Source organism: Leucoraja erinacea, chromosome 6, assembly GCF_028641065.1.
Source record: "Leucoraja erinacea ecotype New England chromosome 6, Leri_hhj_1, whole genome shotgun sequence".
Lineage (NCBI taxonomy): Eukaryota > Metazoa > Chordata > Chondrichthyes > Rajiformes > Rajidae > Leucoraja > Leucoraja erinaceus.
In genome coordinates this window covers 80,832,630-80,904,718 of record NC_073382.1, presented here as the reverse complement: position 1 = coordinate 80,904,718, position 72,089 = coordinate 80,832,630, and the positions used below count along the sequence as shown (strand labels likewise).

Below are 72,089 nucleotides of genomic sequence, written 5' to 3'. Positions count from 1 at the left end.
TATCTTTTAGGTAGATCAGAATCTCATATTGAACATAAAATTAACCTTCAACTCTTTGGTTAGTAAGTTTGCAGATGACACCAAGATTGTTGGCATTACAGAGTGAGGAAAGCTGTGAAGGTGTACGGTGGGATAAAAAAGGGCAGAGAAATTGTTATGTCCACAACCCTCTGCAATTCCTTACAGTCTTTGATTGAGCTTTTCACAAACCATGTTGTGATGCATCCTGATACGATGCTTTCTATGGCGTATCTGTAGACGTTGGTGAGGGTTAATGGGGACATGCTAAACTTCCTAAATCTTCTAAGTAAGTAAATGCATAGGTGTGCTTTCTTGGCCATAGAATCAATGTGGCTGGTCCAGGACAAATTGCTGGTGATATTAATTCCTAAGAACTTGAAGCAATCGACCAGCTCCATTTCGGTGCCATCAATGTATGTGTGTGCACTGCTTCTGCCTCCACCTCCACCACCAGCAATGCTTTCCAGGCCTCCACTACTCCTTATGTAAAGAACAACTTGCCCTGCACATCTCCATTAAACTTCCTGCTCTCACCTTATAGCCATGCTCTCTAGTGTTGGACATTTCCACCCTGGAAATAAGGTTCGGACTGTCTACCCCGTCTATGCCTCTCATAATTTTATATACTCCTAACAAGTCTCCCCTCAACCTCCGATGTTCCGGAGAAAACAATCCAAATCTATCCAACCTCGCCCTACGACTGAAACACTCTAATCCAGGTAGCATTCTGGTAAACCTTCTTCCCACCCTATCCAAAGCTTCCACATCTTTCCTGTAATGAGGTGACCTTAACTTGCATGCAATATTCCAAATGTGGTCCCACAGAGCTGCATCATGACTTTCTGATCTTTGTACTTGGTGCCCCTGGCAATGAAGGCAAGTATACCATATGTTTTCCTTACTACTCCATGTACATGTGTTGCCACCTCCAGTGAGCTATAAACTTGGACTCCATGATCTACAGACCAGCGGCACGGCGCCTAGTTTTACAGTGAAACCACACAAAGTGCTGCAGTAACTCAGCAGGCTGAACTGGCCTAAAGAAGGAAACCGGCGACACTTATACATTTTCTCCAGCGATGCTGCCTGACCTACCCAGTTCTTTGTGTCCTTTCGTGTATTAACCACGATCTGTAGTTCTTTATTTCAACTACATACAACGATGATGCTTTACTCAGTTAAGCCCCTGTACCACTTGGACGACCTCCACCGCGACAATCGGCAATAACGGACACCACCTCCCCCACCCATTGTCCATGATAACGAGGATTTACTGTACTTAGATACATGTGAAAATAAACTACCATGGTACCATTGAGCCACTGATCCTATCTGTCAGAGCTATCTCATGCACTCTTTTTGTTCTCTTGACTTCCTTCTTTAGTGTACCCCTCAATTCCATGGACTCCTCCAAGGACACATATGATCCCAGCTGCCTTAGCTGACCCATGCCTTCCTTTTCCTGACCAGAGCCTAATTTTCCCTTGTGATCCAGGGTTCATTACTTCTGCCTGCCATTCCCTTCACTCCAACAGGATCATACATAACCTGAACTCTCACTATCACACTTTTCAACGCATCCCACTTCCCATCCTGCCTCTGCCCGCAAACCTACTCGAATCAACTTTTGCAAATTCCTATGTAATACCATCAATGTTGGCCTTGCCTCAATTTACAACCTTAACTTGTTGACCACCCTTATCCTTTTCCATAACTACTTTAAATGTAATAAAACTGTGGCCGCTGGTCCTATAGTACTCACCCAATGATACCACAGTCACTTGCCCTGCTCTATTTTCTAAGAGCTGGTTAAGAGAGAGTGCTCTACTTAAGTGATAAAAATTATCATGCCATTGGAACATGCAAATGGGATATGATATGGTATACATTCAATTGCTACAGAGATACAAGTGAGGACATATTCTTACAGGGCTTTGGAGAGCCAGAACCTGGAATATGCTTCATGTGGACAAAGAATTTCACTGCAGCTTGGTGTATATCCACCTACTATTAAAAGTCTTGTCTTGTTTGTCTGTCTGTCTGTGAGATAACCAAGCCACTATTTGCAGTAAGTAGAGCTTTTCAACCTCAAGCCAAAGCACCCAAGCCACAATTTGCAGTTAGTGCCTTTCAACTTCAAGCAAAGCACCCAAGCCACTATTTGCAGTTAGTAGTGACTTTCAACTTCAAGCCAAAGCACCCAAACAACCATTTGCAGTACGAAGTGCCTTTCAACTTCAAGCCAAAGCACCCAAGCCACCATTTGCAGTAAGAAGTGCCTTTCACTTCAAGCCAAATCACTCAAGCCATCATTTGCAGTATATAGTGCCTTTCAACTTCAAGCAAAGCACCCAAGCCACCATTTGCAATAAGTAGTGACTTTCAACTTCAAGTCCAAGCACCCAAGCCACCATTTGCAGTTAATAATGCCTTTCAACTTCAAGCCAAAACATCCAAGCCACCATTTGCAGTAAGTAGTGCCTTTCAACTTCAAGCCAAAGCACCCAAACAACCATTTGCAGGCAGTGCCTTTTACTTCAAACAAACCATGTTTTCATTTTCAAACCACATTAACAGTGCTCACAGTTGTGTAGACATTTGTTCAGTGTCATTCAGAGCTCAGAGAGACATGACCCTTGGCTTCATCCATCTTGCAGAGAGTGAGTGAGGCACACCACTTCCTGGTTTTACAGTCCCTCCAGCAGGTGCAGCAGATAGAATGGTGATTTTTTTAAAGTTCAAGCCAAAGTTCGTAAGCCACCATTTGCAGTAAGTAGTGCCTTTTGAACTTTAAACCAAAGCTCCCAAGCCACCATTTGCAGTAAATTGTGCATTTCAACTTCAAGCCAAAGCACCCAAGCCACCATTTGCAGTAAGTAGTACCTTTCAACTTCATGCCACCATTTGCAGTAAGTAGTGCCTTTCAACTTCAAGCCAAATCATCCAAAAAAACATTTGCAGGCAGTGCCTTCTTACTTCAAACAAACCGTATTTTCATTTTTAAACCACATTAAAGGTACTCACAGTTGTGTAGACATTTGTTCAGTGTTATTCAGAGCTCAGAGAGACGTGACCCTTGGCTTCATCAATCTTGCAGAGAGTGAGTGAGGCACACCACTTCCTGGTTTTATAGTCCCTCCCCTCCTTCCAGCAGGGGCAGCAGAGATAATGGTGAATTTTGTTAAAACATTAATATCTTTGATTTGTCATCGATGGGAAAAATCCTCCGCACCCATAAGGCGGAGGGGGGCTCTGAACGAGGTGGCCAAAAATGACAGCCGTAGGTGGCGGCGTTCTGTCGGAAATCGCAGCACAGTGGGCCAAAAGCGGTCAAGATCAGAGATTTATTAATATAGATGAGTGGCACAGATAGCATAGACAGTCAGAACCATTTTTCCCAGGGTGGAAATGTCCAACACTAGTGGGTATAGCTACAAAATCAGAGGGGGAAAGTTTAATGGAGATGTGTGGGGCAAGATTATTTTTACATAGAGTGGAGTGAGGGCTTGGAACATTGCCAGGGATGGTGGTGGAGGCAGATGTGGGAGTGACATTGAAGAGTCATTTAGATAGACAGATGGAAATGCAGGGAATAGAGGTATATGGATCATGTACTGGCTGATGAGATCAATTTATTCATCATGTTTGGTACAAATTATGTGGGCTGAAGGCCATATGTTTATCATTCTCAAACGTGACGTTGAACTAGCGGTTGTGGCCGCAAGGGTGTTTTGGCTTGGAAACAGCCCATTACATGACACTAGTGAAGTGATTTGATGAGGAAACTGTTGCAAATGCTAACTTCTGTGCATTAAAACAGCTCTGGAGAACATGGAGAGGTGATACGTGTAGGAAGGAACTGCAGATGCTGGTTTAAACCGAAGATAGACACAAAAAGCTGGAGTAACTCAGCGGGACAGGCAGCATCTCTGGAAAGAAGGAATGGGTGATGTTTCGGGTCGAGACCCTTCTTCAGACTAGTGAGGGATAAGGAAACAAGAGATATAGATGATGTGGAGAGACAAAGCACCATGAATGAAAGATGCAAAAAAGTAATGATGATAAAGGAAACAGGCCATTGTCAGCTGTTTGTTGGGTGAAAACAAGAAGCTGGTCTGATTTGGGTTGGAGAGGGATAGAGAGAGAGGGAATTCCAGGGTTACTTGAAGTTAGAGAAATCAATATTCATACCACTTTTTGTGGTTAGTTGCCCAAGCAAAATATGAGATGCTGTTACTTCATATTTCTGGCTGGGATCCTTCTTCAAACTGATTGTGGGAGTCGGGCGAAGAAAGCTGGAAGAGAGGAGGGGCAGGACAAAGCCTGCAAATAATAGGTGGATAATGGTGAAGTGGGTGGGCTTGATAGGCAGATGGTTTGACAAAGGCCAGAGATGAAAAGAGAAAAGGTGTAAAACAAAAGGATTGAACAGTTGTGAATTGTAAAGCTAAGGGAAGGAATGTAGGTGAAAGGAGATGGGGCGGAATAGGTGCAAGTCAAGGTGGAAAGTTTGGTAGTTTTCTGAAATTAGAGAGTTGAATATTGATACAATTGGGTTGTAAGCTCCTGAAGCAGAATATTAAATTATTTTCCTGCAGTTTGCCAGTGGCCTCACTCTTGCAATAGATGAGGCTCAGGACAGAAAGGTAGATAGAGTGGATGTGGAGAGGATGTTTCCACTGATGGGAGAGTCTAGGACCAGAGGTCAAAGCTTCAGAATTAAAGGGTGCTCTGTTAAAAAAGGAGATGAGGAGGAAATTCTTTAGTCAGAGGGTAGTTAATCTGTGGAGACCAAGTCAGATATTTTTAAGGCAGAGATAGACAAGTTCTCGATTAGAACTGGTGTCAAGCATTATGGGGAAAAGGCAGGAAATTGGATTAGATGGTAGAGATTGAATGGCCGAGTAGACTATATGGGCTGAATGGCCAAATTCTACTCCTATAACTTGTGAACTTGTGAAATATTGTTACGAGAATGCAAGCGGAGTTAACATAATTAGCAACTGGGAAATCCAGTAGGCTTTGGTGGACCGAGCACAAGTGTTCAGCAAAACAGTCACCATGTTTGGTCTCGCTATGCACAGGAGGCTACATTGGGAACACTAGATGCAGTAGATGAGGTTAGTGCAGGTGAGCATGAACCTCTGTCGCCCCTGGAAGGACTGCTGGAGCCCCTGAAAGAGAAGGAGACAGATGTTACATCTCCTGTGGTTGCAGGAGAAAGTATCTGGGGAGGGAGTGGTTTGGGTGGGAAGGGCTGAGTGAGTCAAGGACTTGAAGAGTTCCTCCATTCCCAGGTTGAGGCCACAAACAAACTGGAGGAACAGGCTTTCATATTCCTCTTGGGCAAAGAATGGTGGGTGTATAAGACAAGCTGCCACATGAGGTAGTTGAGGCTGGGACTATTCCAACATTTAAGAAACATTTAGACATGTACATGGATAGGACAGGTCTGGAGGACTATGGACCAAATGCTGCCAGCTGGGACATGTTGGCCGGTGTGGGCAAGTTGGGCCAAAGGGCCTGCTTCCACACTGTATCACTCTATGGCAGCCTGCAGCCTAATGATATGAATGTTGAATTCTCAAATTTTAGGCAATTACCATCCATCATCCCTTTCTTCAACCCCCCCCCCCTTCCCCATCCCCTCCCTCCTCCCCTTGCTATCGTACAATTCACAACTCTCCAATCCTTCTGTCATTTCATTTCTGGCCTTTGTCCAACCATCTGCCTATCAACCCCCCTTATCTGCATCCAGGCTTTTGCTGTTCTTGCCCATTATTTGCCAGGTTTTGTCCTGCCCCCCCTCCCCCCCCCCCCCCCCTTCCAGCTTTCCTCCCCCCCCTAACCCCCCCACCACCACATTGTGCCTGAAGAATGGTTTGAACACAAAACGTCACCTATCCATGTTCTCCAGAGATGCATCCTAACCAGCTGAATACTCCAGCACTTTGTGTAAACCGGCATCTGCAGTTCCCTGTTTCTACTTCTCTGGATTCAATTGTTTTCAATCTCCCAGCATTGGTTTATATTGGCGGCACGATGACACAACAGTAGTTGCTGCCATACTGATGTGCTACAGGCAGAGTTGCTACCAGAGACCCGGGTTTGATCCTGACTATGGATGTTGTTAGTACGGAATGTGTATGTTCTCCCCGTGACCGCGTGGATTATCTCCGGGTGCTCCGGTTTCCTCCCACACTCCAAAGACGTGCAGCTTTTCAGGTTAATTGTCTTCTGTAAATTGTCCCTCGTGTGTAGGATAGAACAAGTGATTGTTGGTCAGCGCGGTCTGGGTGGGCTGAAGAGCCTGTCTCCACACTGTATCTCTAAACTAAACTGCAGTAAACACTATGCATAGGTTGGCAGTAGAGCTCGCTTGTCCTTGCCAACATTTCACTATAAACCAAATCACTAAGTCCACAAAAAACACAAGCCCACAAGAAGAAGCATGAAGCTCACAAGAAAAAACAGCACCAGAAGTAAGAATTCTGCCCATTTGAGGCTGTTCCCCTTTTTATGAGATGTTGGTTGGTCTTCTTTAATCTTACTTCTAATTCCTGTCGGATCATTACACTATCCAGTTGGCCAAAATTCAGTACGTTTCAGCCTTGAATATATTTACTGGTTCACTAAACACACAACAATTTTGACTTTTGCTAAAAAAATACACATTATTAGCTGCTAGTTCAAGATTTGTTTAAAATGCCGGTCCCGTTTCACAGTACAGTTCAAATCATGTGTTGGACGGGACTGTAGAAAGATGCTGCTTTAAACCGAAGATAGCTACAAAATGCTGGAATAACTCAGCGGGACAGGCAGCATCTGTGGAGAGAAGGAACGGGTGACGTTTCGGGTAGTGACCCTTCTTCAGAAGTTCAAATCAGATAATTAATCAGGTAATAATTGTAGTTCCTGTAAATCTGCTCATAAATAATGAATGAATGGCCTGTGGCCACCACATTGTATCTCTAAAGTAAACATTATGCATTGGTTGGTCGTGGTGATCTGCCAGCATTTCACTGTATATCAGATCACTCGTAAATGGATCCATATCAGTCATCGATTATTTATAAAACGAATATTATCAATCTGAGGAAGCTTCGGATGCAGTTTTTTTAACACCTTCCATTCTTGTTTTTGTACTTCATTTCATGTGATTATTCGATGAGTTTGCTGCCTGAAATATGCGGCATTGGCGGTTTCCGCTGAGAGAAAGGAACGGAGGCTTTTTGCGCCACTTTGAATACTTTTCCTATGAACTCAGCTGATAATTCAACTTGAGGGTGGCTGGAACCGCAGAACACAACGATAAGTAGAATTGATAAATAAATGCACCTTACCATAAATAAGCAGAGCTGCGAGTGCCAGTTGGGTGATAGCAAACGGCATACTATGAGAATCCAAAAATACATTTTATTAGCTAGGTTACTAGGTGCTGTAAAACACATCTGAAATATTTCCCTTATTAGAAATTCATATAGAAGGGAACTGCTTTTACTTTGCTACGGAGATACTTACTTGCTTTCCCAGTGCGTGGTTGTGTGCAGACCAGGAGTGAACGCCGACCTTGTTTCCTCCAGGAACAGTCTAGGTGTCGGGGAGTCAGTGGGAACCGCAAGCGCAGTGCCTTCCCTATTCATAAGAGGAGCTTTGACACCGCTACTTCCTTCCGAGTGAAGCTCCGAGGTTCACCAGGAACCCCAGGCATCTCCGGCACTGTTGTTTTCGAAAGCGAATTTTATTATTAAAAAGATAATATTCCTGAAAGTCCAATTGGTTTTATAGAACGGCAGGCATTCAAATACGAATAAGTTTTAAGTTCGACTTTAAAAAGAAAGAGAACTTGCCTGTGTCCAACTCAAAGTGCTGGATGAAGTCTCAGATCAGATTCAGATTCAATTTTAATTGTCATTGTCAGTGTACAGTACAGAGACAACGAAATGCAAGTCTAGTGGGCCAGGCAGCAGCATCTCGGGACGGAATGAGCAATGTTTCGGGTCGGAAGAAACGTGAGCCGCCGAGTTCCTCCAACAATTTGTGTTTGATGAAGAATCCAGCATCTGCAGCTCCTTGTATCTCCGTTGTAAGTGTATAACACTTCGAAGGGAAAACCATCCTGACACTTTGGAAATGTGATGACGCTTCAAGTTGCTTGATACAGCCAAATTGTTCCAGTTTGATCACAATCCCGACAGCTATCCGACGGGGTGCGAATGTGTCGGAAGGAACTGCAGATGCTGGTTTACACCGAAAATAGACACAACGTGCTGGAGTAACTCAGCGGGTCAGGCAGCATCTCTAGAGAAAACGGATAGGTACAAAGTGCTGGAGTTACTCAGCGGGACTGTGTCTCTCTCTCCCCTGACTCTCAGTCTGAAGAAGGGTCTCGACCCAAAACATTACCCATTCCTTTTCTCCAGAGATGCTGCCTGTCTCGATGAGTAACTCCAGCATTTTGTCTCTATCTTCGCAAGAGAGTAAATTGGAACGCCGGCTTTTAAAAATCAAGGGGACTGCAATACGTGGGTGGAAAAGGTGCAGACTAGAGTTTTGCTGGACGCTCTCAGCAAACAGGCCAACTCCGGGAAGAACCCCTCACAACCTCAACATTGAGGAAACATGCCGGTGGGTGAGGTGGAGTGAACACAGCGATAAGGTTCACAGCAACGTTGTACAGGCTACGGGCACTTCAAAATACTGGCAGCTGGAGACAGCAAAGTAAAACCACAAACAAATATTGCACCGGGAAAACTGCGGCTGTGATTCTGGCAACAGCCGGCCTCTGTCTGAAAAATGTTCCCCGCTACTTCACACTGGAACCCCGGACAATCATCGACAATGTCCCGTGGGGCTGTGCCATTGTGGACAGTTATTACACCGACCCCGGGTATGTGGCATTTGACTCGATCAACAAGGTTTTAACTCCGTTCCTCCCTTTCGCTGTAATACTGCTGCTCAACGCTCTGACAGTCCGCCACATTTTAGTGGCCAGTCGGGTCCGTAAGGGGCTGAGGGGTGAGAGCAAGGGGGAGAACCGCAGTGACCCGGAGATGGAGAGCAGGAAGAGGTCTGTGGTTTTACTCTTCACCATCTCCGGCAGCTTCATCCTCCTGTGGCTGACGCTGGTTGTAAACTTCGTCTATTATCAGATCACAGGAACTGCAACTGATCGGAATGGTTCTCAATGGATCTTTAGCGAGTTCGGGTTTTTGCTGAGGAATGTCAGCTGCTGCACCAACACATTTATTTACGCGGCGACCCAGTCCAAGTTTAGGGAGCAGGTGAAGAGCGCGGTGAAATATCCGCTCACATCAGCGCTTCGGCTCATTAATAAATCCCCGCCCTGAGCGTATCCACCCCAGAGGCGGCCGCAGTCTCACCGCTCCGGACTCTGGCTCCTGACTGTTGCATAAGAGACAGGTACATGGATAGGACAGGTTTGGAGGGATATGGACCAAATGAGGGCAGGTGGGACTAGTGTAGATGGGACATGTTGGCCAGTGTGACCAAAGGGCCTGTTTCTACACTGTATCACTCTATGAGTCTAAGAGGGTTACTATGTCATGGATCAAATGGCCGAGGTACTCCTCACGCCCTTGTGTATACCAATCTCCACAAAGCACAAGTAACTCATGAGTATGAGCTGAAATTCATCTAGGTTCAGATAGGGGTTTCATGGTCCCCTCACATCACAGTTATCACATGGCTTCTGGCCTGCCATCATTTTCAAACTTTCTTTCATATATCACGGAGTAAACGTCCACACTGGTTTTGCATGGACTCAGGGACTGAATTGAAAAAATGGTTATCACCTAAAATGTAGCGAGTTGGAATGAATGGGCATTTTCAGGTTGGAAGCACTAATTGGTGACATGCCTAGGGGTTCAAAGTATCTAAGTTGCTCATTTCACAAAGATTGGTTGAAGGCACAGTGGGCAACATGGCTGTGCACTGGTAGAGTTGCTGCCTTACAGCATCAGAGACCCGGGTTTCAATCCTGACTCGGGGTGCTGTCTGTACGGAGTTTACACGTTCTCCCTGTGACCGCATGGGTTTTTTCCAGGTGCTCCCGTTTCCTTCCACACTCCAAAGAAGCACAGATTTGTAGGTTAATTGGCTTTGGTAAAATTTGTAAAAAAAATTGTCCCTAGTGTGTAGGATAGCACTAGTGTATGCTGGTAGTGATTGCTGGTCGGTGCAGACTCGGTGGGCCAAAGGGCCTGTTTTTGCTCTGTATCTCTAAACTAAACTGAAGGGGGACATTGTGATGAGATTGTTGTAACTTTGAAAATGGATATAGATTGAGTAAGTCAGCAAAACCTTGCAAAAAGAGTTTTAGTGTGGGGAGCTGTCAGGTCATCCACTTCAGAAGGATTTACAGGCACATTATTATCTAAGTGGAGGTAGAATACAAGTGAGTGAAGTTCGAGGGATCTAATGGTTCAATGGTTCTTTTATTATCACATCTACCAAATAGCAATGTTACAACATTTTGAGATTTAAAAAATCAAGTCTGCAATTTATCCCATCAGATAAAGCATAACAATAAGTTTAATTTGACACCTAATTCACTTTCATATCTCAAGTAATAAAAAAGTTATGGCCATTTTCATACTCGTAAATTAGCATCTTGTTCCCTATTGATTTTCTATGGACATAACAAAAAAGCTGTGATCGTGGACAGTCAAAAGCCCATAACCTTCTTAAAAATTAAGAGAACTGAATGAAATTTTCAGTTATCATAGATTGAAGCATTCTGAAACAAATATAAAATAATCTTACTTGGATGACCTGAAATTAAAGCATATAATTAGTTAGTTACCCAATTGTAGCTAATTTCAAACTTCAATTACTAGATGTAAACATCTATCCATTTCTTAATAAATGATTAACATTTTTAAATAGCCCAAGTGTCCAAATAATATTCACAAATAATTCACAATAAAACATGATTTTTAAATCTCATTTACATCAATTTATAGGCCAAATGGAAGGAATTTAGTGTCCATTTGCTGTAAATTAAAGTCAATTTAAATCGGCTTTGTAGTGGGTTCCTGTGAACGCGCTGGTTTAGAACGTTCACATTGCGCTGGATTTGTGCCCTCAAGTGCCCAGAAAAATACTGCGGGATATAAAGAGCCCAAAATGAACTACTCGCTATAGAAAACTTTATTACAGGGTTATATACAGGGTTATATACGAGCCCCATTTAATGTAAAAATAAGGTACATACCTTTAATTGTTTGCTTTATAAAACCCTGGGGCTGCGAGAGGTTGCGGAGTGAGAGAGTGATTTTTAAACTACTATAAATATTATACAAGGCCATAAAAACTAATAATACCTTTTGCGACGGGGTCTTTCAGCGATTTTCCGTTAATGATTTACTAGGCTGAACATTTTCGATTGGAACAGCCTAGTAAAAATCGCGTTTTAAACCCGCCCCCTCTAAACAGCGCCAAAATTGCGCACACGGGGCTGGGACAGATGCTCAGCCACGATTCAGGTAGGTTTTGTAACATACCTATACCAAGGTGCAGCAACTATTTTTTTTTTTTTGCATACAGATCTGTAAGATTATTGTAAAACAGTACATATGTATAATCCCTGATTACTTACAGGATATATAAAAACAGCCCACTGAGTCCATATACAAAGTCGCCTGGCTTTGGTGCCATTTTCAAAGTCCCAGTTGCAGCTGGCCATAAAGGCCCATTGCATTTGTCACCTCCATTCGGATCGCCAGTGAACTGTCACCCCTCTCTTCGCCTGACCACCTTTAGCCTTTGTGCCTCATTGGGAGGCTCCCGCAGCTGACCTCAAGGGTACATAAGGTAAGACCCCACCCCCCCCCCCCCCCCCCCCCCCCCCCCCCTCCCCTCCCCTACCAGCCCTTTGTCCAGCCCTTTGTCCAGCATCCGTCGCCGACTCCACCCACATTTCTCCCCGGTTCCTGGTCCTTGTGGCCGGGGCGAGGCACCCCCTCCAGCGGGTTCCCCAGTTCCACAGTGGGTGAACAGCGCCTGCTGCCGGGGTGTGGCACTGACCCACAGCCCTCCTGGAGATTCTGCTGCGTACCACCCTCCGGGAGTGTATGAATCACAAGAATCAAGCTATAGCAAGTAGTTAATAAGGCAAATAGCAAAGGGGTTGGTGCTTACAAATACAAGTTATATTACTATTGTACAGGCTGCTAGCATGGCTATATCTGAAGTATTACAGCGTTTTGGTAGGCAGTCCAAAAAATATTAATTGGGCTGATTTCTGGGAAAGGACTGTCCTATCAAAAGAGGCTAAACTGCCTCGGTTTGTATTCTTTTAAGTCATAGTCATACAGGATGGTAATAGGCCTTTTGACCAAACTCATCCATGCCAACCAAGATGTCCCATGTAAGCTAGTCCCATTTGGCGGCCCATATCCCTCTAAACCCTTCATATCCATGTACCTGTCCAGGTATCCTATAGTACCCAACGGCAACTACCTCCTTTGGCAGCTCGTTCCATCATACCCACTGCCCCCTCACTCAATACGTTGCTCCTCAGTTTCCTATTAAATTTTGTGCCTCTCACCTTAAACCTATGGTTTTTGCTTCCCCTCCTTTGGGTAAAAGACTGTGCGTTCAGCCTATCAATTCTCCCCATGATTTGATGTACTTCTATAAGATCATCTCTCAGCCTCCTGCAGTCAAAGTAATATCGTTTTAGCATGCCCAAACTTTCCCTGAAGCTGAGCCCAAGTCCTGGCAATTTTGTCGTATATCTTCTCTGCACTGTTTTGTACCTAAAATATTCTTCCTGTAGCAGGATGCCCAAATCTGAACACAGTAACACAGTACTACAAATGTGGCCTTACCAATATGTTGTACAACCGTAACATAATGTCCCAACTATTATACTAATTACCCTGATTGAAGGTCAATGTACCAAATTCTTTCTTTACCTCCTTCCCTACATGTGACTTCACTTTAAGGAGATCCCTTTGTTCTACAACACTCCCCGTGGCCCTACCATTCACTGATGGGTCCTACTTTGATTTGACTACCCAAAATCCCAAAATACAACAACTTGCACCTATCTGAATTAAACTGAATTAGCTATTAGAGTCATAGAGTGATACAGTGTGGAAACAGGCCCTTCGGCCCAACTTGCCCACACCGGCCAACAATGTCCCAGCAACACTAGTCACACTTGCCTGCGCTTGGTCTATATCCCTCCAAACCTGTCCTATCCATGTACCTGTCTAACTGTTTCTTAAATGATGGGATAATCCCAGCCTCAACTACCTCCTCTGGCAGCTTGTTGCATACACCCACCACCCTTTCTGTGGAAAAGTTACCCCTCGGATTCCTATTAAATCTTTTCCCCAACACCTTGAACCCATGTCCTCTGGTCCTCGATTTCCCTACTCTAAGCAAGAGACTCTGTGCATCTACCCAATCTATTCCTCTCATGATTTTGTACACGTATATAAGATCACCCCTCATCTTCCTGCGCTCCATGGAATAGAGACCCAGCCTACTCAACCTCTTCCTATAGCTCACACCCTCTAGTCCTGGCAACATTCTCTTAAATCTTTTCTGAACCCTTTCAAGCTTGAGAATATCTTTCCTATAACATGGTGTCCAGAACTGAACACAATATTCTAGATGCGGTCTCACCAACGTCTTATACAACTGCAACATGACCCCGCAACCTCTATACTCAATACTCATACTGATGAAGGCCAAAGTGCCAAAAGCCTTTTTGACCGCCTTATCTTCCTGCGAATCGACCTTTAAGGAACCATGCACCTGTATTCCTAGATCCCTCTGCTCTACAACACTACCGAGAGGCCTACCACTGGGTAGGTCCTGACTTGTTCGACGTCCCAAAATGTATCATCAACTTCCTAATCTTGCCCTGTATGATCTCATCCAAATCATTGATGTAGATGACAAACTGTAATGGGCCCAGCACAGAACCCTGAGGCACACCACTAGTCACAGGCCTCCAGTCTGAGCAGCAACCTTCCACCATTACCCTCTGCTTCCTTTCATGGAGTCAATTTGCTATCCATTCAACTCTCCTTGGATCCCATACGATCGAACCTTCCAGAGCAGCCTACCATGTGGAACCTTGTTGAACGCCTTACTGAGATGCATGTACACAACATCTACAGCTCTGCCCTCAACAACCTTTTTGGTCACGTCTTCAAATATGACCACCCACGTACAAAACCATGCTGACTATCCCTAATCAGCCCTTGCCCATCCAAGTGCCTGTGGAACCTATCCTTCAGAAAACTCTCCAGTAACTTTCCAACTACAGATGTTAAGCTCACTGGCCTATAGTTCCCAGCATTTTCCTTGCAGCCCTTCTTGAACAGAGGCAGAACATTTGCCATCCTCCAGTCTTCCGCCGCCTCCCCTGTATTTAAGGACGACTTGTAAATTTCAACCAGGGCTCCTGCAATTTCCTCTTGTTTCCAGCAATGTACCGAATATATCTGATCAGGCCCTGAAGATTTGTCAACCTTCATATACGACAGTACGTTCAGTACTTCTTCGATGGTAACATGGACTGCTGTCAAGACACTTACACTGACTGCCCCAAGTTCCTCCGTCCTACTGTCTTTGTCCTCGGCACAGAGGAGAAATACTCATTGAGGACCTTACCCATTTCCTGTGGCTCCACACAGAGGTCACCACTTTGATTCCTGAGAGGTCCCACACTCTCTCTAGTTACCCTTTCCCCCTTTATGTATTTATAAAATCTTTTGGGATTGTCCTTAAAGGGCCTGTCCCACTTAGGTGATTTTTCAGCGGACTGCCGGACACTGTCAAGTTCGCGGCACTCGCCTGAAAAACTAGGAACTGGAACGGCGACTGTCAGAATGGAACACACACACACACACACACACACACACACACACACACACACACACACACACACACACACACACACACACACACACACACACACACACACACACACACACACACACACACACACACACACACACACACACACACACACACACACACATTGCAAAGGCGGGGGCCAGGGAAAGCGGGGGAGCGATGTCTGAAATTCACATGGTGCAAAGCCAAGGTGATACAGACACACACAGCGATGAACAGGAAGGTTAAGACGGCTAGCACAGTGTATGGTATGTCCTTTAAAAGAGGAGGGAGGGGGGAGGGGAGAAGGGGGGGAGAAGGAGTGGATACACTTTTAAGAAGCCAGACAACTTTTTATAAGTCAGAGATACACAGCTGTGAAGCTCGAAGGCATTTAACATTACCGGTCGTTTTTCCTTGGTTCTGAAAACTCGTGCTTACGTTTTGTTTTCCATCAATGAGCCAATGAAAATGCCTGGTCAGCAAAGGCGATTAACTAAAACTACCTACGACCACCCATAACTACATGGCGACCCGACTACAACGTCACCTATGACTGTGGGTGAATCAGTGCGGAATGGATATATTGGGGGAGTGGGGGGTAGAGAACGCAATCGGTGCGGGGGTGGGAGGCAGGGTCAGTACAGTTGAGTGGTGAAATTTTGAGGGATCAATACAGGAGGGAGAATGGGGGGGGGATGGGGCAGGTGGGGGATAAATGGAGGGGGTGGGGGGAGGGGGGAGATCAATACAGGAGGGAGGGGAGGGGGAGGGGGAGGGGGAGGGGGGGGGGGGGGGGGGGAGAGAGAGAGAGAGAGAGAGAGAGAGAGAGAGACACACTATGTGCACGACTTTGGCGCCTATAAGAGGGGGTTGGGTTTAAAATGCAATTTTTCTGCAGCCTATTCAAATCGATCTCTGTTAGGCTGTTGCTAAAGAAAAATCGCTTCGACTGCCATTTTATTAAGTTTATTAAAATTAGTGCTGGATCATTTAAGTAAATTAAAAATCATCTTCTAAAGCAGCGAACGCCGACAACAGGACGGATATCAGGTAGGGAATAAGGTAAGGTAGGCTGTTTATTTTTACATTAAAAAGTACGTCTTAAGATGCCTTTAATCAACATTTTAAGTTGCGAGAAGGTGACTTGAAACCGATCCGAACCGGCAGTATTTTTCATGCTGATATGGGGTTCAAATTCAGTGCAAATGCAACGTTCCAATTGATCACGTCCCACAAAATCCCACTCCCAAGATGATTTATATGGCCACTAATTTACAGCAATTAAACACTAAATTCCTTCCATTTTGTCATAAATTTGTGACAATGAGATTTAAAAATCATGTTATATTATGAATTCTTATGTGAATGTTATTTGGACATTTAGGCTATTTAAAAATGTAAATCTTTTCTTAAGAAATGGATAGATGTTTAGATCTAGTAATTGAATTTTGGAATTAGCTACAATTGGGTAACTAACTAATTATATGCTTTAACTTCAGGTCATCCAAGTAAGATTGTTTCATATTTGTTTCAGAATGCTTCAATCTATAATAACTGAACATTTATTTCAGTTCTCTTAATTTTTAATAAAGTTATGGCCATGTGATGTTCTTGATCACAGCTTTTGTGTTAGGTCAATGGAAGAGCAATAGGGAACAAGATGCTAATTTCCGAGTATGGAAAAGGCCATAACTTTTTTAATACTGAAGATATGAAAGTGAATTAGGTGTCAAATTAAACTTCTTTTTATGATTTATCTGATGGGATAAATTGCAGACTTGATTTTTAAAATCTCAACATTTTGTAAAATTGCTACAGTTGGGATCTCCTCACCACCGCCTCACCTCCTCCGCCAGCCAACAGGAAGGTGCGGGGCAGAGCGGTGCAGGTGCTTCAGATGGCTGAAGGGGGCCTCCCCCTTCCTCCCTCCTCCCGGCCTCAGCGTGCGGGTGTGTTTTGAAAGGGGTTATTGCTGGTGGCGGAGTAGCACGCAGCAGCCACTATGAGGGCGGGCGGAGTGCAGGAGGTGGAGCCGTCGCAGCTACTGCTGCTGTGTGGGTTCCGTCATTCGCTTTGACTCTTCGGCACCCCGCACTACAGCCGTCGCCGCCGCCGACCCCTTAAACATCACATATCTTTTCTCCAGAGAGGCTGCTTGACCCGCTGAGTTACACTAGTTTTTTGTGTCTATCTTCGGTATAAACCAGTATCTGCACTGTCAAGCCGGGCAAAATGACTAGGCTTTTAGGTTGCCCGGCGGGACTTTAGGTGGCCACTGGCACCTAAAGTGCGTGCAGTTTAAACCAACCCTCCTTCCTCGTTCTCCGCCTTTCACCTGCCTATTCTGTCCAATACCCGTTCCCACACCACCATCCATACCAACTTCTAGCCTCTCACGTGCCTCTGTCCTGTACGTGATCCCACCCCTCTGCCAATCTAGTTTAAACCCTTCCGTGTTGCATTAGTAAACCTGCCCGCTGGGTGTTTGTCCCCCTCCAATTAGGGTGCAACCACCCCAGAAGAGATCCCAATGATCCAGAAATCTAAATCCCTGCACATTGCACAAACTCCTCAGCCACACATTAAATGCCCCTATTTTCCTAATCTTACGTTCACTAGCACGAGGTACTGGAAAGCAATCCTGAGATCACTACACTGCAGGTCCTCCTTTTCAGTCTTCTGCCCAATTCCCTAAACTTGTGTTGCTGAACCTCCTTCCTCGTCCTAACTATATTGTTTGTGCTAACATGCGCACCAACCTCCGGCTGTTCCCGCTCACTCTTGAGGATGCCGTGCAGCCGCTCCGAGACGTCCTGGGCCCAGGCACCAGGGAGGCAGCACACCATCCTGGAGCCTCGCCTGCTGCCGCAGTCTCCTGTCTGCACCTCTATCAAGTTCCCCACCACTATGGCTCTGCCCAATGTCACCTTTTCCTGTTGAGCCTCAGCACCAGGGTTGGAGTCACAGCCCTGGCTGCCACTGAATCTTGTCGGTCGTCCGCTCCGACAGCTCCAAAGAGAGTGCACTGGTATTCAGTAGGTACAGCCACCGGGGTCTCCTGCACTCCATGTTTACTCCTCCTCCTCCTCGTCACCCACCTTCGCTCTTCCTGTATCCTCGCTGAGACATTCTCACTGTAAGTCTTGTCCAGGAAACTCTCGTTATCCCAGATGGCCCTGAGGTCATCCAGCTGCTGCTCCAGTTCCTTGACACCTTCATTCAGGAGCTGCACCTGGGCACAATTTCCGCAGGTGTAGGTGTCAGGATTATTCAGCCCACTTGCCCGGCTCATCAAGATCCTGCTGTCATTTTTGATAATCATCATCACTATCCATGATACTACCTACTTTAGTGTCATTTACAAACTTATTATTCATGTCTTGTGCCGAGATCGCCAGTGTTGGAGCTCCGACCAGCGCTGCCTGCGGACTTTGGGAGGCGCGGTCTTGGGGAGGAAGCGCCCGTCCCAGACACTCCAAGCCGCTGAGAGTGTTCTCCCGACGCCGGAGCTCCATCATCCGGCGAGAGGGCCTGTTACTGCGGAGGCCTCAATAGGACCAACCATGGGTGAATAAGGGGAAGAGGACTGAACTTTGTTGCCTTCCCTCACAGTGGGAAGCATTGTGGGGGATTATTTTTATGTTTGGTGTTAAATTCTTCTTTAATGTTGTGTGTTATTTTTATTGGTGTGCTGCAAATGGCAACTCAAATTTCACTACACCAAGTGGTGTACGTGACAATAAATGTCCTTTGTGCGTTCTCATCCAAACCGTTGATATAAGCCATAAGTAGCAATGGGCTCAGCACTAATCTCTGAGGCACACCATTTGTCACGGGCCTCTAGTCTGAATAAAACCTTTTCACCACCATCTTTTACTTCCTTCCATGGAGCCAATTCTGTATTGTTAGCCAGCTCTCCCTGGATCCCATGCAATTTAACATCCCAGAGCAGCCTACCATGTGGAACCTTATGACTGGCCTTACTGGCCAAAATAGACAATGTCTACATCCTCTCTCGTCGACCTCTTTTGTTACTTCTTCAAAACCCGGTATCAAATTCGTGAGAAGCGATCTCCCACGTTGAAAACCATGCTATCTCTAAGATACTGCAGATACTGGTTGGACACAAGATGCTGGAGTAAATCAGCAGGTCATGAGGCATCTCTGAAGAACATGGGTGGGTGATGTTTCGGGTTGGGGTCCTTCTTCAGATGTTTGGCTCACTGGTTTATAATTCCCAGGCTTTTCCTTGCAGCCCTTCAGCACAACATTAGCCACTCTCCAGTCATCTGGCACCTCACCTGTGTTTAATGCTCATCGAGGGCTCTCATACAATTCCAGATGAAATTCTTAATTGCAGGAGCATAACAGATGTGTGGACACAGTACTCATGCTTAACATAATATATAGTTCTCTCCACTGCTGCTGCATGACCACTGACTTCCTCCAGCACTTTGTTTTGTTTTGTTTTGTACAAAATTTCCCGCATCTGCAGTCTCTTGTGTCTTTCTTGTTTTGTCCACAGCATTAACCCCACACTTCAGACACGTGCAGTGAGTAATTAATTTGCGCAGATTGTCCTCTCCGTAAAAATAAAAATTAAAAATAAAGACAGTAACAACTCAATTTGCCCAAGGCTTCCAAGTCTCCTTCATTCTGAATTACTGTATGGGTGGGAGGTGAAGGGTGATGGCAGGTGGAGAGATGGTGGGAAAAACAGGAGCACACCAGGACAAGTTAAATCAGTTGTCATCTTATTGATTGACAATACTAGTTCAAGTGACCAATTGAAGGAGAGTTCCTTTCGCAGCGTGTGGTGGGTCTGACCAGGGGTAAAGTTGCGGGGAGAGCAGGAGCGTTAAGAAGGAGGGTGTCGGGGATCATGCCAGTAACCCACTCACTCACCGCTGTCGCGGCGCTCCGGGCGCGGAGCCACCGTATTGTAGCCGGGAATAGAAGCAGCTCGGGTGGCTGCGAAGCTGCCGGGACCCGACAGCAGAACTGGCCGCCACTTTGGCACCTTCTCCAAGCCAGCTCACCCCTGGCAGTGCCCTTGGTCTGAACACCTCTCACCTGCCGCTCGCCAACTTCGCTCATGTCAGCCGCTTCCCGCAAATCCTTAAATTCCCACAGCCGAGTAACCTCAATTGGTCCCTTAAGCGCGCTGTCGGAATTTAAGGATTTGCGGGAAGCGGCTGACATGAGTGAGGACAGCGAGCGGCAGGAGAGAGGTTTTCAGATGGAGAGCACTGCCAGAGGTGAGCGGGGGCCGGCAGAAGGCGCTGAGGTGGCGGCTGGTTCTGCTGTCCGGTCCGTTCGCAGCCAACTGAGCTACTTCTCCCCCCCCCACCGGCCTCAATGCGGTGGCTCCGTGCAAGGAGCGTCGCAAGTGGCATGATCCCGACCCCCTCCTTCACAACACTCCTGCCCTCCCCGCAACTTTACCCCGGGCCAGACTCCCCATACACTGTGAAAGTAACTCTCCCATCCGGGAAATATGGTATTTAAAAACATATAGCAGCAAGAAATGTACATACCACATTATCGGTACACAGACTCCTTTCTTCTCTCTTTGTTACCTAAGATACTTAAAATAATGGCAATCCATATTTGAAAACCCCACCAAGAAACTTGCGCTGCTCATGCGCAGTAGGCTGCTGAGCCTGCGCAGTAATGCAAAAGCAGAATTTCAGCTGCCTTCAGCTCCCCTTGTCATTGACGGCTTGAAACAGCGTCGACGGCATGTGGGCTGCACAGACCATCGCGTGTTACAAGTACTGCGGATGAAAGGCACGGAGAATTATGCCTACCTAAGCGATCGATCTCTTAGATAGGCATAATTCTGCCATGCCTTTACTATTTATATTTAGTAATAACCATTTTATCATTTTGACAGCACGTGCCTGCCACACTTGCTCCTACTGTCAGAGCCAACAACGTCTAGCATCCTATCTGTGCCCCTTCTGTGAAGCAAGGCAATGCTTGTGTTAATACGATACTGGGCAGAAGTCACCAAGCCGTGCCCATAGACTGCGCTAATGGCTTTTAACAATCATGCTATCAAAGATGTTTCCACAGTTTCAAGTGTCTCTGGTGATCACAGACATTCAGAAACAGTTGAAAATAAAATAATAAAAATAAAATCGATTGATAAAAATGAATAAACCTTTTACCTAAAAAAAAACCATACAACCTATGTAAATTCAAAACATTGATTAAAAGTAAAAATAATACTTAGCAATTGAAGGAGCCATGCTGGATTCAGCCGTTATATCTGGCAAAATGCGGTGCGGGTCAGATTTTATAATGAGTTTGACCTTGCAAAGATATATCTCATCATGAACCAATAAACTTAAATGATACAATGCAAAGTGACAAGAAAGGTAAAAAATTGCATCGGGCACCTTTGTGTTCTTTTCTTCAGTTTAATTATTTGGAAAGTGTAGCAAAAAGTCACAGTTGCCAAGGTTAGAGTAGTATTAAATATTAAATCTAAACTATCAATATTTAAACAAATTAACACCATTTTGACAACGCCATTAAATTTACATTGATTACACTATATATCAAGATTATAAAGCATGACAGCAAATTAATTAATGCGATCAGGGCTGACAGTTCATAAGGAGGGCTATTAATGTTCTTCGAGTTAGTCAGAATGACACAGTTGTGAAAATAAACAATAGTCGTTCATGTGGCCAGCACACTGGCACAACACTAAATCTGGGCGTCATTTGTGCGTTACGCTGCACGACGCGTGTGACGTGCATTACGCGCGCATGGTGGCGTAGGCAGTGACGCGTGGCAGCGCATGGCGCCCCAGGATTTTGGGGTTCTCAATATCCTCGTGCGGCACCTGCGTGATGCGCAAATAACGTCCAAGTGGGACACAGGCCCTTTACAATCTGAATAAAGTTGATACTTTGATAATTAATTTTTCATTGTTTCACACAATATCAAATACTTGAAATAAATAATTTAATCTTAAATCAATGGTTCCTCAACATGTGCCTTATTAGGAACCAACCACCAAGATGGTGTGAAAGCAGGAATGCTTCCCAAAGATGAATTCCCTGACTTACAAAAGAAGTTATAAAGGAATTAGTTGTATTATTTTACTCTTTACACGAGTGCTCTTAAACATGTCATATTAGAATGTAAATTTGCTAAACAATGCAACTTTGAGGGCTATGGCTCAAATTCCAGAAATATGTCATGTAAATACTTCAGGCAACAGTACAGATTTTTTCAGAGTCTGCTTGTATTCCCAATATTATTAGTTAAAAATGTAGCATCAGTTTCATAGTTGATTTTATTTAAATAACCAGGTGAAGGGAAAATGTCAGGATGCATTCATTAGCCTTGCGATGCAATAAGCATGTTGAGCTATTAACATTACTAATTGCACAACATTATACAGCTTATACCTCAAACCATGTTGCATTTACAGAACATCAATCAACAGTCACGACATCCTGACTTTTATCTTTTTTTATCCAAATAATATTTTCTATTTCAGGTATCTATTGGGACCAGTTCCAAATAAGTCTGTGCAGTTTATAGACATCACAGAATTGACATCAAAAACAATTTCCATAAGTTGAGTGAACTGCTAATTATATATACAGGCACACCCCGACTTACGTAATAGACAAATTATGTACATGTACATAATAGTACATGTAAACAAATTCACAATATGTAGTCCTATTTTCTGAATGACTTGTGTTAATGCAACAGGAGATGGCGAGATCTTCCCGTCAGCTTCACAGATATAAAAGCGTCCCCTGGCTCACTTTGGTTGGACACTGGGTAGGCAAGTGAGGACGAGGGACGTGGTGGATAGCAATCCCCGCCCGAGTCGCCAAAGTTTTTCAGAAAGTGCACCAGCGACCACTACACCAGCTGCCGCACCGTCGGGTTGCGACGGCTGTTGTTGTGGCTCACGTTGTATCTCCTGGCCGACAGTATTTCTTCAGGACGCCGCCACAGACATGATGCACTCAGTCAATGCAGGACTCTCTCTCCTCTCAACAGATGCCTCCTCTTCCTGTCAGCCGTCACTGTGACCACTGCCTCTCCACCACTGCCTCCTCCTCCTTCTCCCCGGAGTCAGCGACACCTTCCATCTTGAGGAGGGGGAGGAGGTGGTAGTGGAGCGTTGAGCAGCGCAGTGGACAAATCGACGGGAGGCGGCGGCGGAAGGGGAAACGGACAAAGTGACCACCGATAGGAAGAACGGCAGATGGCGAGAGGGGAGGGAGGTGAATGTGCGCGTCCTATCAGCGGCAGTGGGCTGAGGAAAATGTGTCGGCTAGCAGCTGCAATGTGAGCCGCAACAACAAGCATGTCAACTGGACGGTGCAGCAGCCGGTGACGAAGGGGTCACTGGTGCAGAACAGCGGCATCAGCATCTAGTTTTAAGGTGAAATGACATAAAGTGCCTGAATAACACAGTCTGAAAAAGCCGCCTGACCCGAAATGCCAACTATCCACAATCTCCAGAGATGCTGCCCGATCTGCTGAGTTACTCCAGCACTTTGTGTCATTTTGCGTATTAACAAGCATTTGTATAATGCTGGCTTGCATAAACTCTGACTAACATATGGTTTACGGAACATAAATCTTATACAAGTCGGGGAGCGTCTGTGTGTGTGTGTGTGTATATCTTTATATAATATATAAAATATACATATACACATATATATATATATACATAAATATATATATATATGCATAAATATATATATATATATATAAACTTTTTAACTACAATTATTCCAGTGTTGAAAGTTTGTCTATGAGATCATCAATTGTGTAAATGATTAATTTCACATCATCTTTCTCAATCATTTTATGCTTGCTCTGTTTGCGAAGTATAAGGTCAACATCAGATCCAAGAACATTTTCAGCTATTTTCAGCGAGACCTGCCAGGGAATATGCTCGTCCTTCATGCCATGGATGAGCTTCATCGGACAAGTTATTGGAATGGTGCTGTGCAGTACACAGTGATTTTCAGCATCTTTAATAAATGAGTAAGGAATCTTGTAAAATCCGTCTTCCATTTGCATGTTCGGCAAATACCATTCACCTCTTTCTTCTATTTCTTTCTTTGTCTAACAGAAACAACAAGCAATTTAGAATGTGATGCAAATATAGATTACCACATAAGATTGATTGAATGATTGAAAAATAACAGTTTGGAAACAGGCAGGGCCCCAGCTATGCCTGCCTCTTTGTCGTGTACGTCGCATAATCCCTGTTCCAGGCGTACGCTGGCCCTATCCCCAATCTCTAACTACGCTACATTGATGACTGCATTGGGGCTGCCTCCTGCACCCGTGCAGAACTCATGGACTTCATTAGCTTCACTACCAATTTCCATCCTGCATTCAAATTCACTTGGACCTCCGACACCTCCCCCCCTTTCTTGATCTCATCCTCCCCTTCAGACGAGATCGACTATCGACTGACGTCTATTACAAACCGACCGACTCCCACAGCTATCCAGACTACACTTCTTCCCACCTTGCCTCCTGCAAAACTCGATCTCTTCATCCCAATTCTCCCGTCTCCGCCACATCTGCGCCCAAGATGAGGTGTTCCATACCATGACAACCGAGATGTCCTCATTCGTTAGATGAGGTCCTCACTCGTGTCTCTCATTATCCCCCAGCTCCGTCCTTGCTCCTCCTTCCCCTAGTTGCAACAGTCAGACCCCCCTAGTCTTTCTCTTTCATCTGTTGCATACAACACATAATCCAACAACATTTTTGCGACCTCCAATGGAGATCCCACCACTAGTCACATCATCCCATCTTTACCCCGATATCGGCGAGACCAGGCGTAGATTGGGTGATCGTTTCACTGAACACCTTCGCTCAGTCTGCCTGGGTCTGCCTGATCTCTTGGTTGCCAAACACTTTAACCCCCCTTCCCATTCTGACCTTTTTGTCCTGAGCCTCCACCGTTGTCAAGATTAAGGCCAAACGTAAATTGGAGGAACAGCACCTCATATTTCACTTCGGCAGCTTGCACCCCAGCGTTATGAATATAGATTTCTCTAATTTCATAGAAACATAGAAAATAGGTGCAGGAGTAGGCCATTCGGCCCTTCGAGTCTGCACCGCCATTCAATATGATCATGGCTGATCATCCAACTCAGTATCCTGTACCTGCCTTCTCTCCATACCCCCGATCCCTTTAGCCACAAGGGCCACATCTAACTCCCTCTTAAATATAGCCAATGAACTGGCTTCAACTACCTTCTGTGGCAGAGAATTCCAGAGATTCACCACGCTCTGTGTGAAAAATGTTTTTCTCATCTCGGTCCTAAAAGATTTCCCCCTTATCCTTAAACTGTGACCGCTTGTTCTGGAATTCCCCAACATCGGGAACAATTTCATGTAACCCTTGGATCCCCCCTTCTCACCATCCCTATCCTACTAGTTTCACCATTGCCCTGCTTAGTTTTCACTGTTTGTATCTACTTGGCATCTCCTTTTCCACACCAACAGTGCACCTTTGTCAGCTCTACCTTTCCTTAATAATTGTTGCTGGCTTTGATTTGTCTTCATCTTTCATTCAGTTGTTCTTTGTACAGTTTCATACTTTTAGTTTCCCTCTCCCCTGACTCTTAGTCTGAAGAGTCTCGACTGGAAATGTCACCTCTTCCTTTTCTTCAGAGATGCTGCCTGACCCGCTGAGATACTCCAGCAGCAGTTTCTTCCTAGACAATTTTCAGTCCACTGAGTCGAAGCTGACCATCCGTTACCCGTTCAAGTCAAGTCAAGTCAAGTTTATTTGTCACATACACATACGAGATGTGCAGTGAAATGAAAGTGGCAATGCTCGCGGACTTTTGTGCAAAAGACAAACAACAAACAACCAAACAAATTATAAACACAATCATAACACACATATTCTTTTACATAATAAATAATAGAAGGAAAAACGTTCTGTATAGTTAGTCCCTGGTGAGAAAGGCGTTTACAGTCCGAATTGCCTCTGGGAAGAAACTCCTTCTCAACCTCTCCGTTCTCACTGCATGGCAACGGAGGCGTTTGCCTGACCGTAGCGGCTGGAACAGTCCGTTGCAGGGGTGGAAGAGGTCCTCTCATGATTTTGTTTGCTCTGGAGTTGCACAGTAGTTCTATGCTATCCCAGTAGTTCTAGAGTTGCACAGTAGTTCTATGCTATCACAGTAGTTCTATGCTATCCCACTTTTATACCCACTCCCTAGACACTTGGGGCAATCATTTATTTATTTTTACAGAGGCTAATTAACTTACAAACCTGCACGTCTTTGGGATGTTAAAGGCCACGACCCTCTCGTAGTCTACACTTATCTAACTACGTGGGGTACACAAACATCTTCAGGAGAAGAAACCTTTATTAACCAATTTGACGTCCAATATTGGGCTACAAACCTCTTATTAATGAACTGGGGCAGTATAATGTCTTCAATTCACTTCAGACAGTTTAGTTTATTGTCACGTGCGCCGAGGTACAGTGAAAAGCTTAAAGTACCATCGGCCCAACTCGTCCATGCCGATCAAGATACCCCATCTAAGCTAGTCCCATTAATGGGCAGATCTTTCACTAGACAAACTCACTCCTCAGACTTGTTGTTTTGTAACTGTACTATAACTGGTTGACTAAAAATGTCTCTCATTCTGGAAAGGGAATTTACAAAACTAGGGGCAATACGTCAGCATTCATCATACCCTTTGCCACATCCAGTGCCCTCAACTATTTCATTAATAAGTGTAGAGTGAATCATATTGACTGAAGACTACCTTTTGTGAAGGACAGTCTAGTCCTTCTTTCAGAATGTTACCTGATGGAAAAAATAATTATATCGTAATCGAGAAGATGGTTTATTTACCTCCAAAGGAAGCTGCCCGAAAGCAGTCACCAAATAATCAGCTCCTGCAGCTATGCCAACGAGTGCAGCAACCCTCTCTGGCCGTGCTATTGCAGCAAGGATCATCAGCCATCCTCCCATACTGGAACCCACCAGAATCTGAGGGAAAATATGTTCAGAAATGTGTAAGAAGGAACTGCAGATGGTGGTTTACACCGAAGATAGACACAAAAAGCTGAAATAACTCAGCGGGACAGAGAGCATCACTGGAGAGAAGGAATGAGAGAAGTTTCGGGTCGAGACCTTTCTTCAGATATTCACAATTAGAAACGTAGAAAATAGGTGCAGGAGGAGGCCATTCGGCCCTTCGAGCCAGCTTCATTCATTGTGATCATCCCCTATCAATAACCCGTGCCTGCCTTCTCCCCATGTCCCTTGATTTCACTAGCCCCTAGAGCTCTATCTAACTCTCTCTTAAATCCATCCAGTGAATTGGCCTCCACTGCAATCTGTGGAGTTCCACTAATTCACAACTCTCTGGGTGAAAACGTTTTTCCTCACCACAGTCTTAAATGACTTCCCCTTTATTCTAAGACTGCGGCCCCTGGTTCTGGATGCCCAACATTTGGAACATTTTTTCTGCATCCAGCTTGTCCAGTCCTTTTATGATTTTATAAGTTTCTATAAGATCCCCCTCATCCTTCTAAACTCCAGTGAATACAAGCCTAGTCTTTTCCATCTTTCCTCATATGACAGTCCCGCCATCCCAGGGATCTATCTCGTGAACCTATGCTGCACTGCCTCAATCACAAGGATGTCCATCCTCAAATTAGGAGAGCAAAACTGGACACAATACTCCAGATGTGCTCTCACCAGAGCCCTGTGCAATTGCAGAAGAACCTCTTTACTCCTATACTGAAATCCTCTTGTTATGAAGGCCATCGTTCCATTAGCTTTCTTCACTGCCTGCTGTACCTGCACGCCAACATTCAGTGACTGGTGTACAAGGATGCCCAGGTCTCGATGCACCTCCCCCTTGCCTAACCTAACCCCATTGAGATAATAATCTGCCCCCTTGTTTTTGCCACCAAAGTGGTAACCTCACATTTATCTATATTATACTGTATCTGCCACGCATCTGCCCACTCACTCAACCTGTCCAGGTCACCCTCCAACCTCCTAACATCCTCTTCACAGTTTACACTGCCACCCAGCTTTGTGTCATCCGCAAACTTGCTAGTGTTGCTCCTAATTCCCTCTTCCAAATCATTAATATATATGGTAAACAGTTGCAGCCCCAACACTGAGCCTTGCGGCACTCCACTCGCCACTGCCTGCCATTCTGAAAAGGACCCGTTCACTCCTACTCTTTGCTTCCTGTCTGCCAAACAATTTTCTATCCATATCAACACCCTACCCTCAATACCACGTGCTCTAATTTTAGTCACCAGTCTCCCGTGTGGGACCTTATTAAAGGCTTTCTGATAGTCTAGATACACTGCATCCACTGGCACCCCTTAATCCAATTTACTTGTCACATCCTCAAAAAATTCCAGAAGATTAGTCAAGCATGATTTCCCTTTCATAAATCCATGTTGACTTGGACTAATCCTTTTACTGCTATCCAAATGCCCCATTATTACCTCTTTAATAATTGACTCCAGCATCTTTCCCACCACCGAAGTCAGGCTAACTGGTCTGTAATTCCCCGTTTTCTCTCTCGTTCCTTTCTTGGAAAGTGGGATAACGTTAGCTATCCTGCAATCCACAGGAACTGATCCTGAATCGATCGAACATTGGAAAATAATCACCAATGCGTCCACTATTATTTCCACTGTTAATCCACTATAATCCACTATTAATTAGATTACAACATGGACTGAAAAATAATTTGCTGCTTATTCAATAAAATACATAAAATCTGGAAAAGAAAGAGAAAATACTTAATTTTCTTCACATTTCACCATTGAAAATATGTTTGATTTGCAAATATTCCCAGTACTGATGATGAAAGGCAATTTGACGTTATATTAATACTACTTATTTCTCTAAAGATGCTGCCTGATCCGATGAATACTTTAATCACAGATATCACAGATGAAAGTGGGAATTTGTGCTTGGAGGTACTAAATGACTACTTTTCATTTCTCAAACTTGCTCGGAGTTTAATCCGAGCAAGTGTGAGGTTTTGTACTTTGGGTGGTCAAATGCAAGGAGAAAATATACAATTGCATGACCCTTAAGAGCATTGATGTACTGAGGGTTCTTAGGATGCAAGTCCATGTAAGTTGCAGCATAAGTAGATAGAGTGGTAAATAGACAGTAGACAACAGGTGCAGGAGTAGGCCATTCGGCCCTTTGAGCCAGCACTGCCATGCAATGTGATCATGTCTGATCATCCCCAATCAGCACCCCGTTCCTGCTTTCTAACTCTCTCTTGAAAGTATCCAGAGAACCGGCCACCACCGCCCTCCGAGGCAGAGAATTCCACAGACTCACAACTCTCTGTGAGAAAAAGTATTTCCTCATCTCCGTTCTAAATGGCTTACCCCTCATTCTTAAATAAGATGCATGTGTGGGGGGCAAAATAAGGCATATGGTATGCTTGCTCAATGCATTGGGTATGTCATGAAATCATTATGCAGCTTTTGAGGACTTTGGTTAGGCCACATTTGGAGTATTGTGTGAAGTTCTGGTCGCCCCATTACAGTAAGAATGTAGAGGCTTTGGAAATGGTGTATAGGTTTATGATGCCTGGATTAAAAGCAATTTGCTAAATGGAGAGGTTAGACAGACTTGGATTGTTTTATCTGGATCGCCGGAAGTTGCGGGGAAACCCGACAGAAGCGTATAAAATTATGAGGCATTGAAAGGGTAGAAGGTCAAAACCTTTTTCACAGCAGGGAAAAATCAAATACTAGAGGACAGTTTTAAGTTGAGATACAAAATTTAAAGGAGACAAGACTAAGTGGGATCCGTTGGGTCCCATGTTCACACCGGAGGGCTTGTCCCCCAACGCAATAGTCCACGTCTCCATCAATTAAAATATTGGTGGCCAGTGGGGAGGGGGGGTGGTCTTTCTGGAGCGTTAGTATGGGAGTAGTGAGCCAAAGGGACTGGTTTCCAGAGGGCTAGTATGGACATTGTGGGCCGAATGGTTTCTTGGTCTGGCAGCTCAGTCACTCAGGCCTGGTGGGCTGGCAGCTCAGTCACTCGGGGCAGGTGGGCTGGCAGATCGGTCACTTAGGGCTGGTGGGCCGGTAGCTCAGTCACTCAGAGCTGGTGAGCTGGCAGATCAGTCACTTCGGGCTGGTGGGCTGGCAGAGTCACTCAGGGCTGGTGAGCTGGCAGCTCAGTCACTCGGGCTGGTAGCTCAGTCATTCAGGGCTGGTAGTTCAGTCACTCAGGGCTGATTGGCTGGCAGCTCAGTCATCGGGGCTGGTGGGCTGGCAGTTCACTCACGGTTATTCCTTGATATTCCATACCAGGCACGGTGCAGGCCACCACATTCAATTGCACAGCACTCCAGGCAGGGTGCAGGCCACCACATTCAATTCTCTCTCTCTCTCTCTCTCTCTCTCTATCTCTTTTTTTCCCCCAGTATCATTTGGCATTTTACAAAGGCAACTGCATCTGCAGTTCCTTCCTATTGAAGAAGTACCCTGGGCCGAAACAACTCCTACAGGCATGATATTCACCTCCACAAAAAACAAGGAAGTATTGGCTAGGGGTCCAGGAGGCCATTATGTGATTGGACACAATGCCATCGGAGACACTGGCTGATTGGACGGGAATTTTAAGGGAAGCTGGTCGGTGATTTGATGCAACCTTTAGATACAGCGGACAGGATATTCCCTAGGGAAGGGAATTGAGGGAAGTTAGTGTAGAAATAGCAGAGGCTGTGACAGAAATATTTCAAATGTCATTAGAAACGGGAATAGTGTGGGAGGATTGGCGTACTGCGCATGTTGTTCCATTGTTTAAAAAGGGTTCCAAGAGGAAACCTAGCAATTATAGACCTGTTAGTTTGACGTCAATGGTGGGAAAATTAATGGAAAGGATAATTAGAGATAATATATATAAGCACCTGGATAAACAGGGTCTGATTAGGAACAGGCAACATGGATTTGTGCCTGGAAGGTCATGTTTGACTAATCTTTTTTAATTTTTTGAAGAGGTTACTCGGGAAATTGATGAGGGTAAAGCAGTGGATGTTGTATATATGGACTTCAGTAAGGCCTTTGACAAGGTTCCTCATGGAAGGTTGGTTAAGAAGGTTCAATAGTTGGGTATTAATGGTGGAGTAGCAAGATGGATTCAACAGTGGCTGAATGGGAGATGCCAGAGAGTAATGGTGGATGGCTGTTTGTCAGGTTGGAGGCCAGTGACTAGTGGGGTGCCACAGGTATCCGTGTTGGGTCCACTGTTGTTTGTCATGTACATCAATGATCTGGATGATGGTGTGGTAAATTGGATTAGTAAGTATGCAGATGATACTAAGATAGGTGGTGTTGTGGATAATGAAGTAGATTTTCAAAGACTACAGAGAGATTTAGGCCATTTGGAAGAGTGGGCTGAAAGATGGCAGATGGAGTTTAATGCTGACAAGTGTGAGGTGCTACATCTTGGCAGGACAAATCAAATAGGACGTACATGGTAAATGGTAGTGAATTGAGGAATGCAGTTGAACAGAGGGATCTAGGAATAACTGTGCACAGTTCCCTGAAGGTGGAATATGTAGATAGGGTGGTAAAGAAAGCTTTTGGTGTGCTGGCCTTTATAAATCAGAGCATTGAGTATAGAAGTTGGGATGTAATGTTAAAATTGTACAAGGCATTGGTGAGGCCAATTCTGGAGTATGGTATACAATTTTGGTCGCCTAATTATAGGAAGGATGTCAACAAAATAGAGAGAGTACAGAGGAGATTTACTAGAATGTTGCCTGGGTTTCAGCAACTAAGTTACAGAGAAAGGTTGAACAAGTTAGGTCTTTATTCTTTGGAGCGCAGAAGGTTAAGGGGGACTTGATAGAGGTCTTTAAAATGATGAGAGGGATAGACAGAGTTGACGTGGATAAGCTTTTCCCATTGGGAGTAGGGAAGATTCAAACAAGAGGACATGACTTGAGAATTAAGGGACAGAAGTTTAGGGGTAACACGAGGGGGAACTTCTTTACTCAGAGAGTGGTAGCTGTGTGGAATGAGCTTCCAGTGGAGGTGGACGGGAAAATGAATGGACGGGAAAGGAATGGAGGGTTATGGTCTGAGTGCAGGTAGATGGGACTAGGGGAGAATAAGTGTTTGGCACGGACTAGAAGAGCCGAGATGGCCTGTTTCCGTGCTGTAATTGTTATCTGGTTATATGATTGGCCGTTTTTTCCCCCCTCATTTCAAAATCGTACTGTTCCAGTTTTTCACACGTTTTTAACTTAAAAATCAGAACAAATATGATAAAATCGGACTAGTTGGCAGGTATGCAGTTGATAGTCTGTCTTCTGTGATGGAGCCGGTGAGATCAAGAAACGATAGGGAGGTGTCGGAGATGGTCCAAGTGAATTTGAATTCAGGATGGAAATTATTAGTCATGGGTGATTTTTAGTACCATCTCCGGAACCGGCTTCGCGATTAGTATCTTTGCCTGCAAGTGCAGAGAATGCCAGCGCCACACATTAATGCTATTATATTAAGGCACATACGTTAATGGGGGGGGGGCATTAGTCTTCAGCCGTGATTATGCGATTCGAGTCAGCTTGCGTATCAGTTCATTTTCTTTATCTTATTTGTTTCTCAATTTAGAAGTCCAGCCGACAACTTATTGATAAGTGTTTCTTTAAGTTACCGTTTCTGATTTAAATCCATGCAGTGTAGCCCAGAGATTATCGCTAGTTTTTCTGTAATTTTGGAAAACTTGGAATCAAGTTTTCATACATAAATTATAGATACACAAGATTATAGATTTAGGGGCCCAGAAATCCTTGATGAATGTCTGAATCGACAATGTCTGAATCGACATCCTAATACAAATAAATGAATATCTTATATTTATAATACCCTTTGAGATGCTGACATTCCGTCATCAGAGTCATATAGACGAGCATGGGAGGACGAATTGGCTCAACCCATAATGAAAGACATATGGGATGAATGTTTACAATATATACATCATTGCTCGTTAAACACTAGACATTCCTTAATACAGTTTAAAACAGTATAGATTACACTATTCGAAGACAAAATTAAATAGGATTTTCCCAAGCACTTCCCCTCTTTGTGATAAATGCCAATTTCAAGATGACAATTTAAGTCACACTTTTGTAACGTATAAAAATGCAAAATTTTTGGTTGGACATTTTAAAAATTATCTCTAAAGTTATCGATAATCAACTGGACCCAATCCAAAATTAATAATATTAGGATTATCAGAACATACCACAAACTTTACGATAAGCCAGAGACACTTCCTTGATTACAGTTTAATAACTGCGAAAAAATTAATACTTAAATTTTGGAAAAAACCAGCAACCCCCACAATTAAAATGTGGATTGCGGAAATGACCGAGACCTTGCATTTGGAAAAAATAAGATTTGTCTTAATTGACAAACCATAACTATTTTTCAAAATATGGTCTCCATTTATTGAATTTTTACAAAAGTAAATTGGTTTAACACAAAATTAAAGTCACAACTTGAGTTTAGGGTTGGATGAACATCTCCCGGATCATACAAGGTCACACTTGGTGTAATCAGTGTTGCGGAGGAACAGTATGTGTGTGTGATATAGTTCATCTACCAAATTCATAATTTTGTTAATTTTCTTTTTAAATGTTGTCCTCCATGCATAATCTATCTGTTTCTGCTCATGCTTTGGATTACACTGCGAGAGGCATAACGGAAGTCGGGTCGGGTTTCCCAAAATAGCGGAGGTATTGCTCCGTTGCGTACTACTCGTCAGTCCCTTGGATTTTGCTGAAGTGATCTATCTTGCTCTGCTCTATGATCTTTGGTCATCAATGTAACAGAGATAGAGTTTGGGGATAGGGCCAGTGTACACCTGGAACAGGGATTGTTCGATGTACCCTATAGAGAGGCAGGCATAGCTGAGGCCTATGCGAGTGCCCAAAGGTACACCTTGGATTTGGAGGAAGTGGGAGGAGTCGTTGGGACACGTTGTTAAGAGTAAGGACCAGGTTAGGCGGAGGAGAGTATTGGAAGAGGGAAATTGGCTGGTTCTGCGGTCGAGGAAGAAACGGAGGGCTTTACGACCTTCCAGGTGGGGGATGGAGGTGTAGAGTGACTGAACATCCATAGTAAAGATGAGGGAGTGGGGGCTCGGAAAAAAGTAAATGAACAGACGAAGGGCGTGTGAGGTGTCTAGGACATAGGTAGGGGGGGATTGGACCAGGGGGGATAAGATGGAGTAAAAGAGTGAAACCTGAGGTGGGAACTGAAAGGCACTTTTAAAATAAAAGATCTTTAGCTGTTGAAATACAAAATAGTTTGGGCAAAAGATAGTCATAGAATCGTTCGAAAAGTGCATTCAACCCAGCTAGTCTGGTAAAGAGTCCTCAGCACTCTCTTCAGACTCATCCCCTTCCACTTATGCCATAACCCCATAAAGTTATTTCTTCTCAAAAAGATTTACAATTCCCTTTCAAAGGCAAATGATTAATTCTGTTTCCACCACTCCTATAGGCTGTGACTTTCACAATGATCATTACAGTTATGCAAATAATAAAATAATCTCTCACCAAAAAAATGGAAATCTTTGCTCCTTATCCTTGAATGATCTGATAATTAGCACAATTTCATTTTATTTAACCTTTGTAAACTAGTCGTAATCTATATCCCCAGAACATTTTTTCCTCCAAATATAACTATCCCAGCTACAATGAATTAGTCATACCATGAACCACTCCAATAAATCGTTCCCGTTATTTGTTTCTGTAGGATTAAAAAATGAGTGACAATTCAAGATTAAACGTTTAAGAGGGAACTGCAGATGCTGGCAATCAGTTTGGAATTCATGTAGACAGCATTTGTAGTATTTTGCGTTTAGCATTGTCATATCTGGAGGTGATAGAAATATTGAACATGCAAGTGAACTAAAGTAAAAATAAGCATTTTTTTTCTTATGGAGAGAATAGTGACTGAGCACGAGAGTGAAAAAGGCACCAAATTTGCAAAGGTTTGGTGCAATATGGGAATATGCTAATGACAAAAATATGCACCAGCTGTATGGCAGAGGCTAGCTACTTCTGTTGGCAACTTCAGCATGCTGAAGTATGGCAGAAATGTATTAATTAGTCAATTAAGTCACTTTTACTTTTCTCTCAGCTGGAAATGGTTTTGCCTCCTTTTTAAGTTTTAAGTTTTACAAGTTAACATTTCAAATGTCGAGTTAGAAACTTTTTTTCCTGGTTTCCCATTTGTCTCGTACAGTTGCAGTAAATAATAGTTTGTCATAAATACCTCTGAACTTACACAAAATAAATTGCGCCTAATAAGTTACTTGTGGCTGTGGATACAAAATTAATTCCACATACTATGAATCCTAAATACCACATTAATGCGATTTCAGATCACTCTCCTTTAACCTTTGTTTTAAAATTAGAAGGAATGTCTATGAATAAATCGTTCTGGAGGTTTAATTCGCAACTTTTAAAAGACCCACAAGGGAGTATATATCTAAAAAAACAGATGGACTTATTCTTTGAGATAAATGATACACCAGATATATCCCCCACGCTATTATGGGAATCCTTTAAAGCATTTATTAGAGGAGTCATTATTTCATTTCAAGCTTATCAAAATAAAAAGAATAAGAAAGAACAAAGACATTTAGAAGAACAAATAAAACAATTAGATACAGATAATGCTAAAGATCCAACTATGGATAAACATAATAAAATCCTATTATTGAAATTCAAGCTGAATAAATTATTGTCAGAGAAAGTTATAACATTATTCCAAGTTACAAAACAAGAACACTTCGAATTCGGGGACAAACCCCACAAACATTTAGCACGCCAATTGAAAAAACGGGAAAAAGAGAATGCAATACTAAAGATTAAATCAGATAGTGGGGAATTATTAACATTACCCAAGGATATCAATAAAAGATTTGCTCAATTTTACCAAAATCTATATACATCTAAAACGTCAATAGATAATAATAAAGTTTCAGAATTTCTGGAAAATTGTAACCTCCCAAAATTAGAATTGAGGGAACAAGAGGAACTGGGAGCAACAATTACTTCTAAGGAGATAGAAGACACAATAAAAACACTAAAGAATGGCAAAACACCAGGACCAGACGGATTCAGTAATGAATTCTATAAAGCCTTTTACGATATAGTTACCCCACGATTACAGAAAATGTATACATACGCTTTTAAAGAGCAAAGCTTACCCGAAACATTAGCAGAATCAACGATCACATTAATACTTAAAAAAGATAAAAACATAGAAGAACCAGGCTCATATAGAGCTATTGCTTTGTTAAATACGGATCAAAAAATAATAGCGAAAACACTAGCCAGTAGACTAAGCAGGTACGTTAGTAGACTAATAAATGGAGATCAAACAGGATTTATACCTAAGAGACACTCATTCAATAATTTGAGACGTTTGCTTAACATAATGCACTCACATAAATCTCACGACCAAGAGTTATCTATTATCTCACTGGACGCAGAAAAAGCGTTTGATCAAGTAGAATGGGATTATATGATTAAAGTATTGCAAAAATTCCAATTGGGAGAAAACCTTATCGCATGGATAAAACTATTATATAACAAACCTACGGCTAGAATATTAACTAATAATATATTATCCTCGAAATTTGAACTATCAAGGGGCAATAGACAAGGATGTTCATTATCACCGCTGTTATTTGCTGAAAAAATAAGAACACACCCAGATATTTATGGTTATAATACAAAATATTCAAAGAATAAAATATCCCTATATGCCGATGATGTACTACTGTACATCACAAAACCACAAATTAGTATACCAAACATATTAAATTTAATTGAGGACTTTGGATCCTTTTCGGGATATAGAATAAATTGGAACAATAGTGAAATTATGTCGATAAAACCAAAAGACTCAACACATCTCCGGAAATTTCCCTTTAAAATAGCTACAGAAAAATTCAAATATTTGGGAATTGAAATTACTAGAAATTACCAGGATATGTTTAAAGCCAATGATAATCCCTTACTCAAGAAATTGAATAATCTGATTAAATTCTGGAAAACACTTCTGATGTCCTTAATAGGCAGAATAAATGCTATTAAAATGATTTTCTTACCACAAATTCTATACCTATTTCAATCAATACCTATATATCTCCCAAAAAAGTTTTTCAAAAAATTGGACTCGGACATTACAAATTTTATATGGGATTATAAATCCCATAGAATACAAATAGCACACCTTAATAAACGAAAAGAGTTGGGGGGTCTAGCGCTCCCTAATTTTATGTATTATAATTGGGCAGTAAATATTAAAAATATGATTCACCTGCTGGACAATTCTGCACAGCAGGCGGACTGGATGGTAATGGAAAAAGGGGACTGCTCCCCGAGTAATATAGGAGCGACCATCCTCTTACCAATAAATTTGAATAATAAAAATTATAATAAAAATCCAATTATACATAACACAATAAGAACATGGAAACAAATAAAACAGAATTTAAAATTAAGAAACCTATCTCTTTTAATACCAATAGTCAATAATCCATAGTTTAAACCATCAATCATAGACAAATCATTTATACAATGGGAAAGAATGGGAATCAAAACGCTCGAAGATCTGTATGAATTGGGGAATTTACTATCATTTCAACAACTACAACTGAAATATAATTTGAAAAATAACCAATATTTTAAATATCTTCAAATTTGTGATTATCTGAAAAAACACACAAAAGACTATCATAATATGCCTTCCGATTTATTGGATGAAGCAATGAAGACAAAGGCGGAATCAGCTAATTTAATATCGTACCTATATAATATCATTTTAAACATAGAAATACCCACAACAGATGGAATTAGAAAAGATTGGGAACAAGAATTAGCTATAAAAATCTCAAAAGAGACCTGGGATAATCATTTACTACAGGTGCATAAATGTTCGATCAACGTACGACATACGCTCATCTAATTTAAAACATTACATAGATTATATTATTCAAAAACGAAATTAAATAAAAATCTTCCCTAATGTTTCACCAATCTGTGATAAATGCCTGTGTCAAGAAGCTGCCATAGCGCACTCTTTTGTTTTTTGTACAAAAATCCAAAAATTCCGGTATGAAATATTTGATATTTTTTCAAAATTGATCAAAATAAAACTGGTACCAAAACCAGAATGGATTATCTTCGGAATATCGGAAGGTAACCCTGAATTAAACGTGTTTCAGAAGAATTTATTTAATTACGGGCTAATAATGGGAAAAAAGCTTATACTTAAATTCTGGAAAAATGCGCCCACACCAACAATAAAAATGTGGATATCAAATATGTTTGAAACATTACATCTGGAAGAGATGAGATTCCTCTTAGCAGGTAAAGCAGACCAATTCCAAAAGACGTGGTCTATGTTTCTGGACCTATTACAAGTATGAGGTGCAATAGTAATTTAAAAAAAAACAAATATATAAATAAGTGGTATCAGGACCTGGTAACGGGAGGTAAAACAACAAAAACAGACTTGGTTGGTAGTCCCCTTTCTGCGGAGTTTAATGTTATAATAGAGCGATTGTTTCTATTTTCTCTTTCTTTCTTTTCTAGGGTCTATTTTCTCACTTTACTTCCTTCTCTAACTTCTTTTCTAAGGGGCTTTCTTTTCCCAACACTCTTGCACTTCACGACTCTCACGCACTTTCTTTACTTTCCTTACTTCTACCTTTCTCTTAAAGCTCAAAAAAAATGAAGCGGTACAAAAAATGTATTAAGATATATGTGTTGTGTAGTATTGTAATTTACCGTACTTCTAATAAAAAAAATAAATAAAAATAAGTTACTTGGGCCATAAAATCTTACTTGTGGTCCTTCTGTGAGCTCATCGAATATGGCCAAAACATCCTTCTTCCAACTGCTTACTGTACTATCACTGAAGTTTCCACCAGATGCACCACATCCTGAATAATCAAACCTTAAATGCAAAACCAAACATTGTGAGACATGTATCTGAAAGGCAAGTTTATGTCCTGATTAAATTACAGACAAGATCATAAAAATATGCAGTGAAATGTCAAGAAACATTTTTCTGTCACCATTTGTTTCAAATTGCTTAAAACCTTTAGAACACAATGAAAATCTGAAATAGAAACAGAAAATGGTGGCAGCACTCAGTGGGTCAGACATTATTTAATGTAATGAGAAACAGTTAATGCTTCAGGTTTGGGACCCTTCTTAAATAGAAAATAGGTGCAGGAGGAGGCCATTCAGCCCTTCAAGTCAGCACCGCCATTCATTGTGATCATGGCTGATCGTCCCCAATCAATAAACCGTGCCTCTTTCTCCCCATATCCCTCGATTCCACTAGCCCCTAGAGCTCTATCTAACTCCCTCTTAAATCCATCCAGTGATTTGGCCTCCACTGCCCTCTGTGGCAGGGAATCCCACAAATTCACAACTCTCTGGATGAAAACGTTTTTTCTCACCTCGGTCTTAAATGGCCTCCCCTTTATTCTAAGACTGTGTCCCCTGGTTCTGGACTCGCCCAACATTGGGAACATTTTTCCTACATCTAGCTTGTCCAGTCCTTTTATAATTGTATATGTTTCTATAAGATCCCCCTCATCCTTCTAAACTCCAGTGAATACAAGCCTAGTCTTTTCAATCTTTCAAATGATGCATCTCAAACCAGAAACATAAAACTTTTCTCCTTCCATGAGGTTGTTTTGTTAATTAAAATTTAATGTTATTTTCAGATTTTAATGAGCAGGGATTTTGTTCAAGGAATGTATTAGTACCTATGTACAAATCTACACATCTAAACAAGTGTATGAAGCATCGCAGATTAATTTGGCAATTAAATTCCTATGGTAAATTACATTTTTACTTTACACACAAAGCTACAAAAAACTATAGATCAAGTCGCATAACGTTTCCAGTTGGACAAATCATGGAGTTAATACTCAGAGATGTGATTAAATTACTCAACAGCTGAAAAATGAACGAGAATAGGCTACAGGGAAAGTCAAGTTTTATCTTTATAGAAGCAACATGATTAAGTAAGTTAATGAAGTAGATTTAGCGTATTTCGATTTTTAAGGGGCCAGAATACTTGAAATAAGCGGATGTGAAAATGCACAGCAAGCTGGTTTCAAAGTGGAACACATTATCGAGGTTAAGTGTGGTTGTTCAGATTAGCAGTCTGTGGGAAGTGCAGTTCTATGTTACACAATCGATAAGACTACTGAAAATAGTAATAATTATTATGTTGCTAAGTCGATGAATACAAACACTATAAAACATTAACAACAGAAACTGATCCAGTCAACATGCATAGAGACGCTATAGGTTTTGAGGACATACACAGGAAATTCACCAGATGTGCCCTGGGATGGACTATTTCAGTTATGAGGAGTGACTGGTTAAGCTGGGGTCGTTTTCCTTGGAACGCAGGAAGCAGGGAGGATACCTGATAATTGTAAAATTACGAGAGGCATAGGGCGAACAGTAGGAAACATTTTCCTTTGGTAGATGCATCTAAAATGAAAGGGCAATGGTTTACAGTAAAAAGCGTGAGGATAATAGGACTGCACTGCCTGAGTGGGTGGTGGAGGCACTTTCGGGCAAACACTTGAATTCCTAAGCATAGAAGGCAACAAATCAAATTCTGGTAAAAGGAATTATCATAGGAAAGTACTTAATGGTTGGCATGGATGTGATAGTTTGAAGACCTAATTCAAATGATGCATTACTCTATGATATATCTTCATGTATGGCAATACAAGGTTAGGTGATGCAAGTTAGCTGTTACTGCAGTCAGCAATTCATTGACACACAAAATGGTGAAGTTATGAAATCTGGAAATTAAAACCATTTGAAACTACCTTGTGAAGTAAGGGAAATGAACAGCATAGGTCAGGGCCTATTTCAACTTTGTCCATCCTATTGATACAGAGGATGATATATTTTCATCTCACATATGGCACAAGACATTTTGCAGTATGGAATAGATTTCCTCACCAATCTCCCATTGGGGTGGAAAGTGGACATATGTCAAATGTGTTAGTGGGAGAGTCCCATGCGAGTGCGGATCGTTAAAATGAGGGCCAAGCGGAGGGGCAAAAGAAACAGGTGGTAGGGTGGCAGAATAGGTGGTAAAGAGGAAAGGTAGGACAATTTGTCTGGCATTGGGGGCCCTGCTGATGGGGACAGGTAAATACCGGGTTGAGGCAGATGGCTGAAAGGAAGAATAGGGTGGCTGGTTTGGGAAAAAACCCAAAGAAATTGCTCAACGTCCTTAAGGGTTAAAAGATCAGAGCATGATCACAAAGTTGCTTAATTCATTTGTGGTATGCACAATTTAAACAGATCAGACATATCCGAGATATGTCTGCGGGAAGCTAAAGAGGACATTGCAGGTGGTCTGTTTGAGATTTATGAGAGATTTGCTGTCTTACATAGCCAGAGACCTGGATTCGATCCTGACTAACAGGTGCTGTCTGTTTAAAGTTGGTACATTCTTCCCGTGACTGTGTTGCTTTTCCCCAGGTGCTCCGGTTTCCTCCCACACGCCAAAGATGTACAGGCTTGTAGGTTAATTGGCTTCGGTAAAGATTGTAATTTGTCCCGTGTGTTGGGTAGTGTGTATGGGGATCGCTGGTCAGCGTGAACTCGGTGGGCTGTATCTCTAAAGCTAAAAAAGGAGAGACCAAGCAAGGCAAGTATGGATTCATTCTCCTGTCTGCCCGTGTCACCATGGCCAACCTAATGTCAGGATCAGGAATCAAATTACTTCATGGACTGGACCCACGGACCAAGTCTAGAATTTTTTTAATTCTCGACGTATTATAATAATGAGCAGATGGTTGCAACTATAAAACAGTAACAATACTGGTGGGTGCAGGTTACAGATCTGTTACTGCATAACACATTTATTATATTTATTTCTACCTATGCCATTACTTCATTTGTCCTGTTAAGAATATCATTGTTTTGTATATCACTGATGGGCATCTATCTGTTACCGTGTGACACTGTGGTACAACATTATTTGGCTCAGATCTGGCACGATGGGAAAGAAGTCCAGAGATTTGATGAGTGGGTGGTGGGGTGGTGAGCAGGTGCTATGTGGTAGAGTGAGAACTATGTTCTCAAACATCACTTGAAATGTTTGATAATCTATATAACTAAAAGTCTCATCATGACCACTTCCTGTCTGCGCTGTATATTGATTTTAGAAAAAAAACGCTACCATATATCGCTATGATTTTTGGCCATCTTACTCACAGTCCTCCTCCACTGAGGCAGCCCTGAGGATTTTTCCGATCGATGAAAAATAAAAAAGTTATGAATGTTTAAAAAATCTTGAGATTAGCTGATTGGTTCTCTTGCCTTGTCAATCACCATTATGAAGGTCCTTCGGGGGGGGGGGGGGGGGGGGGGGGGGGGAGCAGTAGTATAAAGCCAAATGATATGAAATTGCATTTGAATTTAGTGGCCTGCACTCTGCTAGAAATTGTATGAAATTGCATTTGAATTTGGTGGCCTGCACACTGTTTGAAATAGTATGAAATTGCATTTGAATTTGATGGCCTGCACTCTGTTTGAAATGGTATGAAATTGCATTTGAATTTGGTGGCCTGCCCTCTGCTTGAAATGGTATTTCAAGGAATAGCCGTGAGTGAACTGCCAGCCCATCAGCCCTGAGTGACTGAGCTGCCATCCCACCAGGCCTGAGTGACTGAGCTTCCAGCCTACCCGGCCTGAGTGACTGAGCTTCCAGCCCACCAGGCCTGAGTGACTGAGCTGCCAGCCTACCAGGCCTGAGTGGCTGAGCTGCCAGCCCAAGAATCAATTTGGCATACAATGTCCATACTATCCCTCTGGAAACCCGTCCCTTCGGCCCAGAGCACCCATACTTGCACTCCAGAAAGCCCCCCCACTGGCTACCAATATTGGAATTGGTGGAGAGGTGGAATATTGCGTTGGGGGACCAGCCCTCCCATGTGAACATGGGACCCAATGCGTCCCACTTAGTCTAGTGGTTATATATAGTTAAAATAAATCTTGTATCCTTAGAGTTCCATTAGTACATGGTGCAGACAGCATAACTTGTCCTCCTTGGTAAAAAAAATGTGTGCCACTTGAATGGAGGAGAAACAATATTGTGTAGGAAGGAACTGCTGATGCTGGTTTACATTGAAGATAGACACAAAATGCTGAAGTAAATCAGCGGGGCAGGCAGCATTTCTGGAGAGAAGGAATGGGTGACATTTTGGGTCAAGACCCTTCTTCAAACCGAGACTCAGGGGAAAGGGAAACAAGAGATATAGAAAGATAGAGAACAAATAAATGAAAGTTATGCAAAAAGGTAACAATGATCGCGGATGCGGTCCGTTGTTAGCTGTGGGCTAGGTGAAAACGAATTATACAGACAATGAAACTCACCAGAGAACCAGTGAAACTAGCACAATGACTCGGGTGGGGGAGGGACGGAGTGAGGGGGATGCATTACTTGAAGTTAGTGAAATTTCTAAACTAGAATTTAGAAGATTGAGGGGAACCTCATTGAAACTTACAGAATAATGAAAGGCATAGATGGAAGTGCATGTTTGAAGGATGTTTCCACTTGGGGAGAGTCTAGGACTAGAGGCCACAGCCTCAGAATTAAAAGGTGCTCTTTTGAAAAGGTGGGGAAGAACTTCTTTAGTCACAGGATGGTTAATCTGTGGAACTCATTGCTACAGATGGGGCTGTGGAGGCTAAGTCAATCGATATTTTTAAGGCAGAGAAAGACAAATTCGCAAGGGTGTCAAGGATTATGGAGAGAAGGCAGGAAAATGGGATTAGGAGGCAGAGATCAGCCATGATTGAATAGCGGATTAGACTCGATGGACCAAATGGCCTAATTCTACTCCTATAATTTATGGACGTGAACTTGTGAAATCAATATTCGTACCGCTGGATTGTAAACTGCCCAAGCAAAATATGTAGTGCTGTTCTTCCAATTTGCGTTTGGCCTCACTCTGACAATAGAAAAGCCCAGGGCAGGAAGGCAAGCATGGGAAAGGGGAGTTAAAGTGTTTGGCAGCCAGGCGATCACGTTGGCCCAGGTGGACTGAGCGAAGATGTTCAGCAAAACGAATACCCAGTGTTCAGAGAAACAATATTGTTGGGCAAGTAGTAAATTGTAATTAAATTATTATTTGGACAATTAGTCTCTAACATCAACAAATATTGCATTTATAAAAGGTGCAACATTGCATATATAGAGAGAGATCATCATATTCACTATAATTTTGCCATGTAATACCTTACAAACGAATGGCCAAGTGATTTGCAGAAATCCTCAACTGCCAACGCTTTATCTGTCTTCATGGTAGCTGCAAAACCAGGTAAGTAAAGGACTCCTGGATTTCTGCCTTTTAGTCTCTTGTATGCTAATTTAGGAAGGTCAGGACGATTTAAGAATTGGGTTGATTTCTTTCGACACCCTGCAACAGCAAACCACGAATCTACATTAATAGCATTAAATTAAGAGTCCAAATCAGCCACATTTGTGGCAACCAATCTACATTAATATCTAAACAATATAAATATATTTTCATCTTCGGTGCTTCTTCCAATTTTAATCCAAATTTGGTAACATTGCAACTTTTTTTTTGCTTGGCTAGGTTGTTTTCTAATCTCTTTTCAACATTCAGACATTGCTTCAATTTTCTAACACGGTCTCCTCCAAACACATGAAAATGCCTCCATGGTGGCTGTGAAAGATGAAAGGGAAATATGGGACCGTGAACTTACCTCCTACACCCTCAGAAAGTGCCCTAAACTTCCTGAGCAGCACGAGAAGCAGGGCATGACGGCCTCGCGGCACACAAGTGGAGGGCCGACTGCGGTGGAGACAAAGGGGCCAGTTGCAGTGGCCATGGGTGGTTTTGTTGGACGAGCAGTCAACCTCTCCTTCATCCATCCAGTGCCATCAGGACACTGAGACTTAAAGTGAGAATATGTTGGAGAGAGTTAACAGGTTCAAGCTCCTGGGTGTGCAGTACCTGAAGATCTGAAGAAGGGTCTGAGGAAGATTCTTGAACTGAAACGTCACCTATCCATGCTCTCCAGGAAACACTGCCTGACCCGCCGAGTTACTCCAGCACTGTCTCTTTTTCTATACTTTGAGGATCTCTCCTGGGTCCAGCACTTTGGTGCAATCACAAAGAAAGCTCACCTCTACCTTCACTGAAGATTGAGGAGATTTTGTACGTTGACATATACTCTTTTGAACTTCTACAGATGTAGAGAGTACACTGACAGGTTGCATTATGGTCTGGTTCAGTAATTCAAACACCCAGGAATCCAGCACATCACAAGTCCTGAGCTCCCCACCTTCAAAGCGATCCACAGGAGGCGCTCTCTCATAATGGCAGCTAATATCAAATGCACACCACCCTGACCACTCTTTTATCTCACAGGAGCCCAGGTTCAAGAACAGCTTCTTCTGAAAACCATCAGACTCTTGAACATGCATAGCACTAACGAAAGCCCCTGTCCCACTTGGGCAACCTCCACCGCGACCTCTGCCGACCTTAAGCGAGTTTAAAAAAAATCAATGTCACGGTGACCTACGACCTCCTACGACCTTCCATGACTATATGTACAACCTCCTACGACTATGTTGAAGACCTCCCTCAACTATGAAGACCTCCTTCGACTATGTTGAAGACCGGCTTCGACCATGTACGTTTTACTCGAGGATGGTCTCTGGCAAATTGGTCTGTGAATGAGCACGACCCCCTTCCACCTCAGAGGACCACATAAAAAACCAACAACGATTAGTGACGAGTGTCGACAGCTCAAATGATCACCTGATAAAATGATGTCATGTCTGCATTTTTTTCTCACTAAAAAATGCCTCCCAGTTTTTTTTTTTATCATTCTGAACCATGCAAGCAAGGAACATATTCTCACTGCTGTTTGCAGTAGCCCTTTTGCTTCAGCAGCCTTTTAAGAAAGGCAGAAGGGGAAGAGCAAGGGTGACGAGGAAGCACAAGAAGAGGTCTCAATGGGTGATGGAGATAATGTGATGCACTGTCCCAGTACACCAGATGACTGGAAGAGGATGGCGCTGGGCTGACAAAAGATGAAACTTTAAGCACACATGTGGGGCAGTGGATGGCAAGCATGCCATTCTTGTCCCTGTCCCTGTACCCCTCATTTTCCTTTTTGTACAGGATGGCATTCTGCTGGAACCATTCCTCAAGGTCCCCCTCCTGCTGCCTGGTGAAGGTGTAGGGTATAACCTTCCTCCAGCCCTCCCTCACTACCAATGGGGCATCTGCCTCTGATGCTGCGTCAGACACAGGAGAAAGAGCTGCTTTGCTGCCTTCAAATGAGGATGGTATGGTGGTGGAGACATATACTACCACCCTGGTCTCCTCCTCCAGGGGTCTCTCATGCAGGGCTACCTCCTCCTGCACTATCACCTCCTGTGGCATCACCTCCTGCCACTCCTCCTCCTGGGTGGGCAACACCTGCATGGCAGTTTTTTTTTTAGGGTTGTGCCCTCCCCCTGCACTGCTGCCTTTTTGGTGCCATCTCTAAAACACAAGTCTCCTCTCCAAAAAACTCTCCAGCTATGAATGAACATGCCTTGGAGTGAAAGAGGTGACGTTCTGCTGTTTAAATTACCTTTTTTTCATACTGACCTTTTTTTCACCCCGGAGATATTATCTTCGACTACCTTCGACCACTTTTGACTACCTACGACTAGAATCACGACCTACTACGACCGGCTTCGACTAGACCTACGACTAAAAAGTATTGATTTTTCTCATGACGATCTATTTTTAGTCGCTGTCAATTTTTAACATTTTGAAAAATACGCCGCGACCTATCTGAAGCCTCGACTACGCAGAGACCACTCTCGACCATGAAGGAGAGTGACTAAGACCTCCTTCGACCTCATGGCGATCTTGCCACGACTCTGGGTCGCGGGCTTAACTATGATCTACTGTAGCTCACAGACTTCATTTGCACTATTAGGTTTAGTATTATTGATTATTAATTGATTGTATATTGATTATTGTATATTTATTTGAGCGTTTTACATTAATGTCCTGTAAAGCTGCAGCAAGATGGAAATATCAAAAACCAGAGGGCAAAGTTTTAAGATAAGAGGGGGCAAGTTTAATGGAGATATGCAGGGCAAGTTTTTTTTTTTTTTTTTTTTACAGAGTGGTGGGTGCCTGGAACATGCTGTCAAGGATGATAATGGAGGCAGATACAAAAATGGCATTTAAGAGGCATTTAGATAGGCACACGGATATGGAGGAAAATGGATCACTTGCTGACCAAAGTGATTTGTTTAACCTGGCATCTTGGTCGGCATGAATATTGTGGGCTGAAGGGCCTGTTCCTGTGTACTGTTCTGTGATCTAAGTAAGAATTTCATTGCTCTGTTGATACTTAAACATTCTTGGAGTGGCCCCTTGTCCTGAAACTATGTAGCTTGCTGTGAACACTGCAGCCAACTGAGACAACTTCACTGAATATGACCTTTCAATCCTGTTAAAAATATACTGAGGAGGAATAAGAAATAGAGGAGATTGTGTAAAAAATGTATCCTTTTTTTTTCTTCTAAACTCTAGGAAATAGAGGTCAGGTCGCCTCAAATCTTCCTCATGATGCAATTGGAACTAGTCTAGTCAATCTTTCGCTTGGGCAGCATACAACCCAGCAGTATGAATTTTGATTTCTCTAACTTCAAGTAACCCTTGCATCCCCTCACTCTGTCCCCCCACCCAAGTTGTTGTACAAGCTTCAAAGCCGTCTTGTTGAGTCTCATTGCCTGTAACTCATTTTCACCTAGGCCACAGCTAACAATGGCCGGTTCCTTTTATCATTGTTACATTTTTTGCATACCTTTCATTCATTTGTTCTATATCTCTATATGACTGTCTATATCTCTCGTTTCCCTTTCCTCTGACTCTCAGTCTGAAGAACGGGTCTCGTCCCGAAACGTCAACTATTCTTTTTCTCCAGAGATGCTGCCTGACCAGCTTTTTGTATCTATCTTCACTTCACCTATTTTTTGGAGACCACGATTTTACATAATACAGTCTCAATATGTTCTACATAATAGCAATAAAATATTCTTATTCCTGCATTCAGATCATCTAAAAAAACGGCTAATGTAACTTATCCTCTGAGTTGCGTTCTGGTCTTTAGCAACTAGTGTACAACCATATCTAAGTCCCTTTGAACATTAACGATACAATGAGTGTGAGGGGAGGGGGGTGGGGGGAGCGGGGAAGAGCAATGGGGACCCAACGTGGGGGGAGACCACTGTGAAGAACAACGGAGGACCCGGCTTGGGGGGGGCCACTGTGAGGAATGGTGGGAGAACAAAAGGGGAACCCAGTGTTTGGGGGGTGGGCACTCTAGTTTAAGAATCCTCTGCTCAGGGGATAAGTCTGTGTTTCTTTGTTCATTTGTTCCGGTGAAGGCGCTGTGCACATGGCAGCCAGGCTACAGTCACTTGTGTTATTCTTTTTTTTCACTTTTAATTGAGTTTTAATTTCAACTTTTTCGTGTACCTTGTGTGTGTCGTGACTGTTGGCAGGCCAATTTCCCTCCGGAGATAAATAAAGTTTTATCGTACCGTATTGTATCTTTTACGAAATACACTTTTTTGCCACACAGACTGTTGTGAGATAAATGAAACTTTCATTACTCGTAATTAACTTAACTTTATTTAAGCTTTAAGCAACTTATTTCTGCAATACACAACCTCAGAAACGTTTGGCAAACATGGCTGATTCCGCAGGCTTTTCCCGCCCGAAATACTTCGCACATGCGCACACTCCGGAAATGTCCTGCGCATGCGCACACTCTAGAAATGTCCTGCGCATGCGCACACACTAGAAGAGCTCCGCACATGCGCCCACTTCATTCTCCCCTCCTATTTATAAGTTGAGACGGTCAGGAGGTTTAATACGTCTTGATGACCGTCGCAGCACTGGAGCCTCAGGAGATACCGGTGTTTCAATAGCTGGGGGTAGATATATTGCTTGGTCATCAACTTCACTCATATTGTTATTTAGATTTTCAATTTTAGAATTTCTTGTAAAAGTTTCCATAGAGGATGCTGGAAGTGTTGGAGGAAATTCCCGATTAGTGTTATCAAGAAGCGACGGAGCTGACGGAGGAAGTTCTCGATTAGTGTTATCAGGAAGTGACGGAGCTGATGGAGAAGATGGACATGGTGCAAGGTCACGAAGTGAGACAGTTGACTGACGTCCATCCCGATACTTGATAGTTGCATAAGAAGGGTTGACATCAGTCAGTTCAACTTCATCAACAAAAGGTTCATTCTTATTCAATCGGACATACCGACGAAGCAACACTGGCCCAGGGCTCGTCAACCATGATGGCAGAGAAATACCACTAGAAGAACGCCATTTGAAGTTAAAGAACCGCTCGTGTGGAGTAGTATTGGTAGCAGTTAACAGTAGAGATCTGATGGAGTGTAATGCATCTGGTAGAACACATTCCCACTGCTGATCTGGTATATCATTCGACTTTAAAGCCAGTTTCACTGCTTTCCAAATGATTCCGTTATACCTCTCAACCTGACCATTTCCAATAGGATGGTATGGTGTTGTTTTACTTGTTGCAATTCCTCTCTTAGAAAGGTAGTCCTTTAAATCTTTTGACATGAATGAGGTGTCCCTATCAGAATGTATGTAACTTGGAAATCCACAGAATGAAAACAGTTGATCTAAACATTTGATAACCATAGCAGCTGAAATATTTGGACAAGGAAAGGCAAATGGAAACCTCGAATATTCGTCAACTAAGGTAAGTATATAAACATTTTGAGAGGAGGATGGTAAAGGCCCTTTGAAGTCAATACTCAAACGTTCCATAGGTTGAGTAGCTTTGATCAATCTTCCTTCTTCAGGACGGAAGAACCTTGGTTTTAATTCAGCACAGATTCTACATGAAGCACACGTCATCTTCACATCTTCTGTAGAGAAAGGTAAATTTTTGGAACGAACATAGTGTAACAAACGAGTGACTCCAGGATGACACAGCCCATTGTGAAGATCAGTGAGTGCAGAAGAATGAACAGAGGCACAAAATGCTCGAGTTAATGTGTCCGGAGCAACATTATCCTTACCAGGGCGGTACTCAATTGAATAACTATATGCGGATAATTCAATCCTCCATTCATGAATTTTACTATTTTTAATCTTCGTTCGTTTCCGATTATCCAGCATAAAAACCACTGAACGCTGATCTGTTATCAAAGTGAAGTGCTGGCGAGCAAGGAAATGACTCAATTTCCTCACTGCTTCAATAATTGCTGTAGCTTCCTTTTCGACGGATGGGTAGTGCAATTCACTACCTTGGAGAGTACGAGACATGAAAGCCACTGGTCGTCCTCCTTGATTTAATGTAGCTGATACTGCTAAATCAGAGGCATCACATTCAACAACAAAGGGGAGATCCTCATCGATGGCGTGCAATGTCGCAGATTCCAATTGTTTCCTTAAAGAAGTAAAGGCACCAATTGCTGTAGAGTCAAGGGGGAAAGATTTCGCTCTAATCAAAGGTTGAATTTTGTCAGAAAAATTTGGTATCCATTTAGCATAATATGCAAACATCCCAAGAACCCTTCGTAGAGAGTTTAATGTTGCTGGAACAGGTATCTCTTGGAGTGGGCGGAGTCTTTCTGGATCAGGCTTGATTATATCATTTCCAACCCAATATTCAAAAATATTAATTGATGATACTGATGTTATTGACTTAGCCTCATTTAATGTTAGATTTTTAGAATGTACAACATCTAAAAACTGTTGTACATTTTCATCATGTTCAGTTTGGTCTTTTCCTGTAATAGTTATATTATCAAGATGAGGGAAAGTATCTTTAAGGTTTTCCTGTTCAACAAGTTTGTCCATCTCTCTCTGAAAAACAGCCACGACATTAGTTACCCCAAAAGGAACTCTGCAGTAGTGATATAATTTCCCATTTGCTTCAAACGCAGTGTATTTCTTCTCTGATTCCTTCAGAGGAATTTGATAGTAAGCACTTTTTAAGTCAAAAGTAGAGAATATCTTATACTTAGCTAATGTATTGATAATCTCTTCTATTCGAGGTAATGGATATGCATCAAGCTCCGTGAACTGGTTTATAGTTTGAGAGTAATCAATGCAGAGTCTCTTTCTATGTCTCTCCAAGGGGTCCTTAACCACGACAACTTGTGCCCTCCAAGGGGAAGAACTGCGTTCTATAATCCCCTCTTGTAAAAGATTAGTTACTTCTGTGTTGATAAAGTTCCTATCATCTTTACTAAAATGTCTTGATTTTGTAGCAATTGGCTTGCACTTGGAGGATAAATTAGTGAATAATGAAGGACATTCAACAGATGCAGCAGAAAGACCACACAATACTGGTGGCTTTGACAATACAAGATCAGGCATAGTTCCTTCATACATTATTTGAAGTGATCTGTGCAGTTTCTGGAAATCCTGACCTAGAATTATATCGCTACACAAATTTTTCAAAATACCAAGACATACAGATTTATAGCTAGTTTTGTTCAGAATAAAGTCTACAATACAAGATCCTATAATTTGAGTATTGAGAGTTGTCAGAGCCATCGAGATTTCTCTATTTGAAGGAATTATAGTTAGATTTAGTCGGGACACAACTTGTTCACTTATAAAACTTTCTGAACTGCCAGAATCAAGTAATACATTAAGTGTATGGCCATTAATGGATACCGTTGTAGCTGCATGAGACAAGCTCTGAGGAAATGCAGCTGTAATTGCACATAAAGAAGGTGTGTATATGGCAGCAGTCACACTTTTAGTTGTTGCTTTGGACTTGCATACTCTAGAATAATGTCCCTTCTTGCCACAACTATTACAAGTTGCCTCTCGAGCAGGACATGTCTCTCTCTTATGAATATTACCCCCGCAAAAGTAACAGTTCCTTTTTGAATAATTATATGCTGCAGCAAGGGCACCTTTATCAGTAGAAATTGTTTCCGTTTGCTCCATATTAGTACGTGGGTGAAATTCTTTTGTAGTAGTTGCAGCAGAATACACATTAGATGAGTCATAAGCATCTGAATTTTTCTGAGCCAAGTCTAAAGAGTAAGCTTGATTGTAAGCTGACTGTAAATCCAAGGTTTTGTGTTCTAATAGTCTCTGTTAGGCGATGCCAAACCATTGATAAGAGTCTCGAATAACTTCCTGTCGATATTGATCAGCCGTAACTGCTTTGAAGGCACAGTCTTTACTAAGTCTTTGAAGTTCTTGTAAAAATTCATCAAGTGACTCACCAGGTTTTTGTTTCCGAGTAGCGAGAATATCACGTTGGGTGTCTTAACGAAGAGTTTGCTTAGTACATCAATCGCAGAATCATAAATTGTACATTCCTCTATGTAATCATATACATCAGAAGAGACAAAGCTTATTAATGTTTTGAGTCTGACTGGTGCATCATTGCCACACTCATCAAAGAAGTTATTTAGTATGCAAAGCCAGTGCTTCCAATTCTTTGCAGCAGCAGGTGAGTTGGGATCCAGATCCAAGCGTTGTGGTTTCAGTAGCTTCTCCATCCCAAGTCGGACTGTTTGACTTCTGAAGATATGTTGCTTAGATTGTTGTGAGATAAATGAAACTTTCACTACTCGTAATTAACTTAACTTTATTTAAGCTTTAAGCAACTTATTTCTGCAATACACAACCTCAGAAACGTCTGGCAAACATGGCTGATTCCGCAGGCTTTTCCCGCCCGAAATACTTCGCACATGCGCACACTCCGGAAATGTCCTGCGCATGCGCACACCGGAAATGTCTAGAACTCTAGAAGTGTCCTGCGCATGCGCACACACTAGAAGAGCTCCGCACATGCGCCCACTTCACAGACTAAAGTGGATAACTTAACATTTTTGTAAATGTATTTTACCTGCCACGTTTTGATCCTATCACTCAGCTTGTTCATGTTCCCTTGTGGCTTCTCCATATCACCTTCCGTACTCACTATTATAATGGCTATACTGGCCTGCAAATTCTGTCATGCCTCATATGGCCCGTTAAGGTGATACTCTTCAGGGAAGGGTCCTGTATCAGATTTAGGCAGCTGCCTCTTTCTCCACAGACCCAACACACAAGGTCACATAAAATAAGTTTTGCAACCAGTCACGTTCTATACGCAACAGTGTTTCTCTGTCAATTTTGCTAAAGATAGTACTAATAATCGTTCCAAAATATATGATAGAAGAGGTAAGATGCCAATAGCTGAGAGATTAGACTTCAGGCAGAGCGTGCAAAAAAATACTAGAAAGAATTATACCATCTCCAAGAAATGAACTCAATTGAACAATAGATTAAAGCAGTTTCTGAAATAAACATTTCTTTAAATAAACTCACACTGAAGAAACTGAATGAATAGCAGCCACAGGATGGTTAGGACGAGGATGCTACTGGAAAAGTTTACATGGAAGAAAAATAAACTACAACCCTCCCAACCCGCCACACAGCGGTAAGCCACGGCAGCGGTAACCATGGCAGCGGTAGGCCATGGCAGCGGTAAGCCACGGCAGCGGCAGCAGTAAGGCCATGGTAGTGGCATGGGTAGGCAGTAGTGGCGGTAGGCCACAGCAGTGGCAGGGGTAGGCAGCATTAGGCTACGGCAGTGGTAGGCCACAGCAGTGCTTCCCCCCCATCCCAAGGTAGGCCCCGCCTAAAGCCGCCCTCCTCCCCGGCTGCAGGACGCTCCCCCCTCCCCCACCGACCCCGACAGCCCCCCACCAGAAGCTGTCCCCCTCCCCCGGCTGCAGGACGCTCTCCCCACCGGCCCCCGACAGAAGCCATCCCACTTCCCCCAGCTGTAGGACGTCCCCCTCCCCGGGCTGCAGGACGTCCCCCCCCCTCCCCCAGTCCCCGCATGAAGCCGTCCTCCTCCCCCGGCTCTAGGACACGCCCCCCTCACAAACCCCCCCCGCCTCACACTCCCCTTCCTCACACACCCTCTGCCTCACACACCCCCTCCCCGCTTCTCGGCAAGATGGGTCAAAAGTCCCGTTTCCGTGCTTTATTGTTCGAAACGATAAGCAATTTGTTCCATACAAGAAAATTGATGCTGGGTGATAAGCATCTAAAAGCCTGAACTTAGTTATCAAAAATAGCAACCTGTCAATGTTTGGTTGGGCACAAAACTAATGTATGAAAGCAGAAGGTATCACAATCCTTCAGTTAAGATGTGGCCCCATATCAGAAGCATCCACGTTGCGGGGCTGGAAACTGGAAGTATCCTGAGCGAATTCTGCTACCACCATCATCTATTGCGACAAGTGATGGCCACTACTGATTGTCGCCGAAAGCTTACATGACCTTTTCAGGACGGTCGATGTCAGCGAGGTCAACATTTGGAACAGGATGGACACGAAAAGAAGTTAAGATGTAACAGAGAGCTACACTAAGGTTCACCAATGAGAACTAGCAATTTTTCAAGGTAATTATTTTATAGATGAATTATCCAGATTTTTAAAGCTTTTTTGATGTAATCTCTGACAAACGCAATGATTTGCCTTGAATCCCAAGATGGTCATGTGTGAAGTATTTCATGACAAGCACGCCTCCCAGGACATCACTGACCGCCAATATGAGCAAATCATACTCCTGCACCATTTGCACTCCTGTACCATCTGTACTCGTTTTCACCAAAAGCACAGCTTACAAGATACACAAAATTATGTGGGACAGGTAGCATCTCTGGATAGAAGCAATGGGTGACGTTTCAGGTCAAGACCCTTCTTCACACCGAGTCAGGGGAGGGGGAGATCGAGATAAGGAGGTGCAAGGTGTGAAAATGAGACAAAGGGGATAGTGATCAAGGAACATGTAGAACAGATCATTGTTCGCTAGGAGACAGTAACAAAACAAAGATATAAAATGTAAACATGGACAGTCAGACTAGTCGGAGAACTGGGAAGGGGGGGAAGAGATGGAGAGAGAGAGGTTACTTGAAGTTAGAGAAGTTAATATTCATGCTGCTGGGGTAATACATATGAGGTTTTGTTCCTCCAATTTGCGCTGGGCCTCACTGTGACAGTGGAGGAGGCCCAGGACAGAAATGTCAGTGTGGGAATGGGAGGGGGAGTTAAAGTGTTTAGCAACCGGGAGATCAGGTTGGTTTAGGTGGACTGAGCGGAGGTGCGCAGCGACACAATTGCCAAGCCTACACTTGGTCTCGGTGCCTTTTTTTGATTATCTTTCATTCATTTGTTCGTTCTTTCTCTCTACATCACCGTCTATATCTCTCGTTTCCCTTTCATAAGGTTGTAAGTGATAGGAGCAGAATTAGGCCATTTAGCCCATCAAGTCTACTCTGCCATTAAATCAAGGCTAATCTACCTCTCCCTCTTAACCCCATTTTCCTGCCTTCTCCCCATAACCCCTGACATCCACACTAATGAAGAATCTCGTTGAGTTGACCTCCTGTGGCAAAGAATTCCACAGATTCACCACCCTCTGACGAAAGAAATTCCTCCTCATTTCCTTCCTAAAGGAAAGTTCTTTAATCCTGAAGCTGTGACCTCTGGTCCTAGACTCTCTCAATAGTGGAAACATCCTCTCCACATCCACTCTGTCCAGGCCTTTCACTATTCTCTATGTTTATTGAAGTCTCCCCGGACTCTCAGTCTGAAGGGGCCCGAAATGTCCCCCATTCCTCCTGTGCAGAGAGAGATGCTGCCTGTGCCGCTGTTACTCTGTCCCTGGAGGGGAGAGGCGGCCCGAAAGAAGCACCAATCCCTCTGTTAACTCTGCATGGGATGGGATGAGGGGCAGGAGGGGGGTGTAAACAATGTTGGTGAGCCGCTGCACCTGTGTGGACCACAGGCCTCCTCCACCGAGCTACCGCCCGGTGTGTGTCGCAGCTTACCAGCGGTGAGGGCCCACGGTGGCCGCCAGCGCACGGCGGCGCTTCCCACGTCCACTAGACCCGGCAACCGGCAGCGCGCCGCGACCGCCATGACAGGTGGGGCCGGACCCAGCCACCCGCGACACTCAGCGTCACCACGCACGCACGGCCGCGTCATCCATATTCATCAGCCCCGGCCGCGGAATTAACATTAATGAAGGGCTGGAATCGGAATATTAATGAGTCGCGGCCGCATAATGAATAGTAATAGGGTTGAACTGAATGTTAATGATCCCTTGCTGCGTAATGAATATTAATGAGGGGGTGACAACGGATTATTAATAAGCCACCGCCGCATGATGACTAGTAATGAGGGGAGGGGCTGGAAACGGAATATTAATGAGCCATGGCCACATAGTGACTATTAATGAAGGGGGAGGGAGTGGAAATTGAATACTAATGAGCCACCGCCACATAATGGCTATTAATGAGGAGGGGAGGGGCTGCTAACAGAATATTAATGATTCACCGACCAATCAGAGCGCTGCCTTCATGCCGCCGTTCGCATCGGAGTTTGCATTGCGTGCCCGCGTAGAGATGTCCAGCATGTGGAGAAACCCTATGGCCTCAACTTTGAATTCATCAATTAGAGGCCAACCCAACGTTATCAACATTGGAGATAGACACAAAATGCATCTTAATCTTTGACATTTCCACCATGGGAAAAAAGATGCTGGAGTAACTCAGCGGGACAGGCAGCATCTCTGGAGAGAAGAACTGGGTGACGTTTCGGGTCGAGACCCTTCTTCAGACATCAGGGGAGAGGGAGATACATAGATAAGGAGGTTGTGTGAATTTAGGATAAAGGTAATGGTGATCAAGAAACATGTAGAATAGACCATTGTTAGCTGGGAGAATGTAACAACAAAGCAAACAGATAAAATGTAGTCGGAGACAGTAAGACTGGTCGGAGAACTGGGAAGGAGGAGGGATGGAGAGAGAGGGAAAGCAAGGGTTACTTGAAGTTAGAGAAGTCAATGGTCATACTGGTAGTTATTGGTTATGACTCTAAACCAGAATCAGATTTTATTTGCCAAATATGTTTTGCAACATACAAGGAATTTCACTGGTCAATATTTCACTAAACCATTCTAAGCACTAGCTTCCCATAGCTTTCGTCGCTCTACCTAATCAGGCCTTGGAGATGTATCCACCTTCATACATTTTAGAACATCTAGCATCTTCTCGACTGCAATACCTACTATGCTTAAGACAATGCCATTGACTTTCTCAATTTCCCCAGTTTTCATGTCTTTCCCATGGTAAAATCTAAGGAAAAATATTAATTGAGGATCCTATTTGTAGACGCAGCCCAGACTATCACACAAACCAACCTACCTTCCATTGACTCCATCTATGCTTCACGCTGCCTCGGTAAGGCCACGAACATAATCATGGATAAGCCTCATCCCAGTCACCCCCTCTTCTCCCTTCTACTATCAGGTAAGACGTGCAGAAGTTTGAAAAGGCATAACTGCCGATTCAAGGACAGTTTCTTCCCAGCCATTATCAGGCCACTGAACCATCATATCACCAACTTGAGAGTGATTCTGACCTACTATCTACATAATTGGAGACAGTCAGCCTACCTTTAATCAGACTTTACTGGACTTTGTCTAGCACTAAACATTATTCTCTTTATCCCGTATCTGTACACTGTGGACGGCTTGATTGGAATCATGTATAGTTTTTGCTGACTGCATGGCACACAACAATTGTTTTTTAATTGTACCTCGGTACACGTGACAATAAGAATTTACAAAGCTAAACTAAATTAAACTAAACTATGGTCCCATATATAGATGAGCACTTTGGTTTATGAAGATCTCTATTCTATCTCAAGTTAGCCTTTTTCCCCTTAATGTACTTATTTTCTCATTATCTTATAATGTACTTACAAAATCTCTTTGGATTCTCCTTAATATTTGCATGCTAGGCCGAGTGACCAAAACTGAACAGAATACCTTTCACCAGCATCTTATACAACTGTAACATAATGTAATGTAGCATAAGGTAGCTGTAACATGATAACATGTCCCAAATTCTGTATTCAATTCCCTATCTGCTGAAGGAAATGTGTAGGAAAGAACTGCAGGTCTGGTTTAAATCAAAGGTAGACACAAAATGCTGGAGTAACTCAGCGGGACAGTCAGCATCTCTGGAGATAAGGAATGGGTGACCGTTCAGGTCCGAAGAAGGGTCTCGACCTGAAACGTCACCCATTCCTTCTCTCCAGAGATGCTGCCTGTCCCGCTGAGTTATTCCATCATTTTGTGTTTACCCTGTCTGCTGAAGGTCAGTGTGCCAAAAACATTCTTCACCACCCTTTCTAACTGTGAAGCCATTTGCAGGAGCTATTCGCTTGTACTCTTTAATCCTGCTGCTCCACAATACTCCAAAGGGCCCTGCCTTTCACTCTAAATGTCCTGACCTGGTTCAACTTCCTAAAACACAGCACCTTACACTTATCTTAATTAAATTCCATTTACCATTCCTCAGACCATTTGCTCAAATGATCAAGATCTCGTTGTACTTTTGATAACCACCTTCACTGCATTTGACACCCCCTATTTTACTATAATCTGCAAACTTATTAATCATGCCGCCATTCTCATCCAAGTCATTGATATAGATAACAAATAGCAATAGGTCCAGCACCAATCACTGAGACACACCACTGGTCACAGGCTTCAAGTCCAAAATGCAACCTTCAACAAATCACCCTCTGGATCCTACCTCGAAGCAAATTCTGTATCCAGTTAGCTAACTCTCCACAGATCCAATGCGATCTAACATTCCAGAGCAGCCTACCATTCGGAACCTTGTAGTCCATATAGATTACTTCAATGGGCCTGCCTTCATCACCTTCCCGGTCCTTCAAAAAGCTCAATCAAATCTATGTGACAGGACCTGCCAAAGCCAAAACCATGCTGACTATATCTATCGTTCAAAATGAATGTTTATGTTATCACTCAGAAAATACAATAACTTTCCTACCACAGATGTTAGGCTTACAGGTCTATAGTTCCCAGGCTTTTCCTTGCAGCCATTCCTAAATAGATGCATAATATTTGCCACCCTTCAGTCTTCGGGTACCTCACCCATGTCTAATGAGGATTCCTATATCTCAGCCAATACTCCTGCAATTTCTTCCCTAGCTTCCCACTGTGTCCTTGGATATATCTGATCAGCCCCATGAGATTGATCTACCTTCATACATCTTAGGACACCCAGCACCTCCTTGAATGTAATAGGGACTGTCTTCAAGATATCACGTAGTTTGGCTGAAAGGGGATCAGAGCTGGGAGCTGAATATGTGGATGCGCATTCCTTCTCTCCAGAGATTCTGCCTGACCCACTGAATTACTCCGGCATTTTGTGTCTACCTATTGAAAAGTCAGACAGGTGGTCAGAGGGGGTGGGTGGCACTGTTGGTAAGGGATGAAATCCAACCCATAGCAAGAAATGACATAGGATCACAAGAAATAGCATCCTTGTGGGTCGAATTAAGAAACTACAAGGGTGAAATGACCCTGATGGGAGTTATGTTACAGGCCTCTGAATAGAAGTCAAGATGTAGGGCACAAATTACATCAGAAAAATGATGGTCTGCATCCCAGGATACTTAAGGAAGTGACTCTAGAAATCGTGGACAACATGTTCCAATGTTCTATAGATTCAGGATCAGTTTCTGTGGATTGGGGGGTAGCTAATGTTATCCCACTTTTTAAGAAAGGCGGGAGAGAGAAAACAGGGCTTGACCTATCTCTCTCTTGAAAGCATCCAAAGAATTGGCCTCCATTGCCTTCTGAGGCAGAGAATTCCACAGGCTCACAACTCGCTGAGTTAAAAAGTTTTTCCTCATCTCCGTTCTAAGTGGCTTACCCCATTATTCTTAAACTGTTGCCCCTGGTTCTGGACTTCCCCAACATCGGGAACATGTTTTCTGCCTCTAGCGTGTCCAAACCCTTAATAATCTTATATGTCTCAATAAGATCCCATCTCATCCTTCTAAATTCCAGAGTATACAAGCCCAGCTGCTCCATTCTCTCAACATATTATAGCGGAGTCAGGGGATACGGCGAGAAAGTGAGAAAGCAGGAACAGGGTACTGATTGGTGATGATCAGCCATGATCATATTAAATGGCGGTGCTGGCTCGAAGGGCTGAAAGGTTTACTACTGAACCTATTGTCTAATGTTATCCCACTTTTCAAGAAAGGAGCGAGTGAGAAAACAAGGAATCATAGACCAGTTAGCCTGCCATCGGCGGTGGGGAAGATGCTGGAGTCTGCCTTATAACGCCTTATCCATTATTCTTCTTGCAGTAAAATATAATCAAGTTTAGTAAATCAAACCTCTACACTGCCCTTGCCTGTCCGTCTTCTGAACTTAATTTCTTTAACCTATAGTTTGCTCAACATTTTGATCTGCCACGCTGCTACTTTAGGTCCCACCTCTCTGCCAGATACCTACAATATTATGTGCAGTTCTGGTCACCACACTATAGAAATTATATGATTCTACTGAACAGGGTGCTGATAAGGTTTACTAGGATGTCATTGAGATGTACAGCAAAGAAACAGGGCCTTCGCCTTACTGTTTCTATGTTGATCATCATACCTATCTATGCTAATCCCAAAGAAAGACACAAAAAGCTGGAATAACTCAACAGGTCAGACAGCATCTCTGCAGAAAAAGAATAGGTGATGTTTCAGGTCGAGATCCTTCTTCAGACCGAAAGTCAGGGAAAAGGGAAACAAGAGATATATATGGTAAGGTAAAGAGATATAGAACAAATGAATTAAAGATATGCAAACAAGTAATGATGATAAAGGAAACAGGCCATTGTTAGCTGTGTGCAAGGTGAAAATGAGACAGACAATGATACTCAACAAGACAACTTTGAAGCTGGTACGACTTGGGTGAGGGAGGGATGGAGGGAGAGGGAATGCAGGGGTTAATTTAAGTTAGAGAAATCAATATTCATACCACTGAGATGTAAGCCCACCTGCCTGCATTAATTCCATATCCTCCTCCCCTTTGCTCATTCAAGTACCTGTCAATGTGCCTGTTATATGATGTCAAGTCAAGTCAATTTTATTTATATAGCACATTTAAAAACAACTCTCGTTGACCAAAGTGCTTTTCATCAGTGCAGGTACTAACATGCTTCATACAATGGTACACAGATCTAACAATACATAAATAAATACAGACATACAGCGCTCCCTCAGAGGACCTCAAGAAACGCTTGTGAGTAGAAATAGGTTTTAAGTCTAGACTTAAAGGAGTCGATGGAGGGGGCAGTTCTGATGAGAAGAGGGATGCTATTCCACAGTCTAGGTGCTGCAACCGCAAAAGCGTGGTCGCCCCTGAGCTTAAACCTGGACCACGGGATAGTCAGTCGCCCCAAGTCGGCCGACCTGAGGGACCTGGATGTAGAATGGTGGTTGTTCCTGCCTCCACCATAGGTTGTTTTCGGGTAAGGGAATTTCTTCACAATGCTGAAGAAGGATAGTGAACTCAGGGAGTGATAAATAGATTATCTGGACTATATAGTCAGTAAGGAGGTGGAGGTATTGGATGCCTTAACACACATAATCCCTTGTCATGTATCTATACACTGGAAATGGCTTGATTGTAGTCAAGTATTGGCTTTCTGCTGACTGCATAGCACTCAACAAAAGCTTTTCACTGTACAATAAACAAAACTGTGACTGTAACATAAGGTGGAAAATTTCCCAGGACAAGTCAAGTCAAGTCAAGTCAAGTCAAGTTTATTTGTCACATACACATACGAGATGTGCAGTGAAATGAAAGTGGCAATGCTCGCGGACTTTTGTGCAAAAGACAAACAACAAAACAACCAAACAAATTATAAACACAATCATAACACACATATTCTTTTACATAATAAATAATAGAAGGAAAAACGTTCTGTAGAGTTAGTCCCTGGTGAGAAAGGCGTTTACAGTCCGAATTGCCTCTGGGAAGAAACTCCTTCTCAACCTCTCCGTTCTCACTGCATGGCAACGGAGGCGTTTGTCTGACCGTAGCGGCTGGAACAGTCCGTTGCAGGGGTGGAAGAGGTCTCTCATGATTTTGTTTGCTCTGGAGTTGCACCTCCTGTTGTATAGTTCCTGCAGTGGGGTGAGTGAAGTTCCCATAGTGCGTTCGGCCGAACGCACTACTCTCTGCAGAGCCTTCTTGTCCTTGGCAGAGCAATTCCCAAACCAGATGGTAATGTTCCCGGACAAGATGCTTTCCACCGCCGCTGCGTAGAAGCACTGGAGGATCCTCGGAGACACTCTGAATTTCCTCAATTGCCTGAGGTGGTAAAGGCGCTGCCTTGCCTTACTCACGAGTGCTGAGGCGTGTGATGACCATGTCATATCCTCAGAGATGTGGACTCCCAGATATTTAAAACAGTTCACCCTATCCACAGGATCCCCATTTATACTCAATGGAGTGTACGTCCTCGGATGATGTGCCCTCCCAAAGTCCATGATCAGCTCCTTCGTTTTTTTGATGTTCAAGAGGAGGCTGTTATTCTGGCACCAGAGTGCTAGACCAGCCACCTCCTCCCGGTAGGCCTTCTCATCATTGTCTGAGATCAGGCCCACCACCACAGTGTCATCAGCAAACTTAATTATTGAATTGGATGAGATGACTGGATGAGACCTGTCCCAGAATGTTATTAAGAAACATTATAGGGGCCCAGGTGAGAATTTTTGCGACTTTATTCGCCAGAAGTAAAACACAAAAAGACTGGATGATGGCTAATGTTGTTACTTTATTTAAGATGGCTAACAGGAATTCTAGCACTTTGTGTTCCCAGCAAGGATAAGGCAGGTGACTATAGAATAGTGAAGCTTATGTCAGTGGTAAGGAAATTATTAGAGAAAATCCAATAGTCCGACACTGATTAGCGACAGTCAGCATGGTTTTGTAATCATTGTCTCAATAATTTGATTGAGTTATTTTGAGATTATTGAAGGCAGAGCAGTAAATGTTTTATATATGGAGTTTAGTAGGGCAGGTGCCAGAAGAGTGGAAAGTGGCTAATGAGGCTAATGTGGCTATTTAAGAAGGGCTGCCTAGCATCTGATGTAGGCAATTTGCTGCAGAGTAGTCTGAGGGATAAGATATATATGCATTTGGATATACAGGGGCTGATTGAGGTGGTCGGCATGATTTTGTACGTGTCAAATTGTGCCTCACAAATCTGGTTGAGTTATTTTGAAGAGGTACATAACCAAAAAGGTTGATGAGGGCAGAGCCGTAGACATTGTCTAGATGGATTTCAGCAAGGCATTTAATAAGGTTCTGCATGGTAGGCTGCTCTGGAGGGTTAGATCTCTTTGGATCCAGCGCGAAAAAGCTGACTGGATAGAAAAGTAGGTTTGTGGAAGGAAACAGAGGGTGATGGTGGAAGGTTGTTTTTCAGATAGAGGCCTGTGACTAGTGGTGTGACAATAGACAATAGACAATATACAATAGACAATAGACAATAGGTGCAGGAGTAGGCCATTCGGCCCTTCGGGCCAGCACCGCCATGCAATGTGATCATGGCTGATCATCCCCAATCAGTACCCCGTTCCTGCCTTCTCCCCATATCCCCTGACTCCGCTATTTTTAAGAGCCCTATCTAGCTCTCTCTTGAAAGCATCCAGAGAACCCGCCTCCACTGCCCTCTGAGGCTGAGAATTCCATCTTCAGGGTGCTTCAGGGATTTCTGCTGGGCGCATTGCTGTTTGTGGTTTCTATCAATGATTTGGATGAAAATATCCAGGGTGTGATTAGTAAGTTTCTAGATGACACCAAAATGGGTGCTAGATGGGTGGAAGATAGTGAAGGTAGACACAAAATGCTGAAGTAACTCAGCAGGTGAGGCAGCATCTCTGGAGAGAAGGAATGGGTGATGTTTTGGGTCAAGACCCTTCTTCAGACTGATGTCAGGGGAGGGGGTGGGACAAAGATAGAATGTAGTCGGAGACAGTAAGACTGGAGGGAGAATTGTGAAGGGGAAGGGAAGGAGAGAAGCAAGGGCTATCTGAAGTTAGAGAAGTCAATGTTCATACCGCTGGGGTGTAACGACCCAAGCGAAATATGAGGTGCTGTTCCTCCAATTTGCGCTGGGCCTCACTCTGACAATGGAGGAGACCCAGGACAGAAAGGTCAGATTGGGAATGGGAGAGGGAGATGAAGTGCTGAGCCACCGGGAGATCAGGTAGGTTAAGACGGACTGAGATGAGGTGTTCAGTGAAGATAGTGAATATATTTATCAAAAACTACAGCAGGAATAGTTGGGCAAGTGGGCTGAGGAATGGTTAATGGAATTTAATGCAGATGAGTGCGAGGTGTTGCATATTAGGATGTTGAACCAGGCCAGGACCTCCACAATGAATGGTAGGGCCCCAGGGAATGTTGTATAGCAGTGGATTCTATAGTGCAGGTACATAGATCATTGAAAGTGGCTTTCAGCACATTGACCATCATCAGTCAGATTATTAAGTATAATAGTTGGAGGTCATGTTGCAGTTGCACAGGATGTTTATGAGGCCCGTTTGGAGTATTGTGTTCAGTTGTGGTCAGGCTGCCATAGGATATGTGTGTTACAAAACTTACCTTCAGCAGCACTGCAATTCTGCCACGGTGGCCGTTTGTGCGCGATTTTGGCGCGTTTGAGGTGGGGGGGGGGGGGGGGGGGGGGGGGGGGGTTTTTTTTTTTTTTTAAAACGGGTTTTTTTCCCCGACCTGGTCCTGAATTATATTTGTTGGAGTGCAAGATTTTGCTAAAGAATCGTTCCTACGGCCGTTCTGTGTGTTTTTTTAAAAAATTCACCCGACAAGTTAATCGCTGGAGTCATTTTAAAACCAGCTTCTGAAGCCGTCAATGCCGACAACTGGGACGGATTTTATGGAGGACCAGGTAAAAGAAAGTAGTTTATTTTTATGTAATTAAAGTGTTTCGTAAGATGTATTTAATTCATATTTTAAGTTGTGAAACGGTGATTTTTCCCCCCGAAAAACCGGCAGTGTATTCGCTGCCGATATGGGGGTATAAATTCACCACATTCTGAACGTTCCAAGTGGTCCCGTTCCAGAAAATATCACTCGCAAGCTGATTTAAATGGCCATTAATTTACAGGTATTAAACATTAAATTCCTTCCATTTGACCTATAAACCCATGACAATGAGATTTAAAAATTATGTTATATTCTGAATTCTTGTGTGAATGTTATTTGGACACTTAGGCTATTTAATCTATTCTTAAGAAATGGATAGATGTTCAGATCTAGTAATTGAATTTTGTAATTAGCTACAAGTAGGTAACTAACTAATTTTATACTTTAATTTCAAGTAATCTAAGTAAGATTGTTTCATATTTGATTCAGAATGCTTCAATCTATAATAACTGAACATTTCTTTCAGTTCTCTTAAATTTTAAGAAAGTTATCGGCTTTTAAATGTTCTCGATCACAGCTTTTGTGTTAAATCAACGAAAAAGCAATAGGGAACAAGATGCCAATTTCCGAGTATGAAAATGGCCATAACGTTTTTAATACTGAAGATATGGAAGTGAATTAAGTGTCAAATTAAACTTCTTTTTATGCTTTATCTGATGGGATAAATTAAAGACTTGATTTTTAAAATCTCAAAATTTTGTAACATTGCTACATAGGAGAGATGCTGCGAAGAAGGAAAGAGAGCACAGAAGATTTACAAGGATGTTGCCAGGTGTTGAGGGTCTGAGCTATATGGTGAGGATGGGCATGCTGAGAATGTATTTGTTGAAATGCAGTAGGATGATGGGGGATCTTATGGTGTATAAGATCATGAGGGAAATAGATAAGGTAGATGAGGTTAGTGTAAATGGGCAAAAACAGTCCAAATCGAGAGGGTAATTTAAGGTGAGGGGGGAATTTTTTTTTAAATGTATGAGAGAGACTTTTACCCAGAGTAGGGGAATCAAGAAGCAGAGGTAATAGATTTAAGGTGAGAGGGGAAATATTTAATAGGAACCTGGGGGACAACTTTTTCACACAGGAGAGTGATGGGTATAGGGACTGAACTGATTGAGGAGGTAGTTGAGGCAAGTACTATAACAACATTTAAAAGACATTTGGACATGGATCAGAAAGGTTTAGAGGGATATTGGCTAAATGTGGGGGTGGTAGGACACGTGTAGTTGGGGCATCTTAATCAGTATGGATGAGTTGGGCTGAATGGCCTGTTTTCATGCTGTTTGACTCTATTTAATAAGGTACTGAAGTGTAAGGCTCATGTTGAACAGGAAATGCTGGCGAATTAGATTCCAAATTAGCTTAATGATAGGAGGCAGAGGGTAGCAGAGTATTGTTTCTTCATATTGGAAGTCTGTGATCCACGGTGCATCAGAGAGATTGTGTTGAGATCTTTGCTGTTTGTAATATACATTATTAATTTGGGTGTGAATGTTGGAGGTGTTATTAGTATTATGTGAAACTACGTGCGGATTACGTGAAAATTGGCACGGTTGTGAATAACAAGCAAGGTTGTCTCGGGCTAAAGATAGGCACACAATGCTGGAGTAACTCGGCGGGACAGGTAGCATCTCCGGAGAGAAGGAACGGGTGATGTTTCGGGTCGAAACCCTTCTTCAGACTGAGAGTCAGGGGAGAGGGAGACTAGAGATATGGAAGGGAAGGTGTGAAAACGACAGGTCTAGGCCAACGGGGATAAGGAAATGTAGAATGGTTCATTGTTGGCTGAGGGGTAGGTGACAGGGAGGCATACAATCAGTAATATTAATCCGAAGGACAGTTAAACTAATCTGAGAAATTGTATGGGGAGGGAAGGAGAGAGAGGGAAAGGAAGGGTTATTCAGTTAGAGGTCAATATTCAATCGGCTGGGTTGTAAGCTGCCCAAGTAAAATATGGGGTATTGTATCTCCAATTGTCATTGGACCTCACTCTGACAGTGGAGGAGGCCCAGGACAGAAAGGTCAGTGTGGGAATGGGAGGGGATGTTGAAGTGTTTAGCAAACGGGAGATTACGAAGGCCTAGGCGGACTGTGCGGAGGTGTTCAGCGAAACGATAGCCGAGCCTCGGGCTACGTTCACAAGAGATAGGAGTAGAATTATGCCATTCGGCCCATCCCGTCTACTCCGCCATTCAATCATGGGTGATCTCTGCCACTTAATCCCATTTTCCTGCCTTCTCACCATAACCCTCGACACCCGTTCCAATCAATAATTAGTCTATTTCTGCCTTAAAAGTATCCACTGACGACCTACACAGCCCTTTGTAGCAATTTGATCCACAGATTAACAACCCCCTGATTAACGAAGTTCCTCCTCACCTCCTTTTTAAAAGATTGCCCTTTAATTCTGAGGCCATGACCTCTGGTCCTAGACTCTCCCACCAGTGGAAACATCCCTTCCACATCCACTCTATCTATGCCTTTCATTATTCTGTGAGCCTATAACAGCTAAAGCAGGATATAAAGATGGTGACATTCCACCACAGACCTTTAGTTACAAGCAAGTGTAGAATGCATTGAGCTCACCTGGGAGGGACCCATTGTTGCCAGTGATACCGCCTGGCTTCGCTTTGTTGTTTGTTGTAATATTCATGCTACGGGTCGGCAGTTCTGCGTTGCTTATGGTAAAGCCTGTACTTTCTGCAAGAAGTTAAACCACTTTGCTCGATGCTGCCATTCCCGTGTGACTCAAGCAGCTTCAAGGACAAACCTGCACCTGCTACAACATGAGCTTCCTGCTAATGACTTCCAAGAGCCTGACTTGCCATACCTCGCTCCACTCTCAGTAAGTACAGATACCAGTTCTGCCATCCACTCTCTCCTCCCTTTGTCTAATGAGCAACTTGACCCTGAGGTAACCATGTTTGTGAATAACAGGCCTTTGATCACTAAGGTTGATACTGGCGCCAAATGCAACGTCATCTCATTATCAGAGTTTTAAATAATTCGTATTGCTGAACATATTGAAAAGGCCTCCGCCACACTTCGGGCTTACGGGGGAGATGTTCTACACCCTCTTGGACAAACTGATTTAACGTGCACCATAGACGAGCAGACCCATACCTTAAAGTTTTATATTGTTAAGGGGGATTCAGAGACTTTGCTCGTTATCAATGCATGCCACGATCTAGGTCTGGTATACTTTGGCCGTGCCGTCCATCAACTCTTTCTCGCTGATGGACCTACTCAACAGGTACTCTATCAATACAAAGATCTGTTTAACGACAAGCTTTGCAAGTTGCCTATCAACTATCACATTGTTGTTGATCCCAATGTCACTCCTCTGGTCCAAGCACCACATCGTGTTCTGCATGCCATGCATGACAGAGTACACAATGATCTCAAGCGGATGGTCTCCATGGGTGTTATTGCTGAAGTTACTGACCCATCTGACTGGGTTTCCACCATGGTAGTCGCGACAAAGAAAAACAAGGAGGAGGTACAAATCTGCATAAACCCCAGAGATCTTAACTGCCATTAAACGCCTGCACTGCCCTATGCGAGCATTAGAGGAAGCTGCTGCTCAGATCAGTATTCTCTGTTCTGGATGCCAAGAGCTTGTTTTGGCAGATTCCACTGGACCCAGACTCGTCCAATCTCACAACGTTCAGCACCCCGTTTGGCTGAAACAAATTTCTGAGAATGCCCTTTGGCATCAACTTCGCCAGCGAAGTTTTCCAGCACACGATGGAACAATTGTTTGTTGAGTACCCATGCGCCATCATTGTTGATGACATTCTTGTCTACGGACGTGATTTGGCTGAACATGACGCCAATCTGAAAAAAGTACTAGGCCGTGCCAAAGACATTCAAATCAAACTCAATCCCCTGAAGTGCATGTTTCAAGTTCCAGAAGTTACCTACGTCAGACATGTCTTCACAAGTGATGGTCTCAGACTAGACCCATCAAAAACTGCAGCTATCAACGAAATGCCGGTTCCTGTTGATGCCATGAGCCTACAAAGGTTCCTTGGAATGGTCAACTACCTGGGGAAATTTATTCACAACCTCAGCGACATATCTACCCCCCTGTGAGAACTGACACACAAGGACGCTGCATGGTCCTGGTATCTGTAACACCAAAGAACTTTTGACACTCAAATTGCAGCTGGCTAGCGCACCTACTCACGCCTACTTTGCTTTGGAGTTACCAGTAACGCTCACCTGCAATGCGTCCCAGAGCGGACTTGGCGTTGCTTGCCTGCAGACCACTACCAATGGCGACTGCAAGCACATTTCTTATGCCTCTCGCACTCTAACTGACACTGAACAACGTTACTCCCAGATCGAAAAAGAATCGGTCACAGTGGTTTTCGCCTGCACGAAATTCAAGGACTTTATCTTTGGGAAGTCTGTGACTATAGAAACTGACCACCAGACGCTGGTCACTATTTTGAACAAACCCATCCACGCTGCCCTAGCACGACCACAACAAATGATGATGCAAATGCAGCGATTTGATTTCAACATGGTCTATAAGAAGCTGATACACTATCAAGAGACCCACGCAAAACCAATGAACAACAACTCTCTGAACAGCACCAGTTATCAGTAAAGAAGGTATTGTGTGTTCCGACTGATTGCTTGAGCAGCCTAGCAGAACACACAGCTGCTGATGAGACTTTACAATTGCTGTCTGCAGTCATCCGGCATGGCTGGCTGGAAAAACAACACATCATCCACTTCTGACACTATGTAATGAGCTGAGTCGAACACATATCAAGATACAACACATGTTTATTAAATCTACTTACAGCATAGATCTGCAAGACATTACATTTCCTAGCAGCTACTCGTACTAACTAGTATAGGCAAGCTCTTGATAATATAAAGAGCATAATAGGCAGAGTCACTACTAACAAGCACTATAATTGGCTAGTAGGAAATAGCCAATCTACAGTACGCAAGCCTTGCTGCAATCTGTGCAGTTGCCATGAGACTCCAGGTTGGTCTGGAATTTTAGTATCCTTAATGTTTTTGCAAATGCAAGATATATTCCTTGTATCACATGGAACCATTTGGCTTGAATGCTGCAAACTTGGACCACCTCAGGGTGGTCCTCATGGTTCTCCCATGTTTTCTGGTTGGAGAACACAAGTGTCGTCTTCTTTGGTATGCATGCCTCAACACACTTGCTGTTGAAGTCTGTGAAAGCAGTGACATATTCATTTAGCTTATCCTCAGAGTCCTTGAATCTGAACCAGTCCTCCGACTCAAAGCAGTGGCAAACGATCTCATCTGCTTCGTCAGACCAGCACTGCTCGGCTTGCTGTACCAGATCCTCCTGGTCTGAAGAAGGGTCTCGACCCGAAACGTCACACATACCTTCTCTCCAAAGATGCTGCCTGTCCCACTGTGTTACTCCAGCATTTTGTGTCTACCTTCAGTTTCTGCTTGGAACCAGGGAGTAGGTGCTAGGTCATCAGTTTTTCCAAAATGTGGTTGGGGGACTGAGTGGTAGGTGGCTTTTGGAAGGGCAGTAAGTAAGTAAGTAAGTAAGTAAAATTTATTTATATAGCACGTTTAAATCAACTCGCGTTGAGACCAAAGTGCTTTACATAGAAAAAAAATAATAATTAAGCTTCCGTACATCCATAGAAAAATTAAAATTAAGAAAAATGACACAACATATTGTATAATTCAACACAAACGTCCCCCCACAACAGAATAACAAATTTCCACTGTGGGGAAAGGCATCAGAAAGTTCAGTCCTCTCCCTCTGTGATCACCCGAGGTCGGGGCCTATTTGTGGCCTCCGCAGCCAGTCCGATGTTTTCAGGCCCTCTTGCCAGAAAGCTGGAATGCCGGCATGGGGTGAACACTCCTCGGCGGCTTGGAAATGTCTGGAGCGGCCACTTCCTCACCGGAGACCGCGGCACCCGAAGTCTTCAGACCGCGCTGGTTGGAGCTCCGACTCTGGTGATCTCGAATCCCAGGCTCCGCGGTGTTTAAATCCAGCACCGCCCGCGACTGGACGCTCCGCAGCCACAGCTCCTCGGACGTTGGTCGGCGGTCACAGTACTCCGGAGCTTATCGCACGGTGACCCGGTAAGGCATCACCCGCTCCGTGTTGGTGTCCCAGCACTGCACCGCCGCCGAAGCTGTAGTCCCGGCCGATCCCGACAGGAAACGCTGCAACAGTCTGATGGTCGGCCGCGAGGAAGGGGCGAAGAAGCAGCTCGGAGGGAAACCGCCTCTCCGACCAGGTAGGGACCAGGAAAAGTTTCACCCTTCCCCTCCCCCCACCCACCACATAAAAGAAGACCTCCAACAAACATTTTGAAGTAACAGGACTAAAAATAAAAATAAAAAAGGGTGAAAGGAATGACTGCAGGCGGAGCAGCCATACACAACGGCGCCCCACTCCTGCAGTATACATAGTGACGGTATTTTGTTAGCACGCTATTGAGGTTGGCCGAATTGAAGTCCCCAGCTACTATGAGCAAGGCCTTGGGATACTTTGTTTCACGGCTTTTGGTGATGGTGTATAGTTCCTCAAATGCAAGCTTAGCATCAGCATAGGGTGGCCGTGAATTACCATGGCAAATGTAAGGACGACACTTCACTGTCTGGCAGGCTGGAGTTTGCCAGGATATCAGGTTCTAGCAGGTTCCAGTTAAATAGGAAGCAGACCCCTCCACCCTTTACCTTGACCAACCATGCCGTGCTGTCCATCCAGCGAACTGAGAAGCCCTTGGGATGAATGACACAGTCAGGTGAAGCAGGACTGGATAGGGTCCAGAGGAGGTTTACCAGAATGATCGCAGGAATGAGTGAGTTAACATATGAGGAGCCTTTGACGGCACTGGGCCTGTACTCGCTGGAGTTTAGAAGGATGAAAGTGGACCTCATTGAAACTTACCGAATAGTGAAAGGTTTCCATAGATAGAGTAATTGTGCAGAGGTTGTTTCCACTAGTGGGAGAGTCCAGGACCAGTGGTCATAACCTCAGAATTAAAGGATGTTCCTTTAGGAAGGGGACAAGGAGGAATTCCTTTAGTCAGAAGGTGGTGAATCTGTGGAATATATTGCCACAGAAGGCTGTGGAGGCCGTCAATGGATATTTTTAAGGCAGAGATCGATAGATTCTTGATTAGT

At 43.4% G+C, this 72,089-nt stretch overlaps 2 protein-coding genes across 2 annotated transcripts in view; both read right to left on the bottom strand.

Annotated features, from left to right (window-relative positions):
- LOC129698330 (uncharacterized protein C3orf85-like) overlaps positions 1–7,788 on the bottom strand; it is an 18,041-nt gene extending 10,253 nt beyond the window's left edge. The window contains exons 1-2 of the mRNA XM_055637413.1: positions 7,543–7,788; positions 7,365–7,414 (exon numbers count right to left, since the gene is read on the bottom strand). Of these exons, the coding sequence (XP_055493388.1) occupies positions 7,365–7,414; positions 7,543–7,664 (172 nt within the window). The 5' untranslated portion in view covers positions 7,665–7,788. The remainder of the gene's footprint in view (positions 1–7,364; positions 7,415–7,542) is intronic.
- A 14,410-nt stretch (positions 7,789–22,198) lies between these two features.
- LOC129698329 (palmitoyl-protein thioesterase ABHD10, mitochondrial-like) lies at positions 22,199–56,095 on the bottom strand. Its single transcript, XM_055637412.1, has 5 exons — positions 55,924–56,095; positions 44,276–44,456; positions 38,827–38,938; positions 26,793–26,930; positions 22,199–24,021 (listed from the first exon to the last, which is right to left on the bottom strand). Exons 1-5 carry the CDS (start codon positions 56,078–56,080, stop codon positions 23,680–23,682), a joined length of 930 nt encoding a protein of 309 aa, XP_055493387.1. The 5' UTR covers positions 56,081–56,095; the 3' UTR covers positions 22,199–23,679.
- Positions 56,096–72,089: the final 15,994 nt, after the last annotated feature.

Bases quoted from the DNA above. Each gene is read 5' to 3' on its own strand.
- LOC129698329 (XM_055637412.1), bottom strand. From the start codon at position 56,080: ATGACGCGGCCGTGCGTGCGTGGTGACGCTGAGTGTCGCGGGTGGCTG. The intron at 38,939-44,275 runs GTATTACATGGC...TTTGCATTTAAG, and splicing joins CTTGGCCATTCGTTTGTAAG to GTTTGATTATTCAGGATGTG. The intron at 24,022-26,792 runs GTAAATAAACCA...TGTTTCTGTTAG, and splicing joins TCGGGCAGCTTCCTTTGGAG to ACAAAGAAAGAAATAGAAGA.